This window comes from Bidens hawaiensis, unplaced genomic scaffold (genome assembly GCF_021521415.1).
Source record: "Bidens hawaiensis isolate Kalapana, Puna unplaced genomic scaffold, B.hawaiensis_p1.1 tig00046674_1, whole genome shotgun sequence".
NCBI lineage: Eukaryota > Viridiplantae > Streptophyta > Magnoliopsida > Asterales > Asteraceae > Bidens > Bidens hawaiensis.
The window spans coordinates 51,988-124,076 of NW_027505995.1; the positions used below are offsets into that span (position 1 = coordinate 51,988).

General features: G+C 37.4%; 2 protein-coding genes across 2 annotated transcripts; both read right to left on the minus strand.

Annotated features, from left to right (window-relative positions):
• Nucleotides 1-31,006: 31,006 nt before the first annotated feature.
• Nucleotides 31,007-32,413, minus strand: LOC143616290 (myb-related protein 308-like). Its single transcript, XM_077089163.1, has 2 exons — nt 32,045-32,413; nt 31,007-31,634 (listed from the first exon to the last, which is right to left on the minus strand). Exons 1-2 carry the CDS (start codon nt 32,305-32,307, stop codon nt 31,028-31,030), a joined length of 870 nt encoding a protein of 289 aa, XP_076945278.1. The 5' UTR covers nt 32,308-32,413; the 3' UTR covers nt 31,007-31,027.
• Nucleotides 32,414-49,943: 17,530 nt separating this feature from the next.
• LOC143616296 (putative L-ascorbate peroxidase 4, peroxisomal) lies at nt 49,944-58,769 on the minus strand. The gene is made up of 9 exons (XM_077089170.1): nt 58,644-58,769; nt 58,446-58,570; nt 57,685-57,734; nt 57,475-57,540; nt 57,274-57,322; nt 53,614-53,696; nt 53,454-53,533; nt 53,262-53,364; nt 49,944-50,277 (listed from the first exon to the last, which is right to left on the minus strand). Exons 1-9 carry the CDS (start codon nt 58,754-58,756, stop codon nt 50,089-50,091), a joined length of 858 nt encoding a protein of 285 aa, XP_076945285.1. The 5' UTR covers nt 58,757-58,769; the 3' UTR covers nt 49,944-50,088.
• Between the last annotated feature and the right edge of the window lie 13,320 nt (nt 58,770-72,089).

Here is a 72,089-nt window from a genome sequence, read left to right on the forward strand (position 1 = left end):
CCACCTGCCACCGTTACTAACACCACCACCATCAGGGCAGCCACAAAACCACAAAACCTAATTAACCTACAACAACAATTCAACATAATCGAAGCAGCCACTTGCACACCACACCACCAAACAACCATAATAACACCATCGCACTTCATATCTAAAATTAGTGTTCTAAATAGCTTATTAGGTATGAAATTAGGGTTTCCGACGGACAACAACCACATCGCCGTTAAGATCTAAAATAAGGGTTTCCGGCGGAACACTAATCGAGGTCTTGGTACACTTACCGTCCCTTTATTCATTTGGTCACTAGTCCGATTGGACTTCTAATCATCGTCTAATGCTTCAATCACCACCAATCGCTACAAAGGGAGCTTCTTTTGGTCGCCGGAAAACGAGAAGGCTTGTACCCTCTACTGTCGTCGCAAACAAGCAACCTCGGAACCCTATCGAAACCCATTCACTGTCTTTCGGTCAAATCGAAGATGGAGGAATGCAAAAGAGAAAGGAAGATGGTGAATGGACTGGTTATACGGCAGCGGAGATCGTCAGAGAGATGGTTTACGGCATGGTTTATGGCAGCGGAGATCGTCGGAGCGATGCTTTACGGCAGTGGATATCGTCGGAGGCGATGAAGCCGTGGCTATGAACGTCGGAGCGATGAATAGTGATGAGTGATTTTGGTTATGGGGTTTATTAAATGTGGATTAAGTAATATTATTTTAAAGGTGTAATGGAGGTTTGGGAAAGTTACTGTAATGAATTTTCAAGATCTGCAAAATGAAGGAGTTGCAGGTACAGATCTGCAAAATGAAGGAGGTTTGGCAAAATGAAGGAGTTGCAGGTACAGGATGAGGCTAATGAAGATGAAGAAGATGGATATGATAAGGTTTAGTGGTGGGTTTAGTATGGTACAGGTGAAAAGATGGATATGGTACAGGTGAAACAGAAGCTTAAGATCTGCAAAATGAAGAAGAAGAAGGAGTTGCAGGTACAGGTGAAAAGACAAAAATGCCCTCACATGCGCCTCACGTGAGGGCATTTAACTGAGTTTTTCTAACCCAGTTAGCGTAAAGGACATAACGTGTAGAAAAAAAAAGTTTAAAGTACACCGCCTGCAAGGAAACTTAGAAAAGGACACGAACCGGTTTTTGGCTTTTTTTAAAGGACAAAATTTGTAATTCTGTCTTATTTTAATGCATTTTAATTATTATTTTTAAACAATTACTTATCAATTAAAATAGGAATATTGGTTTTAAATAATCCTAACCATGCCCTATTGGTAAATATCAGTCATAACTTTACACTTGACTGCTGACAGTCCCAACTATTGGTGTATTTGTTTTTAACAGGCCGCGACTAACGGATGACTGACCCCGTTAGTTTAATGCCTACGTAGCGCGCGGACTTGGTTACATGGCAACTTACGTGGCAACCAAGCATGTTGATGATGATGATGATGATGATGATGATGATGATAATTCCCCAACCTTTTCTTTCCCAGCACAACCAACCACCATCTCCAACATTCCGGCCACCACCATCTTCCTCCATTCAACCATATCCTCCACCACCCTACCAAAACCACCATCGTCACTGCCACCTGCGATTGATGGCGAGCCGAGCATATCTAGAGCATTGTACCAGGCGTCGGCACTAGAGTTTCGCCGAGCAGATCTGAAGGGGTTTACCAGGTGATGGTGAGCTGAGCAGATAGCAGGTTTGTAGCAGATCGGATTGTATTGTTTGTCAATTTCATACATTGAGGCTAAGCCGGAATCAATTTGTGTCTCCGATGATGGCGGTGGCGAGATCTGAATATGTATTCTGGCATTGTAAGGGTTTGATATAAATTAGGGCTTTTTAGTAAGGAATTGAATTAGGCTTTTTGATATAAATTAGGCCTTTTGATCTTATAATTGATTCTGATTGATGCGAATGTGGTTGTGGTGCTAGGGTTTGGTGACGGCAGGAATTGTTTTTAACATGTCGTGAGTTTTGGCAATGGTTGCATGGGTGGTGTGCTGGTGGTGGTTGCAAAGAGTAAATGTGATGAAGATGATGAAAAGTTTGTGTTTAGTGATGGGTCCAAGTGTCTAACAAGGCAGCCTACTTAGCATCAGATGCCACGTAATGTTGCCACGTAGATTTTTTTGACAACTAGGCGCGCCACGTAAGCATTAGACTAACGGAGTTAGTCATCTGTTAGTCGCGGCCTATTAAAAACAAATACATCAATAGTTGGGACTGTCAGCAGTCAAGTGTAAAGTTGGGACTGATATTTACCAATAGGGCATAGATGGGATTATTTAAAACCAATATTCCATTAAAATATCAATCCAAGCACTTGTCAAAACGCTTACAGAATCAAAAATATTTTATATGAAAACTAGTGTTCTTCCCGACGCGTTGCGCCGAGCAGGTTGGTAAAATCCGGACGATAAGAAAACCCATACATTGATGTGGTAAATCAAAGCGAATTCGGTCGGTTTCAGTTACGTACATTATTATACTAGATTTAAGACCAAAACTAAAACTAAAAAAAAAATATAAATATTAAAGTTGACCAATGGAGTGACGTCGGTAAGTAAGAACCCGATCATTTGTAAAATCCAACCGTTATCGATCCCGGACGTTGAGGCGGTGAATCTACGCAAATTCGGCCGGTCTTCGTCATGTATTTACGGTACCGGAACTAAAAAACAAAATCAGCATCCGGTCGGTTTTCGTTACGATTCTGGAACTAAAGCAAATGCAGTGAGTCTACGCGATTCAGTCAGTTATCGTCACATTTGTCACTATACCGTAACTAAAACAAAATAATAAAATAGTTAATAAAAAATTGACATTTAGTCAGTTTTCGTTACGTTATTTATGGGCTGAAACTAAAAAAAATCCTAAAGAAAACCCAAAAAAAAAAATCATCGGTCAACACGGTGCCGCAAAGTGTCCCAATTGGCACTTTGCGGCACCAAAGTTTGAAAATGTTATATATAATAATACCTACATTTATGTTAAAACTAGTTGATTCACCCGTCGCATTGCGGCGGGGTTGGGTGTAAGTTTTTTGTTTTCCTTTGTTCATGAAATGTTAGTGAAAAATAATTTGTTGGTTTAATATGAAGCGGTTTATCTTTTTAATTAAAAGAAAAAAAGTAAATTGATTAAATTCAGGGACAACAACGTGTAATTGATTAAAACTAAATATAATTATGTGAACATTTATATTTTTTTAAAATAAAGCATGAAGCCGGCCAATTTAAGTATTTAAGAGACCTATGGCTTCCCACCGAACAATCATTACACAACGTACATCAGTTGAATTCTTTATTTAAAAATTTACTTGGGAGTGTATATATGTAAAAAAACAAAGCTATTTGAACATTTATTTTTATTTTAATAATAAAGCACAAAAACCGATCCATCAAAGAGTTGAACAAGACTTATGGATTCACATCCAACAACTTTTTCACAGTACCAATTGAATTCTTTGTTTTAAAATATACTTATGTATGTATATATATATATGCAAAAACAAAAGAGAGAATGAATAGTGATGTATAAAAGATGAAACAAAGTTTACAACCCATAATGCACAAAGGCTTCCAAAATTCTTATTATATAAATTTATATTTGCATGATAAGAAAAATAAAAGCAATATTTATAATATTACAATTATGGGTGAAATTGTGCTTCACCTATTAAACTTCAAGCTTAATGAGTTTATTGTGCTTTTTTTGTTGTAACACTTGCTGTGTGTGTTGTGCTCCCATTATGCTGCGTGCTACGGTGGGGGACTTCGAAGTCCCTTCACAGTGCCACGTAGGCACTGGGGGCATCGAAGCCCCAGGGCATAATGCCCCTCTATGGTGAGGGGGCTTCGAAGCCCAACCTTTTTTATTTTATTTTTTTTATAAAACAAAAAAACCAATGCAAATATAAATAAAAAACATATAAATAAAAAAATCAATAAAAATAAAAATAAAAATAAAAACCCTACAAATAAAAATAAAAATCCTTCAAATAAAAATATAACTAATGCTCGTCGACATCGTCCTCGTCCTCGTTTGTATATTTGGCCAATATATTTGCTCTTCTTTTTTCCATCACCGCCCGCAACACAGGATCTAGATGCGATAGATCTTTTGTGATGAGCTCGAGTTCCTTTTGTTTCGTTCGCTCCTTGTGGATCGCTTTGTATTCCGCAAGCAGCGCCTTTCTTTCTTCGTGCACCTTCACGAGGCCCTCCTGTCTTTGTTTTTTAATGTTGGCAATCTCGGCTAGCCTCCGCTCAAAGTTTTCAAGATGCGAGCTCGTGTCGGAACTCTTAGAGGATGTGGTTCTGGACGAAGATCCTCCACCTCTAGCCGTCGCCTTGGCTTTATCTCTTCCTAACGGCCGTGGCAACTCATCCGGTTCGTCAAAAATTAATTCCGGATCCAACTCGTTTAGATTAATTTGACAACGACCATCGGACATGGGCTGCGACGGCGATTGATCGGCCGAAGTAGACGTTGTCTTTGACCGTTTGGACGGTCACGGTGATGATGATGTCGAGACCGTATGCCACTTTGGCAAGCTTATGAGTTGTCTCCAAACATCCAACATGTTAAAATCTTTATTATAAAGGGCTTTGTATTGTTTTAAGCATGCCTCCAACACATCGGCATCGCCCATGCCGCTTTTTCTGTTGTTCTGCATGCGAGTGTGAACGGCTGTGAAGTCGGTTATTTGTGTGCGTAATGACTTCCATTTGTTGTAGACAGAGTCATTCCCGCGATACTTTCCTCGACCCATTAAAGCAAAGAACTTGGTGCGTATTTGTACCCAAAACTCCGGCGAATGTTTGCCGTCACCTTCAATACATATAAAAGCTTAATATTAGTAAACAAAAAAATATAACATGGAAAACATATAAATATTTTTATAATATACCTTGAATCGGGTATTCGGAAGAGTCGATCCACGCTAAGGCTAACGCCATTACCTCGTCTGCTTCCCACATTTGTCGTTCGCCCTTTTCGGTTGTTCGAACGTCACCCGGGTTCTTTTTTTTATGACTTCTTTTTGGACGCGGGACTTGCGTTTCGGGTATTTGGGTTTGTGGTACTTGCGAGGACGTATACGGCATGGGCACCCGAAAGAACATATCGGGGGTAAACGGTGGCATGGGTGGAGGAATCGTCGGTCGTTGTTGGTTTGCATAGAACGGGTTGCTAAGGTCGACGTTATTTGCGAGCAAATTAGCCCACCATATACAACTCAGATACCATAGGTTTTGATTCGGGTTTGGGTTTGGGTTCGGTGTTGAGCTTGAGCCCGTGTTCGGGTTCGGGTTCGAGTTAGGATTCATGATTTGGTGTGAAGATGGTTAAATTTGGTGTGAATATGAAAGTTGTTTGAGTAAAATTGAGAAAAAAGTTTGAATTTATATAGAAATGTTAATTTAAATTTTTTTTTAAACGGCTATATTACCGTTGGTGGTGGGCCCCCCCACCTCAATCCCCTTCCGCGCCCATCTTTCCCTCCACCTTTCCCCCCTCCGTGCCCCACCTATCGGCGCCCATCAACGGTGTTTGGAGCCCACCGCGCCTGTCTCCCCCTCCCTTCTGCGCCCATAGCGCATAGTCTTAGTGCGTTTGCTGACTCCCAATTGCTTCTGTTTGGTAACCACACGTGTTCTTCACTCTGACATGTATCTTATATTTTATGGTCCTCTTAATTTTTTCACCATTATTATTCTTATTCATCTGCAGTCTGCACATCAAACACCGCCAGGGTTTCCGTCAGCAGTCGTCCACCTTCTCGGTAACCATCTTCATTCACCAGCACCATTATCCACTACAGCAGTAACTCTTCTTTCACTACATCTCACACCTAATTCCATTGCTCTACCATTTTAAGTTTAGCCCACAGTGGTTGTTTATGTAGATTCAAGGTCAAATTGGAGGATCGTCTCTGGAGTTTGATGATATGATAGGTTCTAAATTTCACATAATTATGAGACCCAGGTAACCATCAACCTTACTTCGCTGATTTAAAGATGACTTCGTTGCTAAGGCATTATTTAACAATCGCAGATTTCATTGGGCGAGTTGTTAGCTAGCAACTGTCAAACACGAAGACAGGCAACACACTCAAAAAGATTCACATCAGATACACAGGTTAAAGCAAACAACAAAAAAATACATATCTTATTTATATACATGTCACTAACTTCTATGATTTGTAACTATGACAAACCGGTTCTTATTATGGCCAGAGAAGATCAACTTAATAGACGACGCTACTGGAGCTAGATACATCGTTGCTGTCACATCAGCCATAGTAACAGACTAGCATAGTAATTTCAACATTGCAATATTTTTACAAAATGCCCAATCAAAGTACAAAATCATGTAATATTTTTAATACATGAGCCAAAGATGTGTATTACACGGTTTTGACATAGCAAGTTATCTGTTCTTTTTTGAGTTGTTACTGAATACTTTTCTGTTTTGTGTGTTGGAGTTGCATTTTCTTTTGTGGTTTCGTTTAATGACGTGTGTGGTCTTTTATGGCAGTTTTCGCATTGTTGGTGTCGTGTGCTGTTGGTTATGCTACAAGGTGCTTGGCAACTGAGTAGTCTAAGGTATGCCTTATGTGCTTTCGTTTATTACTTCTTGATTCTATTTTAGCTTAACTAATTGAGGGAATAGCAGTTTCACTAATTGATAATCAATTCCATGTTATTATTGCTAATTTTAATTAGTCACATCGCTTAGTTAAATTTGAAGTCGCATAAGCAATCACTAAGAGTCAGATTTAGAAACTTAAATGGAGTTATTGGAGCTTATTAAACAGATATACAACTGAATTAGAGAGCCATTTAGATCTCACAAAATCAATAAACCAATGAAGTGTTTTGCTACTTTTTTGAGTGACAAAAATAAGGCAGCGGACAGCGGTCTAAGCATAAAGTTGTTCACAACGGCTGTACTCAGTGGCAAGGCGGCGGTGATAAGAGCATTCAGACTAGACTGAACGGAGAAGGTTTAAAGGTGATCAGTCAAGGATTAAGCAGCCTACAGCTGCTGATCGGGATAGCAAATGAGGCAGCATCTGCGTGCATTTGGGAGTAGTTTGGAGATCAACTTATGGCCTACAGAGCAACGGTTTTTTAATATCGAATAAAATAGGTTTTGGGCTGCGAAAACATTTCTCTGGTTGTGGTTTTGATTTCGGACCAGAATCAAGGTGTACAAACCGCGGGTGAGTAGAACACCGGAGACGTTCAAGGCGTGATCAAGCCCTGTTACAGGGCTGTGGAGACTGCCAAATCATGGTTGTGGCTGGTCAATCGGGGAGGCGATGGTGGTTTGCGACAATAGTGATTATTTAGTTTAATAATTCCCTAACTATGTTAAGTGTTCATGTTAATTTAATAAATATATTACAGTAGAAACTCGATAAATTATCAATCAATCATACCCAGTAGAAACTCGATAAATTAATACTCGATTATTTAATAAACTCTCTAAGATAATACTTTTTATCGGTCCTGACTCGGGGATAGAGTGCTAAATTAATAATTCGCTAAAATTATAAGATAATACTTTTTAATAATTTCTTTAGACCCCATAAAATATAAATTAATAATTCCTTATATGTAGCATATTACATGAATGATTTATGAAGGTTTTTTAAAAATAACTCAATTGTCTTTTGTTTTTTGTTGAAATCAATTTCCCCTTGAATCTCGTCTCTAATTTTCCTTAGCATGGTAAGAACTTCTGGTGTTGTTTTCTCATAGCTCAACAAGAAATTGTTTAATATGATTGCCGCTTTAATAACTTCGTTTCGCGAAGGGGGTTCCATTGTAAAACTTTCATCATCTTCTTCATCGATATCATCTTTATTAATTCCAATAACGCTTTCAATAATTTCTTCATCAGTCAACAACTATGCAACTACATTTTCTTCTGGGTGAGTCAGAACATTCTACTATAAATTAATAAAATATTAATTAATATATAAATTAATAATTATTAATTTATCGATTAATTAATAACTCTTTTAATTAATAAATTTTGGTGGTTTCATGTGTATTATTTTATAGAGTTTCTACTGTATTTTGCTATGTTTTATTATGGAATGGCAATTTAGGGGAAAACGACATCATTTAACTTTTTTAGGTAATTATCTTTTTTTGAAAGATACCTTATTTGTTTCGATGATAATAATCAAGTTTGTAATTTAACTTGAAATCTTTCATGCAAAGCGGCAATTTCAAACAGTAAAGGCTAAAACTGAGATTTTTCAAAATATAAACATACCACATGGTCTTATGTAGAAATTAATTATTGTTAACTTCAATAATATTATGTTTAATTTATCTTCAGATTTCCGTGAAGAGTCACCCGAGGTATGGTGGCATGCCCCTTTTCAACCCGAATTCATTTTTACAAGAAAAGGGCTGGTTGGGTTTGCGTTTAATTTTCTATATGTTGACATACAAAACGGGCTGATCAGTTTGCTATGAATTTTGCTATATGTTAGACATACATGGTGACAGCCGTTTCATATACTTTTTGGTGTTAGATGCAGTTGACATGTTTCAAATAAATAAGGCTCTTGCTAAGCAGGCCATTGTTTTCACCACTGCTTTCGTGCTGGCGCACGCTGCAATGCGCGTGGGTCAAGCAACTAGTTGTGTATTTATTTTTTCTTAAATGCTAATAAAGACAAGTTATTTAAGAACAAATTCATATTAAATATTGAATCGAATTGACTTTTATAATATAAAAGTTTAAAAACACAAACTATAACGAGGAGGCATATACTTGACTGACTAAATTAGTATGAGTTTTTGCCTCAAGAGCATGAGGACAGTCAAAGTGAGCATGTTCATAACGTGCTAATATCTAATGATATTGCGGCACATCATCGTGCCGTGAGTGTGTGTTTGCATGCCTGGCCTCCCTTTCACGATCATCAAACAATACGCATAATCGTATGCAGTTAATAGTTTCAAAAATTTTGAAAAGGTATAACACAAAATTTTAGCTTTGTGATTGCGTATGTGTGTGTGTATATATATATATATGGTTAGGGTAAGGTTAAAATGAAAAACCACTTGAGTTGTGAAAACCTGCGAAAACCCTATGTAACATCGTTTTTTTTTGTTACATGTAATATATGTTGTAACATTTAATACAAAACATCGAAACATAAAAAAAATGTTTTGCTATTTTTTAACATTTTTTTACTAATTTTTATATATGTTTTCAAGAGAGATAAAAAGTTATATTTATATTTACATTTTTTATTCACTTTAATTATGGATCACAAGTTTTAAACATTAATTAAAAGCATGTGGTTGAGAATGGGTTTCTAGAGTTTTCATAACTCAAGTGGGTTTTCATTTTATACTTAGCCTATATATATATATATATATATAGGGTTAGGTTAGAATAAAAACCCACTTGAGTTGTGAAAACTCTAAAAACTCATTCTCAATCACATGTTTTTAATTAAAGATTAAATCTTGTGGTCCATAATTAAAGTTAATAAAAATGTAAATGTTTATTTACATTTTCTCTCTTCTGAAAACATATATAAAAATTACTAAAAAATGTAAAAAAAAATAGCAAAACATTTTTTTTTATGTTTTTGATGTTTTGTATTAAATATAACAACATATATTACATGTATAAAAAAAAAACGATGTTACATAGAGTTTTCACGGGTTTTCTCAACTCAAGAGGGTTTTCAACTATACTTCTCTTATATATATATATATATATATATATATATAGAAGGTTCTAATATGTGTACCTAACACCAATGAAGAAAAACAAAGACAAGTTGGTGAATCTTGAAAGCGACTTCTTCACTTTATTGTTAAGTGGGCTCACGCCCACAATTGTTTTATTTTTAAATTATTATTGGCATTTTCAATCTTTTTCGTTCAATTATTTACTAATCTTGGTAAGAAGTGGTTATTTATTTATTTTCCCTCAACGCGTTTTGTAAATATTTTAACCATTATCTACAGAACAATCATAGTAGTTACAAGTTAAGCATGGGCGGACCTAGCTCTTCATCAGGGGTAGCCTCCGCTACCCCTCAAATTTTCATCGATAGTGTAAAAGATTATTTTTTTTGACAGGTTTTCGTATTTCGTTACCCCTGAAAAAATATGACGTTACCCCTATTTGTTTAACGCTCAACAAATTTAAAAGTTCAACTAAAGAAAAGGCCAACCAAAGTTTAAAACCCAAACCAATTAAAATCCATTAACCATTTTCAAAAATAATACTCGTTGATTGGAAATTGGAAACTAGCTAGACATCAAACAACGTTATACCAGACACCACCACTCGACACCATTTTGAGGTTGAAGTTTTTAATATGATTTTGGATATGCAAATTCAAGATCATGAAAATAGATTCAGTGAGGTTTCAAATAGTTTGTTAGAAAATATGTCCGGTTTAAATCCTTGCAATTCATTTTCTAAGTTTGATATATCGAAGATAGTGTCATTTTATCAGATGCGTCTGAATGATTTTAGTAATGAAGAAAGATGGTGTGTTTCGTGTGATGATCTTATGACCTTTTATCACACTTTAAATGAAGATTGTAAATTTTCAAAAACGAGTGTAATGTGTGACCTTACTCGTGTCATGGTGGAAACGGGAAAGCACACCATTTTTCCTTTGGTTTATTGAAGATTGAAGCTAGCATTGGTTTTTCAACCGCAACCGTTGAAAGATGTTTTCTAAAATGAAGCTTATCAAGACGGATTTGTGCAACCGAATGAGTGATGAGTATTTGAGCAATACTTAATTTGTGCGGTCGAAAAAGAAACGTTTGATAAGTAAAAGAAGAGGATGTAATGTCTCGATTTCAAGCTTTTAAAAACTGAATAGGAGAAATTCGCACCATATGTGTTTAAATTTATTTATTATCGTGTTTTTATACATCAAGGGTGCCTATGAGGTAGGGCCGGGTGGTTGACCGATCCCGGCCCGACGTCCAGATAGGCCTGGATTTTTATTTTTTTAATTATATATATTCTAAAAAAAATATATGTATTTTTAATGTTTAAAAACCCCATTACTCAACTAATTTAAGGGCCAATTTTTTTTCGCCTTCGGCCTAAAAAATTTTCACGATTCTCGAAGACGGCCCCTGGTTTACATAGTGTGAAATACGGTAAAACAATTTTTTTTAACGTTACGCCTGAAATTGATGTCTAGATCCGCCACTGAAGTTAAGTGTCCCTTCAACAAATCATGTGTATTAATTATTTTATTTATCCTAATAGCATTGTTATATTATATAACTATCATTCATTGTTTTCATTTAGCTAAATGCTTAACTTTATAAAAATAAAGCTAGCATTTGTTTGTAAAATTGTAAATATTTGGTAACAAAATAATTAAGCAAATATATTGATAAGTAACTAGACATTTTTTTTTGTTTTACTACTAAACAGAAGCAAATGTAATTTATTTAATTTGAGAGGTAGGAGGGACACAATTTCTATATTAATAAAAAAATTGACATGAATATAAAATATTGTTTCTTCAAATTTATGTTCACCTAATTTGCATGCTTTACAAATTTTAATATAGCTTGTTTACACTATAATTTAAAATAATAATCAATAACGTTGTATTAGAATCATTTTAAATAAAGTGTAACCCACCCCGAAACAGACTAGTGTTCATCATTATTAGAAAAACAAACAAATCCCAAACTTAATAAATATGAGTATATAAAAGTTATTAGATGCATATATAAGAAATACACCCAAAACTTAGAAAAGCAAAAGCTACACTAAATTTGATGGCAATGTTAGCATGCAAATGGTCTATTTGTATTTATACTTGCAACCCACTAAAACCACTACAAACTAAAAAGAAGAAGACACTAACACAATGCTTTAACTTTAAAAAAGCTTACCTTTGTACTCTAGATCTTGGCCTTAAAAGAATGCATGGACTTCATATATCTTTGACTCGAGCCTAAGTGGGTGACACACTCACACCTCAGTTTCCTAGTTAGCAACTTCTTTTGAATATACGCGTTCCGACTTAATACATTCACTTATTGCATAGGAAGTCTAACTGGCATCTTACAAATGAATAAAGCAACCATCAACATGTTCAAAACAAATCATAAACACAAACATCCGATCATGACTGTCTCCAAGGTTGGACGATATGGAGGCACGGAGCTCATGGAAGGGTGTGGGGAGCTATGCCCTAAACGGGAACACCGCCCCTAGCTCCTAATTTGGCCCAAGTTTAGGGGATATCCCCAACTATTTTCCCGGATTCAACACACACAGTCGTTTGTGATCTTACCTTAAATCCTTCAAGTTTCTTGATTTCTACACGATGAAGCGCCACTCCTTTTGTTTTCTTAGGTAACATATGCAACACGCATCCTATACAGTTTAAGTAGGAATGTGACTACTTGTTTTTCAAGGCTATGATCGGTCCAAGTCATAATTCAAAATTTTGTCCAAGGGCGTTGCACCATTAGAATGATAGAATCTTGTCATCGTGGTGGCGGTTAGCCATAATTCAAAAGTTTGAGTCTCGATCACAATACGTACAGTTTAGAGTTAAACTAGTACTTTAAAATAAATCGATACTGTGTTATCGCATTGATACCAATCGATACCGTACAATATTATATTTTATACTCGTACCTTAAAACTTTTAATAGCAATATAATATCGATTAAGTCCGGCTTTAGTGGCCAGTGGGTAATAAACTATTTTTTCCAAATTATGGAAATTGACTTTTTAAGAGTTGGGTGTATAGTATTAGCAACACAACGCTACTTCGTTATCTTCCAGAACGTTAGTTATTTGGATATCTTCTAGAAAGGTTGACAAAGGTGATAAAATAAAAACCAAATCTGATTCGAAACCGGAATAGTTGACATTGGTGTTTGCCTTTTCAGATATAGGGTTAGTTTTTTTTAAAAAAAAAACTTTATGGGTTTTTGATTGGTTTGATATTAGGTGATTTTGTTTCATTTTCTGAACTCATTTACTCGCATTAAAATTGAATATATTGATGTGTTATATAATTGTTTGAAATATATAAAAGTAGCTAAGATGAATTTGTTGGATACTTAAAGTTCTATTATTTAAGTATTTGATATTTTAAATCAGTTGTTTGATCTTTTAAGATTTAGTTTCAGGTAATGGATATCTCAACAAGTAAAATTAATTAGTCATATAAGTTCATAAAATAAGGATATACACAATACACATAGATATACATGCAGACCTAATTACTAATGATTGATGAGTATATAATGAGTATGAGACTAGATAGGTGGCATGATTTTATAACCATAATGAGACCAAAGACAGACATATATACCACGAATGAGGTTACCAAAGATCACCGACGAATGAGGTGACATCTATCTAGTCTCACTGACGCATGAGGTGACATCGGCTTTGCAATCGCCTACATATATACCAAGGACAAAGAAGAAAGGAGGTACGCTCTCATTCCTAAACACACACAACCACATTCAGCAATTAAGTTTGTGCTCTTCACATGTAATACTTATTCTCACACTGACGGTGTTTGTTTTGTGAAGATATCAATAATCAATCCATGTATATCTGGTTCAAAATGTTGTTCGGAGAGCTCTCGTTTTGTGAAAGGACTATTGGTATTCGGAGTATAATTCAAATTTTCTTCTTCAGTAACAAACCTATTAATAATTTATAAAAGTAAAAATAGAACACGCAAATTGACAGGAAGTGAAGTCTCCTAATTCTGCCCGTATTATTTGACCATGTTTATATAATAATTAACATTATATTAAATAATATTATTACACTCATTGGTAAGTTTATAATATTTACGAGGTTTAATTATGGAAAAGTTGGGGGTAAAATAGAGAAAGTGTGGTTAGAATAATTAAATGGTCAATAATAGAAACGGTGTGGTAGTTGGTCGGCTCATGGCCAGATAATAATTGTTGGGATAATAGATATCTAGAAAGATATTGGCGCTACGGGAGGTTTTTGTGTCTTCACTCTCACTCTTCTTTATTTTACACACAATATATATATATAAAAAGAACATGTAAGTTATATTTACGAAAATTCAAAAAAATAACACGTGAATAGACTACAAAATAGATATAAGGAATGAAAAGCGCACATGCCACAGAAAATATACCGTTTTTTTTTCTCACAAACACTCGATGCTTTTTTGCTTTCATGTTTATTTTGCTAAAAGCATTTTGGATGTACCGCTTTCAAATTAGTTTTAAAAAAACAAACATTTTTTCTTTTTTCAAGTTTAATATGTAGAGGAATTTTAAAGAGTCAAAAACGTGGATGGAGTTTTGTTATAAAAAATTAAAAACAAAGTTTGTCACGTTTTTTTAGTAGTTACTCAATAATTTACAAAACTTTTCCAATCACTCAGGCACCTTGATATCCCGCTAGAGAAAGATCATGGGTATATTTGACAAATAGCTTTTAGAAACTTCTAGCTTCAAATTTTTATAAAAACACTCATATTTAATAAAAAGCTTTGTTTGGTGGAAGAAGATTCAAACTTTTAACTTTGAAGAAAAAACTCCATATTTAAACGCTACTAGTAGTAGCGTTTGAGAAAACTTAGAAGCTTTTACAATTGAATTTATAATTTTGTTACTTGAACTTTTATCAACTTTTGTTAATTTTTATAATAATTATATGTTTTACCTTATTCAAAACTAACTACACCCATGACTTTTTAAAAGACTCTAACTTTTTTACATTTTAATATTTTTTTGAATAAATTACTTCATAAAAAAGAGAATTTTATTTTCTTTAATTTGAGTATCATAATGCTATACTTTTTTAACTTTAAAAAAATTAGTATACTACGTAATTACCGGTTATAATTGACAACAAGTCGAGTCAGACGAGCTCGGGCCATGTGTAAGACCAAATTAGGGTCGGACCGAGTCGACACAAAAAGGGTTAATTTAGTTCGGTTCGTGTCGGTACGGTTTTGAGTCGAAAGGGGCCAGGTAATAGCATTTTTAGATTAAACGATACGGGGTCGGAAAGGTTTTCAGATCAAAAGAGGTTAGTTTAAAAAAATATCTATTTGAAATTGCTCTATATTTCAGCTTTGTTTCTTGATTTTCGCCACCCCGTTACACGCTTACTGCCTTTGCACGAAGTACACGCTTACTGACACTGATTATGCGGTTGATGTTAGGTTGCACGCGCACTCCGCCGCACCGCGCTGGCACCCAATTAGTTTTATTAAAAGCTCCAGCTACTCTGTCAAATACCTAAATATATCTAAAAAGCTCCAGCTACTCTGCCAAACACCTAAATTATCTAAAAAACTACAACTACCAGCTAACAGCCACCGACTAGTTTTGCCAAACATACCTCATGTCTCTCATAACCTTATCCTACAAATATAAGTGTCACATGGTCATTAGTCATATAATAACGAGCTACCATAGTGTCCGCTGTTGAAAATATATTCAAGTATTAATAAAAAGTATCTTTAAATTGGCAAAGACATTCAACTAAAATGTATAACTTATTAATATTATAAAGTACTAAAATTTAATTGGTTAATCATGAACGTCGAGTTACCAAGATACAAAGTAAGGGTATCTTCTGATAATTTTTCAAGTTTCGGGTTTTTCAAGTTGGGTTTCTCAGGTTCTTATAGGGAAAATAACTCGATAACCGATCCATTTATATTCAGATTTCCTGGATTCGGGTTTGGGTTAGTACGGGTCGGGTTGTTCGATTTTTAAGTTTAAATGTAAATTAAAAAAAATAAATGTTTTATTTACAAAATATCGTCAAACTGCTAAATAAATATCACAGAAAATCAAATATCATAAGATAATACGATATGATAATCTTCAAATGCACAAAACATAATATTTCAAATATAACAAACTTCAAACCAAAACGAATTATACAGAAAAGACAATAAATGTTCGAGTTCTTTTTTGGTTTCGTGCTTTGGCTTTTTCGGGTCAGGTTGTTCGAGTTTTTATTGAGAAACAATGACCCCGATAACCGAACCAATTAAGGTTCGGATTGGTCGGGTTATTGTTTTTCAGGTATTCTCTAATTTAGGTTCGGTTCAGTATTCGGATACGGTTAAAAATCATACCCGTAGTACAAAGTTTTATTGTGTATATAATTATATATACATAGATACACCAAATGCTGCCACTAAACTAAAACAAAAAATATCTAAACTAGTCAATTAATCCATAACTGCAAACCATACCGTTACACAAAACTTTCTTAGAGAACTATGGAAAGCCTATAGCTAGCAGGCTAACTATACCAACCATGCATTTTAGTGTGCATCCTGTTAATTAATTTGAAATTTGGTTGGAATTGGTATTGAGTTACATTGGAGGGATTGATTACATATTTTAAGAGACAAAAATCAATTGGTTTCATCTAGTGTAAGGCCCCGTTACCGGTAACCCTACTTTCGTGTTGGATTTACTCATAAACACAGTTCTAAATATCAGAGTTAATTAAAACATTTACGCGGAATATAAAACTTTCATAAAACATTACAATATTTCATAACTTGTCTCAAAACATCCTTTGTCTTTCACATTAAAACATTAAAATTAAAACATCATAAGTCTTCAGATGCCAGACTCTTGTTCAGTGCCACGTGTCTCCTCAAGCAAGCTGTCTCAATCTACTCACCTGCGTGCATACTAAAAGTCAGCTACGCTTAGTGAGTTCTAGTTAATCACATAATCATACCATACACATAAAATTATATCCTTTCATTCATACTTTTATACTTTCATACTTTCATACTTTCTTACTTTCATACTTTCTTACTTTCATACTTTCTTACTTTCTTTTGTATTAACTTACTTTCATATCTTACGTTATAAAGAGCATTACGCCCTACATTCCTCGAGTATTGTTAGGGCTCGGTACCCTCTTTCCTCGAGTATTGTTAGGGCTCGGTACCCTCTTTCCTCGAGTATTATTAGGGCTCGGTACCCTCTTTCCTCGAGTATTATTAGGGCTCGGTACCCTCTTTCCTCGAATATTAGTAGGGTTCGGTTCCCTAGTTCTCGAATATTAGTAGGGTTCGATTCCCTCTTCGTTACCATACAACCATACATCATACCTCGAGTATTAGTAGGGCTCGGTACCCTTTTCGTAACCATACAACCATACATCATACCTCGAGTATTATTAGGGCTCGGTACCCTTTTCGTAACCATACAACCATACATTATCATTTCTTTCTTCTATTATCTCTATCATGTTCATACACATAAACATACATAACATACTTACCTTATACATAGCGTTACAACCTGACAGTACGTGCAATATCCGAAGATCGTTCACGTACCATCAAGCAATCATTCATACATTTCACATTATCCACATAAGGCATACACTTATCTCTTAGGATAAGTGTATTAACAAACATATTGAGTATGCACACAGCCCCGAAAACGTAACACATAAATGGGGCTAGAAACTCACCTGAACACGGTTACGTTCACCGTTAATCGTAATCCCTTTCTTCAGTTGTGCACGGCTGACTGTATAACAAGTACACGTATCAAACAACTATCACTACTCATATCATCTTTCCAGTCTTAACTACTACCCACAACGAACGGGGGTCCGGGGGCAGCGCCCCTGGCAGCGGGGTCTAGGGGCGGCAGCCCCTAGCAGGGTCCAAGGGGCAGAGCCCCTGGCTGGGGTCGAGCTGTGTTCAGGCGAACTTAGCATTAGGCGAAGTTAAACCTTAGGCGAACTTAGCTTTAGGCGAAGTTATCAGGCGAACTTGGCTTTAGGCGAAGTTAAACCTCAGGCGAACTTAGCTCTAGGCGAAGTTATCAGGCGAACTTGGCTTTAGGCGAAGTTAAACCTCAGGCGAACTTAGCTCTAGGCGAAGTTATCAGGCGAACTTAGCTTTACAGCGAAGTTGCCATCAGGCGAACTTAGCTTGCAGGCGAAGTTCATCAGGCGAACTTGGCTTGCAGGCGAAGTTCATCGCTTTGAAGGCGAAGTTGCCCAGATGAGGGCGAAGTTGCCCAGATAGCCGCTGTTTCGGTTTCTGTCCAACATTTCGAGCGATTTTAACACCCTTGTTACGGTCCAACATCACCCACTACGCTTCCCGACCATTTTCGGTCGTTTATACACTAAAAGCTCGGATCTTTAAACTTCAAAGATCAAGAATCATACATTTTTGAGCTTGTTTGGGTCTTGTTTACTCGTTATCACAACTAATCTCTCTCTCTCTCCCTCGGATCTGCCGCCTTTCTCTCTTCCGGCCGGCCGGCGGTTGTAGAGTGTGGTGTGTGCGTGTTTTGGAAGTGTGAAAGGATAAGATGGAAATGAAGATATTTTGGGTGTAGGGGATATTTATATCCCTTAGATCCCATTCTCATTTAACCCATCTCAATAAATCCAAGTCCATGGTCCGCTCCTTACCCGACCTTAATTAATTACGCGAAATCACTAAACATAACTTCCTTTATTTAACATTATAAATTTTAGGATGTTACAAGTCTTCCCCCCTTAAAGAGGTTTCGTCCCCGAAACCTAACTATTACTTAAACAAACTAGGGTAAAACTTGCGCATCTCATCCTCGGCTTCCCAAGTAGCATCCGATCCTTTGTGGTGTTTCCATATCACTTTTACCAAAGGTATAATCTTGTGACGAAGCTGCTTCTCCTTGCGATCAACGATCTCTATCGGTTGCTCGATGTAGTTCAATTGTTCATCAACCTCAATATCCATCAATGGCACGTGAGACGTGTCATCAGCTAGACACTTCATCAGATGAGAAACATGGAAGGTTGAATGAATTCCTTCTAACTCATCGGGTAAATCCAGTTTATAAGCTACTTAACCCACACGATATACAATCTTGAACGGTCCAATGTACCTCGGACTCAACTTTCCTCTTTTCCTAAAACGGACAATCCCCTTCCAAGGCGAGACCTTGAGCATCACATAGTCACCCACGTTAAACTCAATTGGTCGTCGCCGCTTATCTGCATAAGACTTTTGTCTGTCTTGCGCGGCTTTCAATCTTGCTTTGATCAGATCGAACTTTGAAGACGTTTCCTGAACCACTTCTAGGCTTCCCATTTCTTTCTGACCAATCTCACCCCAACACACCGGAGTTCTACATCGTCTACCGTAAAGCATCTCAAACGGTGGCATACCAATACTTGAATGGTAACTGTTGTTATAGGAGAACTCTGCCAGATGCAGATGATCATCCCAACTTCCACCAAAATCTAAAACACAAGCACGTAGCATATCCTCAAGGGTTTGGATCGTCCTTTCAGACTGTCCATCAGTTTGAGGATGATACGCCGTACCGATGTTCAACCTCGTCCCCATAGCTTCATGGAATTTCTTCCAGAACCTCGAAGTAAACCGTGTATCTCTATCAGACACGATCGATAACGGTACCCCATGCTTGGTTACAACTTCTTTGATGAACAAGCTTGCTAACGTTTCTGACGAGATGGCCTCTCGTATGGGCAGAAAGTGAGCACTCTTGGTCAAACGGTCCACAATCACCCAGATGGTATCATGTTGCTTAGCTGTACGAGGTAGCTTAGTTATGAAATTCATGGTGATGTGTTCCCATTTCCACTCAGGTATCTCTAGCGGTTGCATCTTCCCATAAGGCTTTTGGTGCTCGGCTTTGACTTGTAAGCAAGTTAAGCACTTACTAACATAATCCACTACATCATTCTTCATTCCTGGCCACCAGTAATCTCTTTTCAAGTCTTGGTACATCTTTGTAGCTCCAGGATGGATTGAGTACCTTGACTTATGAGCTTCATCTAAGATTCGACTTCTAAGATCACCATAGCGTGGGATCCACATACGGTCGAACCTAGTTTTAACTCCATGAGTGTTTTCCATCAACTCGTCTTGCTGGCCATAAATCCTTTCTTTCTTTACTAACCCTTCATCTACTAACACCTCCGACTGCACCTTGACGATTTCTTCAAAAAGACTCGGGTTCATGATCAACTTGTATGACTTCACTGCTGCAATGACTTCCTCATTCTTACGACTTAGCGAATCAGCGACCACGTTAGCTTTACCGGGGTAATACTTAATCTCACAGTCGTAATCCTTTATCAATTCTAACCATCTTCTCTGCCTCATGTTCAATTCTTTCTGTTCGAAGAAGTACTTTAAACTCTTATGATCTGTATAGATAGTACACTTAGTACCGTACAGATAATGCCTCCATATCTTGAGAGCATGCACTACAGCTACTAACTCCAAATCATGCGTCGGATAAGTACTCTCATGGACCTTCAACTGCCTAGACGCGTAGGCTATCACCTTCCCTCGTTGCATCAACACGCAACCTAACCCTTGATGCGAGGCATCAGCACAAACAACGAAATCCTCGTCGCTATCGGGTAAAGTAAGGATTGGAGCTTGCGTGAGTCTCTTCTTCAGTTCTTCAAAGGCTTCCTCCTGAAACTTCCCCCAACTGAATACTATCGACTTTCGGGTCATACCGGTCAGCGGTGCGGCTATCTTGGAGAAACCTTCGATGAATCTCCTATAGTAGCCAGCTAACCCTAGGAAGCTTCGTATATCAGTCGGATTCTGCGGAGTCTTCCAATTCGTTATCGCTTCAATCTTAGCTGGGTCCACGGTTATCCCTTCCGGATTAATCACGTGACCTAAAAATTGCACTTCTCTTAACCAGAACGCACACTTCGAAAACTTGGCATACAGCTTCTCTTTCTTCAGAGTCTCCAATACCTCTCTCAGATGCTCAGCATGTTCAGACTCGTTCTTTGAATAAATCAATATATCGTCAATGAAGACGATAACCGACTTATCCAACATCGGTTGACACACCCTATTCATCATGTCCATAAATGCTGCAGGAGCATTGGTTAGACCGAATGACATTACGAGGAACTCGTAGTGTCCATACCGCGTTCGGAACGCTGTCTTAGGGATGTCTACGTCTTTCACCTTCAGCTGATGGTAGCCTGATCTGAGATCTATTCGTGAGAACCAACTTGAACCTTGCAGTTGGTCAAACAGATCATCAATCCGTGGCAAAGGATATCTATTCTTTACCGTAAGCTTATTCAACTCACGATAATCTATGCACATTCTCATACTTCCATCCTTCTTTTTCACGAACAATACCGGTGCGCCCCATGGGGAAACACTCGGTCTTATGAAACCTTTGTCGAGGAGTTCTTGCAGTTGTGACATCAATTCTTTCATCTCGGACGGCGCTAGACGGTAAGGCGCTTTCGCGACGGGCTGGGCTCCTGGTATTAAATCGATCTGAAATTCTATCTCTCGCTCCGGTGGCAACCCCGGAAGATCCTCAGGGAATACTTCTGGGTAGTTGCTTACGATAGGAACATCTTTCATTTCCTTCGCCTCGGCCGTAGCGTTGACGACATACGCCAGGTAGGCACAACACCCTCGCCTTAACAAACCCTCGGCTTTTATCATTGAAATGACATTAAGCCCAGAACTTTCCTTATCACCATAAACTGTCACCGCACTACCATCCAATGATTTTAACCTTACCATCCTACTCTTACACACTATCCGAGCCTCAAACTCAGACAACCAATCCATTCCCAAAACCACATCGAACCCTCCCAAGGTCATAACGTACAAGGTAACCGGGAACTCATGTCCTTCCAATTCTATCTTACAGTTCTTAACCATCTTTGTTATTTTAACCGAAGTGTCACTAGCGGTTTCTACCACAAAAGTTTCAGACACTCGGCAGCCTTTCATTTTAGCGAGTTTACTAAATGTCGTCGCTACAAAACTTCTATCCGCACCAGAATCAAATAATACTGAAGCAGAAATGCCGTTTACTAGGAACGTACCGGTCACAACATCAGGAATCTTCTTGGCTTGCTCTTGGGTCAGCATGTAGGCTTTAGTTCTTGGCCCAGCTTGATCGGCATCCTTCCTTCTACTACCTCCAGCTTCACACTCGGTACACTCCCTAGCAAAATGACCCATCTTACCACACTTGTAGCATGCAGGCTTAGAACTGCACTCATGAGCATAATGACCTGCCTTCCCACACTTGTAGCAAACATTCGACCCAAGTCCACACTTATGACATGTATCCGAACCCTTTCCCCACCTACACTCACCACTGTGCGCCTTGCCACAAGTCTTGCATGACCTGTTCTCCCAAACTCTCGGCTGTTTGTTCTTAGGGTTCCACATCTGGGTACCGGGTCGTTTAGCAGGAGTGACCCATTTCTTCTCTTTCTTCTCATCTCCCACCACCACATCATCCGCAACCAAGTCTGCATAAACCATTTCTGCGAGTTCGACAGCAGAATCGAAAGTAGTAGGTTTACTTGTTCTGACTAACATGCGAACTCTCTGTGGTAATCCCCTCACATAACACTTGATCCTTTTAGCCTCAGTGTTGACCATATCGGGCACCAACCTAGACATTCGATTGAACTCGGTGGTGTACTCACGATGTGTCATTGTCCCAGCTTTCAAGTTTAAGAATTTCATCTCCGCCCTTTCAACCTCGACGTCAGCACAGAACTTCATCATCACTAACTCCTTCAGATCATCCCACTTCATCTCTTTGATCTCTTCACAGGTCTTCCTCTGCTCCACACTCTCCCACCAATACATAGCCTCATCTACAAATGACTGAGTAGCATAACCCACAGCTTGGTCGGGACGGCATTCGCTAATGCGGATAACCTTGTCCATAGCGGTTATCCATTGGAGAGTAGCGATTGCGTCTCCCAACCCGGTCAGCTTTGGCGGGTCACAACCTTTGAAGGACTTATAGTTGCAACCGCCTCGGCCCCTCTTCCTATCATCATCTTTCACAGACCTATCCCCACTCGAGGCCTCTCTTTCACCTTCCCCATCCTTCCTACCATCACCACCCGCCCCTTCAGCAGTTCGTTCACGGCTTCCAGCAAATCCTTCGGGATTCAGGTTCTTCACAGCAGCAACTACAGCCTGAACGATGGCTGCTTGAACTGCGGGGCTAAGTTGAACTTCTTCGTTGTTGTTCTGGTCTCCTCCAGCTGCGCTTCCTTCAACTTCGGTGTGGGAAGCTTCTTCTACCGAAGGTTGCCGGACAAGACGAGGCCTGCCACGACGTCCAGTGCGACCCCCAGTTCCAGCAAATTCTCCAGCTCCAGCCATCAGTATTCTAAAAGGAAAACACAAACATCATCACTCAAGGAACTATTTAGTACAAGGATAGCAAGGCTAACAGGTAATAACAGTGGCCAGTTGTGATTAGCTGATCACGTTACTTTCCGTGTCCTATACACTTCCCTTTATGAGTCTATTCGTGCTGGTTCTACTTAAGCAGTCTGTCACATCAAACAATCAATTATTCCTATCCCTGCTGTTCACATATCTTTTCTTTCTCATTAACATATGTCATTTAATCATACCATATACCTTGACTGATCTTGCTTGAGCGACACATGGCATTCTTGAACTGGCATCTTCTTTACTTTCTTACTTATATCCCAAACTCTGTTCGAGTCTAAGCATGTAGGATGCTTAAATCTCTCGAACTTTGCTCTGATACCAACTTGTAAGGCCCCGTTACCGGTAACCCTACTTTCGTGTTGGATTTACTCATAAACACAATTCTAAATATCAGAGTTAATTAAAACATTTACGCGGAATATAAAACTTTCATAAAACATTACAATATTTCATAACTTGTCTCAAAACATCCTTTGTCTTTCACATTAAAACATTAAAATTAAAACATCATAAGTCTTCAGATGCCAGACTCTTGTTCAGTGCCACGTGTCTCCTCAAGCAAGCTGCCTCAATCTACTCACCTGCGTGCATACTAAAAGTCAGCTACGCTGAGTGAGTTCTAGTTAATCACATAATCATACCATACACATAAAATTATATCCTTTCATTCATACTTTTATACTTTCATACTTTCATACTTTCTTACTTTCATACTTTCTTACTTTCTTTTGTATTAACTTACTTTCATATCTTACGTTATAAAAAGCATTACGCCCTACATTCCTCGAGTATTGTTAGGGCTCGGTACCCTCTTTCCTCGAGTATTATTAGAGCTCGGTACCCTCTTTCCTCGAGTATTATTAGGGCTCGGTACCCTCTTTCCTCGAGTATTATTAGGGCTCGGTACCCTCTTTCCTCGAGTATTATTAGGGCTCGGTACCCTCTTTCCTCGAATATTAGTAGGGTTCGGTTCCCTAGTTCTCGAATATTAGTAGGGTTCGATTCCCTCTTCGTTACCATACAACCATACATCATACCTCGAGTATTAGTAGGGCTCGGTACCCTTTTCGTAACCATACAACCATACATCATACCTCGAGTATTATTAGGGCTCGGTACCCTTTTCGTAACCATACAACCATACATTATCATTTCTTTCTTCTATTATCTCTATCATGTTCATACACATAAACATACATAACATACTTACCTTATACATAGCGTTACAACCTGACAGTACGTGCAATATCCGAAGATCGTTCACGTACCATCAAGCAATCATTCATACATTTCACATTATCCACATAAGGCATACACTTATCTCTTAGGATAAGTGTATTAACAAACATATTGAGTATGCACACAGCCCCGAAAACGTAACACATAAATGGGGCTAGAAACTCACCTGAACACGGTTACGTTCACCGTTAATCGTAATCCCTTTCTTCAGTTGTGCACGGCTGACTGTATAACAAGTACACGTATCAAACAACTATCACTACTCATATCATCTTTCCAGTCTTAACTACTACCCACAACGAACGGGGGTCCGGGGGCAGCGCCCCTGGCAGCGGGGTCTAGGGGCGGCAGCCCCTAGCAGGGTCCAAGGGGCAGAGCCCCTGGCTGGGGTCGAGCTGTGTTCAGGCGAACTTAGCATTAGGCGAAGTTAAACCTTAGGCGAACTTAGCTTTAGGCGAAGTTATCAGGCGAACTTGGCTTTAGGCGAAGTTAAACCTCAGGCGAACTTAGCTCTAGGCGAAGTTATCAGGCGAACTTGGCTTTAGGCGAAGTTAAACCTCAGGCGAACTTAGCTCTAGGCGAAGTTATCAGGCGAACTTAGCTTTACAGCGAAGTTGCCATCAGGCGAACTTAGCTTGCAGGCGAAGTTCATCAGGCGAACTTGGCTTGCAGGCGAAGTTCATCGCTTTGAAGGCGAAGTTGCCCAGATGAGGGCGAAGTTGCCCAGATAGCCGCTGTTTCGGTTTCTGTCCAACATTTCGAGCGATTTTAACACCCTTGTTACGGTCCAACATCACCCACTACGCTTCCCGACCATTTTCGGTCGTTTATACACTAAAAGCTCGGATCTTTAAACTTCAAAGATCAAGAATCATACCTTTTTGAGCTTGTTTGGGTCTTGTTTACTCGTTATCACAACTAATCTCTCTCTCTCTCCCTCGGATCTGCCGCCTTTCTCTCTTCCGGCCGGCCGGCGGTTGTAGTGTGTGGTGTGTGCGTGTTTTGGAAGTGTGAAAGGATAAGATGGAAATGAAGATATTTTGGGTTTAGGGGATATTTATATCCCTTAGATCCCATTCTCATTTAACCCATCTCAATAAATCCAAGTCCATGGTCCGCTCCTTACCCGACCTTAATTAATTACGCGAAATCACTAAACATAACTTCCTTTATTCAACATTATAAATTTTAGGATGTTACATCTAGAGTTCCTAGAGCTCCTTGTCTCCATGTAAGTCTTGTAAGAAATTCTATCGTGGAACTTTATTATTAAAATTTTATGTTCAAACGAATCAAACTCGATGTTGGTGCTAGCCCTAGCAATTAAACATGCCTCTCATTCACAAATTCATCAGTCAATAACGAGTTAATGAGCCGAGCCCTTCGTTGAACTCATTTTTTATATCATTTTAAAATTTTAACAAGATACTTATTGATTGAGTATTTGAGTTTATGCCAAAAAATCGCGTAAAAGAATAACATGCATACATAAGGTAATTGGAATTGTCTTCATTCAATTAGAAATAGCGATGACGTTAGGAAAATGAAAGATGACAATAATGTAAAAATCTCGTGTAACAAGAAAAGTAATATGTCAAAGCAAGAAGAAGGAAATATGTTGAAACATGCACATTTAGACTTTTCTTAAAGTGTGTTATCTTGACCTCTTCTAGTTGATCGACGTGCTTGAGGTTCATCGGCTTTATCTCTCACAATACAACAATAGTAAACACTTTCGAAGACGCGAGTAGAATATATAAACAAAACTGTTCATTTACTTGAAAAATGTGACACATTGTGTAATACCTAATGGCCCTGCATTTGTCATGTTCTCGGTCGTGATCAAAAGCTCTTGCAATCGTATGTCGCAACAACTGTCAAGTTGCAGGGGCGGATCCATATACTAAATGGGTAGTTCCCTGGAACCATCCGAGTTTTGAAATAATAGTGTATTTATATATAGAAAATTTTAGAGAAACCATCTTATAACTTAGGAAGGAACCATCATGTTTACAATATAAGCATTGGTCTAGCTTGTAAGAAGTTGGTTTTGTAAACTTAAGGTCAAAAGTTCAATTCCAGTTGTTAGGCGATTGCTGTGAACTTTTTATTTTTTTTCCTAATTCAGCCTTATGTCCTTATATCAATTTAAGGTTTAACTAAAACACAGAGTACCAACTACGTTACCTCTCTCCCCTCTTCAAACTCACGCACACAGCCACCTACCACCGCCGTTCGCCGACCATATTTCGTTCTCCGATCACTCTGCTGCCTGCTGCTTTTCCGGCTAATCACACACCTCCCGTCTTCCTCCAATCCTCCTGCCTTCAGCCTTCTACTCTTTCTCGAAGCTCGAATCCTCCCACTTTGAAGGTAAGTTAGCATTCATTTGTTAAATGTTAATTGTTCTTGTTAATTGTTAAGTTATTTGTTAAATTTAGTTTTAATTTGTTAGTTTTTTGTGACATTTGAGACAAAACCGGGTACACCTCAGTACGTATTTACAGATTAAGCAATTAAACGCTTATTACGTAACTAACGATCGATTAACCGAACGGGTCTGGTTATGACCCAGACATCTCGGGGGGGCATCTATAAGTGATATACGTTAAATATAATCTAATATATTAGTATTAAGGTCTTAGCTCGATATCAAACAAGTTAAACGAAAACATGCTCGTTTAACTACCCGCTATAGATTTAAACACGAAAGAGAGTTACAAAACAAGCATTGTGTCATCCATTAAGCCGAAAAAGACTTACCAAACACTTATTTGAAATATTTTAAGTGATTCGTGAAAATATTTCGATTTTTACAAAAGTATAGTATGTTTTTATAAATTTATAAAAAAATAGCCGAAAAACACTCGTTTTCGCACTGTTTGTCGATATGTTTTTCGCCCAAAAAAACAAAACCCGAAATAAATTTGGACTTAACTTTTCACTTACGGGCTTGCAAATCAATGGGTTTGGCCAAAATAGGCCCAAAAGAGCCCATTTCCTTTCTTCTGGCCGCATATAATAAACTAGACCTCAAGTTTCTTTTTTTTTTTTGAACTTTATCATACTTAAGATATGTTTTTTTAGCTTCTTCTACACACATGAGCAGATAACCTACTGGATTTTCACACACACACCAAGAAAACAAGGTAACTTGATTATTTTGATTAATTACATCATGTTTAAACAAGTGTAATTGCGTTTAATTGAATTTTCATATTCGTTTTTGGCTCGAAAAAGATATTTGGCAGGATTGTTAGAGTTTGGAATTTTTCCAAGTTGTTTTGGAATATATTTTGATCACTCAAAAATTTTGGTGGATTTTTCGGAAATCGTTTGGTATAAATAGATGATTTTCGGGCTAAATACAGCAGATAAAATAATTTTTTATAAATTAATAAATCAGTAAATAATTTCAGATATATTTTTATAAAAATCTACATATTTTAATTGATAAGTGTCTAAATTTTCATAATTTAAGGATTAACGGATAATTAATTATGCTAATTCAAAGATTAAACAAATTCAATTCTGATAAACACCGACAAGTTCGTTATTAACGAATCTGTTGGAATATCAGAACACCAAGAGTGGTCAAAAATCATATTTTTAGATTAATTAAGTAAAAACGAACTTTTTATGAGAAACCCGGACAATTTAGATAGATTGTGCGCATTTTTCTCCAAAATGAAACTGAATAAACGGAAACGAGCCCCGTAGCGAATCCAGACCCCTAAGTTGTAATCTTTCTTTATAACTTAATCATTTTATCGATCAACACATTTACCCAAGCTTACATCCCCACAAATGTTTTCTGAACGCATAAACGAACAACTTGGCCTGGCTGGGAAAACGGGGAAACTGAGCCAAGTTCGATTTTAAGTATTAGACATTGAACAACATCACAATCTAAGCCTATTGACACTTTCTGGGCGTAACAACTATGTCCAGATTAGATATACAGCCCAGTTTAGTATTGAGATTATAATAATATTAAAATATTAATATTATTATAATATTCACTATAGGGACTAAGAGATAGCAAGGGAAACAAACCCCAAGCTGACCTCGCACTGAGTACCTACAAAACCGTGAGTTTCATGACCCCACTTTTAAACTGTTTTTGCGAACTTTCGGGGTGAAAAACATGTTGATGCATATCTATATACTCTGAATTGTTTGATGATGGGAATTATCTAAGTGCTAACACACAAAAGTCCTCGCGAACAAAGTGATTAACTTCGAGCCGGTGACTTGTGAATAGTATTATTGGTTTGACAAACCCAAACAGAGCCGACACGGTTTGTCGAGACATAAAACTGTTTGCACATGACCATAATTATACAAACACGCTATGTAGTGTTAGACATTGCTACTCGGGGCATGTTGTGGGCGAAAATGGGGCCACAGTGGTTGAGTGAGCGTGGGAAATGGATGCACGCAGCACGAACAGACAGTCAAAGCTTCATTGTAGCTTAGCATAATTACATCATAAACATACAAACCAACGTGCTTGTTAACGTACATATATACATACTTGCGTATTTACAAACTGTGATTGTTGTACACACAACTGATTTTCTTGAAACTCGTGAAACTCACCAACTATTTATAGTTGACCCGTTTTAATATGTTTTTCAGGTACTGGATTGGATTAGAAAGTCAATGTGCTGCATGTTTGACTTGCGATCAATGCTGGATGAATTGATGCAAGTATGCTAATAGGAAGTAAAGCCGCTTAACGGGTGGGATTTAGTTTGTAACATCTAGTTGTAAATGAAGTTAGATCAATGTAAAATATTGTAAAGTAGTTTGTATTGTTCTTTATAAACAATGTGATTGATATCAGAGGTGTCTGTTACATTTCCGTTTTACGCTTCCGCAAATCGCTTAACGGGGTGTGATTTTTGTATTTATATTATGTGTTTTTTAATTTCTAATGACGGTGTCTCTTTTATTATTTTATCGTATTTTTATTGTGTAATCAACTTTGTCTTAACCATCGAACCGACCCGAACATCAAACTGACCCGGAATTTTTTATACCTAACTCTATGAAATTGAAGCATCTAAAAGTAGTCCATTACCTGAAAAAAATTTACTTGATCCGCATGGATGCCAATTTACCATTTACCACCATTGAGTATTCATTTATCTTTTTTTTTCTCCTTAAATTTCAAGGTTTGTAACCTTCTTTTTGTCGATGCCTTTATTTTTTCCACTCAAGAGGCGAGTCTAACATGAAATAAACTACTTTACTCGTTACTAAGTTTGATTCCTTATCTAGTATTTTACTTGATGTAAACTATAAGAATACAAGTTTTCATTTATATGCGCTTTAGAAAGCACCCAATATTGTAATGTATGGTGTATTACCCATCCATATATGAGTCCAAAGCAACAACACCAAAACTCTTTTCAAAGTCGTCTCTTTGTGTGACATGCATCATCCTTTTTCCACATAATGGGACAAAATGTGAACCGTTTCTTTTTCTTTGCCTATAAAATTCCAGTTATGTATATTCAACAATTCATGATTGCTTCTTCTTTTAAATACTTGAAATCAGCTTTAGAGACAAGGTCAAATAACTTTCAATCAAGATAACACATTCACTAAAACTTAATAACAAAGTTAGTTTTTATAATCATAGGTTAATTTATTTGTTTTAATTACTTTATTAAGTGTACATTTGTACATTTCCTTTCGACTTCTTTTTTTCTTGTATTGGCATGGTTGTTTTTAGATGTGAGTCTCTTAATTTTACGTATATACTACATATTTTTATATAAATACATTTTGTAGATAAATACGTGAAGATAGAATTAATTAATATATAATATGTGTTTACATATTTCTGGTGTAAAGATATAGTTTAACCTGATAATATATGCCCATACAATAAAATACACAAATACGTGTATGTAGTAGAGGGGGGTATTTACGGTTCGGTTCGTTCGAATTTTACAAAAGTTCTAGGTATAATCACTAAAAATGGTATGGGGAAATGACTAACCAAACTAGTTAGGTTTGGTGTCGACATGTTTTGAGAGTTTTTACAGTCAGTTTGGTTTACACAAATGATCCTAATTTTTAAACCTAGCCGAACCACTTAACTGACAAAATGAAAAAGCCAAATCGTTTAAAACTCAAACCTCATCTCCAAATTTTGCCTAATTCGCTATTGGTAGAGAAATACAAACGGTTATACGATTACATAATAACTTATGTTTCAAAATTAACATATATGCACATGATTTCAATCAAATTTATATACCTATTTGACTATCTAATGAAATACAACTATCATAAGTTTTCTCAATTATGCTTTATTAAGTTAAATGAGTTTTACAGATATTAAGTTGGACATTGCACATGGAATTAGGAATCACTACTTCTTTTCTCTTAAGCGATGTTATCATTATACAAAAAAAAAATGTCTAGAAATTAATATACTTTTTAGAGGAAAAATTATTACAAACAATATCATTCCATCTCCAAACTTCTATAGTCCAAGGCAACATTTTTCAAACCTAAGAAATCATAACCAGCGCTGTTACTACTTAGGCCGGTGGTACAACTACATTCTTTGCTATTTTGTATACCCATGCTGCATGCAAAACATATAATTGCACCGCCGGTCATCAATGTCTTATGATGATACTCAACGGATTGTTGATGTTGATGTTGTGGTATGTATGACGATGATATAATGTTGGGGTCATCATGTGGTGGGCCAATTCTTAGCTCCAAATTTAAGTCCGGGCATCTTTCTTGATTTTCCGGCGAAGGGTTCTTGATTTTCCGGCGAGGGGAATATTCATCATTAGTGATGTTAGCATCTTCTAGTTCGTTTTTAATAGTGGCTGCAAAGGAGATGGTGGTTGTCTCCGGCGAAGAATTAATATTATGGTAGGGGGCCGAGGCGGTCGCGGGAATGTTATTAATTTGGTGGTTGTCGTTGTCGGTTATTGACTGATGGGTCGCCGGATCAATTCCCCGGTTCAAAAGCTTTCGTCTGATATGGGTGTTCCAGTAATTCTTTATCTCGTTATCTGTTCTTCCCGGCAATCTCCCAGCTATCAAAGACCACCTATTTTTTTTTTTTCCCCAAAAAAGGATATTAATAAAAGTGCATACAAAAATTGTATTGGAATATTTAAATTTAAATAATCTAACTTTTGAGATATGTGGATTGTTTCTCTATAAACAAAAATTTAGAATTTGAAAAAAACTTGAAAAAGAATATAAATTTATTTAAAAAAAAAACTATAGTTGTTTTGAAAAAGTGTAAAATATTAAGTTTTAGACATGGGTATTGTTATTCTACAAAAAGAATTAGAATTTGAAAAAATCTTGAAAAATAGAAGGAATTTTATGTTTTGGAAAATTACAAAATATATATAATTTGAGATATGGGTATTTTTTCTTTGCTAACAAAAGTTCATAATTTGAAGAAATTTTGAAAAAAAAAAGTAAAAGTAAAAAGTTGAATGAACCTACTTATTGCCAAGGAGGCTATGGAGTTTGATGATGAGTTCATCTTCTTCCTCAGAGAAGTTGCCACGCTTGAGATCAGGGCGGAGGTAATTGATCCAGCGGAGGCGGCAGCTTTTGCCGCAGCGGAGGAGTCCGGCGGCTCTGGGTAGAGACCGCCAGCAACCTTCACCATGAGCCCTTATGTAAGCAATAAGCCGATCATCTTCTTCTTTGGTCCATGCACCTTTGTTTGTGTGTGCTTTCTCACAACAAGGAGACCTTCCCATTGTTTTATTATTTATTTATGACTAGTTTTGAGTACTTGATTTGGGTTTTTATAAGCTTTTGAGTTTTGACTATATAGGGCCATGGGTTTTGTGTGTGTGTGTGTGTGTGAGAGAGAGAGAGAGAGAGAGAGAGAGAGAGAGAGAGATGTATAAAATATAATTGCTATCTAGATGTGAGTTGGTGAGACAGGTTTAAGGGAGTGGTGGATGGTGGGCTTGTGTTGATGATGATATTACCATATCCTGTTATAAAAAAACAAAAGATATTTAGTGAGTGTTGTTCCTTACATATGATAAAGATATTTATTCCAAAATAATACATAAGGCTGGAAGGGGTTATTTTCCTCTTTCAAAAAGATGATTTAATTAATTTATAAAGTGACGTGATGTGATTTTGAGAGTTGGATCTCTTTATAGAAATAAGGTAAATAATATAAAACATAAAAAATAAGATGATACTTGTAACACAATTTTTTTTCTCGGGATGGCTACACATAGTAAGTCATCATGTATTTAGATTTTAAGGATGTTATTATAAATATTTTAACACAATCTTGGTTCAAGCTATATATATTTAGTTGTGTAATAGAATTATACTAAACTTATTTTAAATTATCATTTTTGCTTAATCAAAATGATCCATATAGATATCTTAAAAAAATAAAATGAGCGGTGCTCTAGTGGTATTCCGGTGACTTACTCTATGAGAGGTCACCAGTTCGAGTCGTGTTCACAAAATTTATGTATTCGAGCAGCTGGGCTTTGTTGTTCGTCTAAAAAAAAGAAGAAAGATATCTTAAAGAACATTAAGGCAGGCAATGATGATCAAAGTCTCACATTTAGAATAAGAATAACATTTATTTGCAAGGCATGCATTTTGCATTCTTAATTTTAGAACCATGTTTTAAAATATCCATTTAACGAAATTTAAATGTAAAACTTATTTGTATGTAAAACTTCTACAGATAAAAAAGTCACATTGACTTTCATAATTTGTATAAATTATCAACATATGTATAAACTACGTCTAAACATATTAATTAGGTAAAAATAGGAAATTACGTAGGGGACGAGATACATATTGCCATCGTATATACGGTTGGAATAAAAAAAAAGTAGGATGAGGGAGGTTCAAGTAGGTGTAAAGTGAGGTGTAGGTAAGAGGTGAATAGATGGCACAAAAGTGTGATCCTTTTGAACAACTTTTAGGTCAATAATCATAAAAGAGTAATTAGCTAACCTTCCTGAATTCTTCAACCACATTTGCATTACATTACATTACTACCCATATGATATCCATATTTATTTAATTATGTTGTTGGAACTAACATCCCACATTGTGTTTCTGGTGAACCTTTCTTTGTCGTGCACTTTTTCTTTTATCATGGAAGCAAGTTTATACTTTTAAAATAATATATAATGAGTTGTGTATAAGTAATCAAAACTGTTTAAATACAAAAGATACTTATCCTACAAAGTGTAGCAAAGATTTTGGACCCCTAGATCATGAAACCAATGAACGAGATAAATGAAGACCGCCACACCACCAATTTTCAAACGTAAAATGGCCCGAAGGGGTATTAAATTTTTTTTTTTCTCTAAAGTTCTCCTTTTTTATAAAACGCATATAACCTTTTTTTATACAAAATTATTATTTTTTTAAAATCATGATAATATCGAGCATTCTATTCTCGTTAATTTGAGTATAGTCTTGTTATAATTTTTAAAAAATCGTCTTTTTGTTAAAAACATATATGTCGTATGCAATTATATATATGCGTAATTATATAAGTTGCGTAATTATTTATATAAGTTGAAGAATTATGTATGTGTGAAATTATACACATCGGTTGTTTAATTGTCGTATAAGTTGCGTGAATATTTAACTATGTGAATAATTATTGTGCAGACAAACTTACCCCCTCGCCCCAATGGCATGTATTGCCTCTTGATGGCTTCGAACGCTAAATCAAGGATCTTTTCTATAATAACCAGCCTCTATAGCTACTTTTATATAATTTATATATTAATATTGGTGATTGTATGAGTGTTTCTAGAAGGTATGAGTAGGAAGTTGGTTAAAAATAGAAAAGAAAAAGATAAGAGAAAATGGAGTGTAGGTGGGTTGTGGGCTTTGGTTTACCTTCCACTTTCTCTCCCCCAACCTTGTGGTCCAAGTTTAGGCACACGGAGGATCCCCAATTGCATTGAGAGGTTGGCTCATCATCTTTGTACATCCCTTATCAACCCCCACATACCATATACGTACGTACGTACGTATCTATGTATATGTTTAAACCACCTTTCTCAAATCTGATTGGATCAAAAACCAAACATCATAACCGGCTAGCATGAGTACTTTTGATCCGTCTTCCGTCTTCATTTGTGTCGCTCACTTATGGGCTAGACTAGTTAACCAATAAACTAGCTTGTTATTGGATCGAATTTTTCATATTTTTCTTTTTCTTGTACAAATTTATTTACCGCCTTAGGCTATCTATTTTATTTATTACAGACTTCTTTATTAACTTTGTAGATTCACACCAAATACACATATATTTAAAATTTTGATTACCTCAAACTCTTTTCCAAAACATTATGAACTCTTTATGAAATTGTTGGTTTGGACACAACTTTACAATTTTATTTCGATGTAAGCAACCGGATAATCTTTTATTGGTTGAATTTGAAAACACGAATCGAATCTTTTCACTTATTAATATCTCATGGATATCACACGTCAGCACCAAAACGACACATGAATGTTAAAGTTTGGGTTGATTTTGAAACAGTACTTCCACATTTGCATATTTAATTATTTATATATACACTGTACATACACACACACACTGGAGCAATGGTCTCGGTGGCCAGCTGGTGAGAGTGACTATCTATCTTTGGTGTAAGAAGAACGACTTGTTTACATTCTATCGTTTTTTACCCAACTATGTGAGTGAGGTTTTACTAGATATGTTTGTTTGATTAATTATTTCTAATTCAATGGTAAATGTACAAATGCTTTAAAATTATCATACTTGGCTTCTTTTAATCTATATAAACACAAAGTTCTCTTATGGACATGTAAAAATACACATATTAGTTTCTAGCACTTGTGAATGTAGAACAATTGCCAACTATTTGCTATGGTTTTCTTGTTTAGTTTACATTTGCTTGGATTACTTTTGCTCCCAAATAAGTTGTTCATTTCATACAAAGCTTAGTGTGTGACAAATATTATTGTTAACTACAAAGGTTACCAAAGTCTTATTTCTTCTTGTCAAACATGTGATTGTAAATTTTTGACGTTTACTTCACTTTTGTTTCAAAAGATTTTCGGTGTCTAAATTCTAAAATAAAAAAGCAATAAGCGTTTTTTTAGATAAACCGAAAGATACAAGTTAGGTTTTGTAAATGTAGATAGCTAACAAGTCTACATTAATTCATGAGTTGACTGCTAGTTGAACCAAACACTCTTTCCATTTTTAATCAATAAGAACACGCTGCAAAGTTTGGTAGCATTAAATCGCAAAGAGTTGGTATTGCAATAATTAAGCCACATAGCCCTACAATCAATAAACCAACAAATAAACCATCGACACTTTGATGGGATGGTCAGAAGATTTTCCTTTGGATTTTTTTCTAGGTCTTAAGTTTGAATCCAAGCTCGTGTACACGATTTGAAATACGGGCAGCAACACAATAAGGGGGATTTGAACTTAGGTAGTAGCGTATGACAAGTGTATGACATTTTGAGAGAGAGACTGCTGCCACTGTGACATACACCTTTAAAAAAACCCAGCAAATATTCAATAGAAAAGGACAAATGGCCCATGCTAATTGTTATGTAGATTGTGCCTAATTCAATTAAGTAAGAAAATGAATCCTGATTTTAAATAAAAAAGAATTATTCTTTTCAAATTGAAGGGAAGTCATTTGAGATCTTTATCTTCTAAATTTTAACCATGTTTTCATACGTCATCGTCATGTAGAAAACGGGGTTTCGAAGCCCCTCTCTATAATGCCTCGATGTGGTTTAAAGCTCATTTACCGTCCCATTATATATATATATATACACACACATACATACATACATATACATATGTATGTGTATGTCGGAAAGAGAGAATGTGAAAAGTAGTATGACCCTACCAAACTTCCCAAACCGTCCGCCTTCACATTACTTTGCCGCCCTTTCAAGATGCCTCTTTATGATGACAAACCTTGTGCGGTAGTTTTCCTCTTTCTTCCATGTGAAAATCTTTGTTCCAAAGTATTTCACTCCATTGATTCTTATTGGATATTGTTCCATATATCTACATTTGTTGGTTCACCTTATTTCCATTTCACCTATCAAGATTAATATGCTAATAGTACTTTTTTCTAGAATATTGTAGCCATGCCAAAATAAGGTTGGCCCCCCTAACTCACATGACATTTCTCAAGCTCCCTACATCGGGTTTTCGCTTCCCAGCGACATAAATTATAAATTATAACACAACTAACTTTAGAATCCATGAGATATACGAGATACAAAGAAATACAATTAAGTTATAGAAATTAAATGATTAAATTTTAAAAAAAATTGTATTTATCAAATAAAATGGTATTATATGTTCAAATTATATTTTATAATGGAATATTCATACGAATGCGTGGTGTATACTTACGCAATTTCTTCATAAACATGCAAAAGATGCATCTAATGATTTTATAAGTTGAAATAATATTTTCTAATGGAATAACGAATTTTAACAAAAGATAATAAAATACTTCATTATGAAAAACATAAAAAAGGAACATTATATATAAAATTAGCATGAATAAAACACACTTTTGTATTACATTTTCAAAAAGATAGATGAAAACTCAATGGATCCACAAAGGTCGATTAGTGAGAAATTTTATATAACTAGAGAGTTGCGCATTTCATCTTCCTTTGACGATTTGTATGTAAAGTTATCACACATATAAGGGATTATTCACAAGCCGACTTGGGAGTGGTATCGTTCAGACCGTCGGCCGGGCACATAATTGTTGGAGTCAATATATATATATATATAATTTATAAAATATGATTTGATTTTTACCATTTTATAATTATTGGGCCCAAACTAAAACTAAAAAAAAAATAAAACTATAACCAAATGTAAAATAAAAGCAATAGCGTTGCCGACTAAAATTCCTCATTGGCTCATTTCTTATTTGCGATTTGCGAATGCTGAACAAACATGAACAAGGATCAATCCAGTTGACCACCACAGTTGGTTCGTAGTTAACCAAGCCAGCCACCAAGGACCAAGCTATGTTTTTTTTTCCCAATGTTAGAGGAGTTTCACGAACTATCGGCTAATCATTAGTAATTACGTTAATTAATTTTAATAATACTTTTTCTATGTTTATTGTTAAAACATTAAGAATCATTTAAAAAAATTAGCTTATATATTTTATTACTCGTTAGAACTACAGGCCTTTTATTTCGGTTCAACCGAGATATTTAAATCATCTTAGACGGTCTTGTTTATCCAATTACATTTTTTTTTTCTTAACTTTTCTAAAAAGCTCTCACGCCAAAACACAATCAAGAATTGAGAGCAAATGAGATATCAAACACAAGTTGAAAGATCGTTTTACCCCACATTTAAAATTCATAATTTTTTATGATATCAAACTGCTTTCCTTTAATTAGGTGGTGCATCGATAGAAATGGAGCTCAATCGTGAGAATTTTTTCCTGAATACCGTACTTGTATCCGTATCGGCACTTGTATCTGTACCCATACTCGTCTATTCGGTACGGGTATGGGTGCACCGTGCATAGATTCACTGATTTTAGGTACGAGTACTTTCAGGTATAGGTATGGGTACGGTATCGATTTCATCTATGATAATCCACTTGCTAATTTCTAGTGTCTGTATAGTAGTTTCAGTTGAGTTGAGCCAATGAGTTTTAGCTCAACTGACATTATTGAGGAAGTGAAGATTTAGACTGGATGGTGTAAGATTTCAAGTTCAAATCAAATTTCAACTGGGTTTACCGTAGTGGGCCTTCAGACAGAGGGGGTCTTGGATGGCGGGTTTTTCCTCGGAACAGGAGATAGTGGGCTTGACGGCTTGGGCTACTCTGTGTTGTGTTCTTTTTTTTTTTTACCAACTACACCCAAAATCGACATAATTTATAACATAACTCTATTTTAATTATCCAAAATCGAATTAGCAAACTTTATATTATTTAATTGAAATTATAATCCTATTTGTCTTTGACCTCTCGTACAAAATTAACCCCTAACCCACCTTTGGATTGTGAGTTACCCTCACCACCACTACACGTATGCCACAACTTCTTGTGTTTTCTATTTTGATTAAAAATCCATCTAAACAAGCAATTGACACTTTCAGCCATATGACCAAATATAACTGAAAGATAAGAATCATGTTGAGTGGTTCATTGTCACACCCGGCCCTGAGCGGCGGAATCAGCCGGGCGCGCACGAGTGGGGATTGATAATTAAGCACGGGCCATTGCAAAGATTCAAAGATTTTCATTTCGCATGAAAAGTTTAATACAAATACATTACATTGATTAAAAATTACATAAAAACATCCAAGTATAAAACTGTTGAAGATTTCCACGCCATATTCCCTTGCGCGGCGGGAACAACCACGCGCACCGAAGGGATAGAACTAAAATCTTCCAAAAAGCTAGTTTTAGATGTTCAGCGTGAGGTGCTCTAGGTGTGACTCCATGCGCTACCTAGTTATCTCCTGAAAGACACGTAAAAACATTTGAATCAGATTAAACTGAGTGAGTTCACAAGTTTTAGTAACTTGATAAATCGTGTTTGCATCATAATCTTGATACAAATCATTCTGAAACATAATTCTGATAGCATCATTAAAACACATGCTTGGTAAAACATAGTCCTATCAACATATTCTGATAAAATCGTTCCGCAGGTTACGCGCGAACATTTCTGGGAACTGTGCTCGTCTATGCAAAGTGGCGCTGCCACTACGAGCTAAAATAAGTAATACCGTCCCGCGGGTTACGCGCGAACGTTTCAGGAAAATGTGCTCGTCCATGCAAAGTGGCGCTGCCACTACGAGCTAATCAATAATTCCGTCCCGCGGGTTACGCGCGGACGTTGTGCCGGAAAACAAGGCGCTCGTCCATGCAAAGAGGCGCGACCCCTACGAGCGGGCTCAAACCCATAGTACTGCCTCATGACCATACTAGGCACTCGTCCATGCAAAGAGGTGCGACCCCTACGAGTGGGTGGATCAAACCAGCAGTCCCTACCCTTAGAGTTCCAATGGTAACGTGATCACTTACTCGAGTTCTAGCGCACACACATCGAAAACCTTAGATAACCGTTCGCATTGCTCATCATGAAATATAATTTAAACACAATATCGCTTGCATAGCTTGTAAGTATACCATGATAAAACATTATTTAAGTACGTGTCCCTCGCCCCGAAAACAGTTTAAAAACAGTGAAAACAGCGAAAATAGGGGCTGTGAGACTCACCTGTGGTTCTTGTTAAGGGATTAATCGAGATTCGGGTTTTCTTGGTGTTGGCCTCGGAATCGAAGGTCTAGAATACGATTAAATAACAAGTATATATATTAAGATCAAGAAATAGGAGAATATAAGGGTTGGATAGTAGATCTCAAGGTTATATTCTCGGCTTACCTAGTAACAGGATCGGAGCTGAAAACAACGGATGCTTGGGAGAGGATTAGTGCAAGTTTGTAGTTCTTTGAAGTGTGTTTTGGGTGATAACTTAGGTTACATATTTATAGGCAAACTCAAGGGAACACAATCCCTTGCTTTAGGGGATTGAAATCTTTTCATATCTAGGTGTAATGATGATAAAGTATGGAAATTATTATTGTTTATTGTTTATTTAAAAGTGGAGGAGTGGTTAAAAGATCTTGATTTGATTTGGACAGGACATGCAGGTCTGGGGTTGGTGAGAATAGGGTGGCTGACAGTTGACTTTTCATGTTACAGTGTGCTTTTTCAGGTACTTTTGTCAGTGTACAGTAAAAAGTGGAAAGTCTCTGAAACACGCTACTGTTTCCTTTTGGGCGGGAGAAATCTCCTTACGCCTGGAGAATAGACTGTTCTGCGCGTATTACTTTGTGCGCATAGCTTTCTGCGTGAAGGACATTTCTTTGCTGCGGGTAGGTGCGTGACCTTCTCGCAGCCAGGGACATTGAGTTTCATTTGTAGATTCTCCAGGTGGTCTTGGTATTTCAACATAGTGATCAGTTATGTTGAAGTCAATTCCATCTTGGAGCTTCAGACAAACTAGCTCTCAATGTTCCCGCCATGCGGGGAGGTTAGTTCCCTTCCGCTCGCGCATAAACGATTTAGGGTGCACCCGCCTTAGCATTATGCGGGATGGTCAACCCATTAGACAACATAACGTTAAGGTACATGAAAACATAAAGCCAAAACATTCGCGCATGGCGCATATAACATATGCCCACGCTGGTTCTTAACATGGCGCGCTCGCGCAGGGCGCACATAACAAATGCACTCGCGCAGGGCGCACATAACAAATGCACGCGCTGACTAACATGGCGCGCTCTCGCAGGGCGCACATAACAAATGCACGCGCTGACTAACATGGCGCGCTCGCGCAGGGCGCACATAACAAATTACCTAATATTTAGGTTGATTACTTGGTTTAAGGGATTGGGAATTTACCAGGTGTCACATTCTCCCCCTGTTAAGGGAATTTCGTCCCGAAATTTAGGAGACGTCGCTGGCAGGAGCCACGTTCTGAAAGAGGTGTGGGTATTTCTGGCGCATTTGATCTTCTCTTTCCCAAGTGAATTCAGGCCCACGCTTTGAGTTCCATTGAACCTTTACTAACTTGATGCTGCTTCTGCGTAACTTTTGTTCTTTCCAATCGGTTACGGCTATAGGCTCTTCTACGAAGTGCAGTTGTTTGTCGATGTGAATCTCTTCCAACGGTAAAATCAACGTTTCATCAGATAAACACTTTTTGAGGTTGGACACATGAAACGTATCATGAACCCCACTGAGTTCGGCGGGTAAACGGAGTTTATAAGCAACCGGACCGATCCTTTCCAGGATCTCAAATGGTCCAATGTAGCGCGGATTCAACTTTCCTCGCTTGCCGAAACGGGGGACTCCTTTCCATGGAGAGACTTTCAACAGTACTCTATCCCCTACTTGAAACTCCAATGGTTTTCTTCGCACATCTGGGTAGCTCTTCTGTCCATCGCGCGCTGTCTTAAGGCGATCCCTTATCTGAAAAATCTTGTCTGTTGTTTCTTGGATCAATTCTGGACCAGTCATTTGCTTGTCACCCACTTCAGCCCAGCACAGTGGGGATCTACACTTGCGCCCATACAAAGCTTCGAACGGCGCAGCCCTAATGCTTGTGTGATAGCTGTTGTTGTAAGAAAATTCAACCAATGGGAGATGAGTATCCCAGCTACCACCGAAGTCGATTGCGCACGCGCGCAGCATATCTTCCAATGTCTGGATTGTTCGTTCGCTTTGCCCATCCGTTTGAGGATGATAAGCTGTACTCATATCAAGGCGAGTACCTAGAGCTCCTTGTAACGATCTCCAAAACCTTGATGTGAACCGACTATCTCTATCAGAAATGATGGACACTGGGACTCCATGTTTTGAAACTACTTCTCGAATATACAATCGGGCTAACTTTTCCATCTTATCGGTTTCCTTGATCGGCAGGAAGTGCGCTGACTTAGTTAGCCGATCTACAATAACCCAGATCGTGTCATAACCCCCAGGTGTCCTTGGCAGTTTGGTGATGAAGTCCATAGAGATTTGTTCCCACTTCCACATGGGAATTTCTGGCTGCTGAAGCAACCCCGACGGCTTCTGATATTCAGCCTTTACTTTTGAACACGTCAGGCACTTACTGACATACGTCGCGATGGCGCCTTTAAGATTGGGCCACCAATATAGCGCTTTAACATCTTGGTACATCTTGTCTGCGCCAGGATGTACGGAATACCGCGTCTTGTGAGCTTCGTTTAATACTTGCTCGCGAAATCCTCCCTTGAGAGGGACCCATATGCGGTTAGCGAAATATAGATTGCCGTTCTCTTTAAGTTCCAAACTCTTAACCATACCCCCATGGCATTCGTTTTTAACAAACTCTGGTTTCAAGGCTTCTTGCTGAGCGTCTCGGATGAGGGTAGAGAGATCTGCGTGAATGGTCAACCTTAGAGCCTTGACTCGTAGCGTTTTTATTCGCTCCTTCCTACTTAGCGCGTCTGCTACCACATTCGCCTTTCCAGGGTGGTACTTAATTTCACAATCATAATCATTCAACAACTCCACCCATCTTCGTTGCCTCATGTTTAAATCCTTTTGATCAAATATATGTTGAAGGCTCTTGTGATCCGTAAAGATTATACACTTTGTACCATAGAGGTAATGGCGCCAAATCTTTAGCGCGAAGACAACCGCTCCAAGTTCTAAATCATGCGTTGTGTAGTTCTTCTCATTGGTCTTGAGTTGGCGTGAGGCATACGCTATGACTTTGTTTCGCTGCATAAGGACACATCCAAGTCCCTGATGTGAAGCGTCGCAGTAAACAACAATGTCATCCATCCCCTCGGGCAAAGACAAAATTGGCGCACTACATAACTTCTGTTTCAACATTTGAAATGCTGTTTCCTGATTTTCACCCCAAACAAACTTCTTGTCTTTCTGAGTTAGCGCGGTCAGAGGTAGAGCTATTTTGGAGAAGTTCTCAATGAAGCGTCGATAGTAGCCAGCTAGTCCTAGGAATTGCCTCACCTCAGTTGGGGTTTTTGGCGCTTCCCAATTTTTGATGGCCTTGACTTTGGAATGATCAACGTGTATTCCTTTCTCGTTTACAACGTGACCTAGAAAGTGAACTTCTCTAAGCCAAAACTCGCACTTGGAAAACTTCGCATACAACTTTTCTTTCCTCAACAATTCCAAAATCAATCTCAGGTGTTGCTCATGCTCGGCCTTGGTCCGTGAGTAAATCAGAATATCATCTATAAACACAATCACAAACTTGTCCAAGTATGGTTTGCACACGCGGTTCATCAGATCCATGAACACAGCCGGCGCATTAGTTAGCCCGAAAGGCATCACTAAGAACTCATAATGGCCGTATCTAGTTCGGAAGGCTGTTTTCGGCACATCTTCCTCATGGACCCTAAGTTGGTGGTATCCTGACCGTAGATCTATCTTCGAATAATAACTGGATCCCTGCAACTGGTCAAATAAGTCGTCAATCCTCGGTAAGGGGTACCGATTCTTGACTGTCAGCTTGTTCAGCTCCCTGTAGTCAATACACATTCTGAACGAACCATCCTTCTTCTTAACAAACAGTACTGGAGCTCCCCAAGGTGAAAAGCTTGGGCGTATGAAACCCTTATCCAATAGTTCCTGTAACTGATTGGATAGCTCTTGCATCTCAGATGGAGCTAATCGATAAGGCGCTCGAGCTACTGGCGCAGCTCCTGGGACTAAATCAATACGAAACTCGACTTGTCGCGGCGGCGGTAATCCGGGCAAATCTTCAGGAAAAACTTCTGGAAATTCGCGCACTACTGGTAAGTCTTCAATTCTTCGCTCATCTCCTTTCTTCTCTACGACATGCGCCAGGAAGGCGTAGCACCCTTTCCTTAGGCACTTTCGCGCCTTTAGGCACGAAATCAGTTTCGTCGCAACTCCCCTTCTTTCCCCTTGAATTACCAAGGTTTCTCCGTTCAACAGTGGGATCCGAACCCGCTTCTCATGGCAAATAACTTCCGCGCGGTTCTCGACTAACCAATCCATACCTACCACAATGTCAAAACTTCCCAAGTCTATTGGCAACAAGTTAATATTGAACCCGTGACCTCCCATGACTATAACACATTGTTCAGTTCTTTCATTCGCGCATAACTGCCTACCATTGGCTAGTTCTATAGTATAGGGTGTGTCTAGCCTACTGGTTGCTAGGCCTAGGGAGTCTTTAAACTCGGCGGATATAAAACTTAGGTCAGCGCCAGTATCAAATAAGACAGATGCAAAATGTCCGTTAAGCAAAAACGTACCGGTTACCACATTCGGCTCTTCTTTAGCTTCGCCTGCGCCGATCACAAAAGCTCTCCCGCGAGCTTGGTTCCCCTTTTGCGGGCAATCCCGACTAAAATGCCCTGGCTTCCCGCATGCGTAGCAGTTGTCGCTTGCTCCAGCTTCTCTGACACGGCAATTCATCGTCTTGTGCCCTGGTCTGCCACATTTGGCACATTCGATTCTTGTGCATTCACCCTCGTGGTGATACTTGCATTTGCTGCACCATGGGCGAGGCCCGCTGTATCATTTCCTTGATGGCTCCGCGGCTTGGATCGCGTAAGCCCTTAAGCTCTCCTGCTTCTTGAACGGTGGCTGCTTGGAGTCGGACCCTCGGTGGTGAGAGTTCCATTTCCTCTTGGGATCAGAGGTTCGCTGCTCGATTCCGCGCGGAGTCAACATACCCGCACGGACCGTATCCCTTGTAAGGGTGATGGCCCGCGCTACCGCCTCATCAAAGGTTGGAGGCGCTGCGGCGTTGAGCGGAACCCTAACAACAGGAGGTAGCCCAAAGATATACCTCTCAATCTTCTTTTCCTCCGTGTTTGCCATGTCTGGTACCAACTGGCAAAGCTCGTTGAACCGGTTGTTGTAGGCGTCGATATCCGTCCCTACCATGGTGTGGTTCCAGAATTCCTGTTGTAGGTTCTGAATTTCTGCGCGAGAGCAGAACTTTCTCATCATCATTTCCTTCAGTTCCTCCCAGGTCTTGTGGAGAGCAACTTCTCGCCCCAAGGTTTTCACTTGAAGCTTCCACCAAGACGAAGCTGCTTCTTGGAACATGTAGGTCGCGTAAAGGACCTTCTGGTTCTCACTACATCCGCTAATGGAGAGAACTGTCTCCATCTTGTCAATCCAGTTGTAGAGCCCAATGGCCCCTTCGGTTCCCTTGAATGGCCAAGGCTTACAGGCCATGAATGTCTTATAGGAGCATCCTTTGTCCAAGGCTCCTGATTCGGGTTCTGGGGTCTCATTCTGACGACCCTGACTTGATTCGGCCTTGCTGGCCTCATGTGTTGCGATTGCTTGCGCGATTATTCCCGCGAGTTCCTCGGGTGTCATGGTAATTCCTTTGGCTTTAGTTGGAGGCATTCTCGCTTTAAAAGAGTGAAAATATATCAAACTTAGCGCATGTACTTTGAGCACATAATGTTATCATTGTTTACTACACTGTGTGACCCGTGTTCCTAAGTGTGTGTATAGTTTCTTTTGAAAATATTTTCTTTGAAAAATATTTCATGCGATTCCCCAACGGTTATAGTCTAGGTTAAAACTTCTTTTCCTAGTTCGCTATAACCAGTGCTCTGATACCAATCTGTCACACCCGGCCCTGAGCGGCGGAATCAGCCGGGCGCGCACGAGTGGGGATTGATAATTAAGCACGGGCCATTGCAAAGATTCAAAGATTTTCATTTCGCATGAAAAGTTTAATACAAATACATTACATTGATTAAAAATTACATAAAAACATCCAAGTATAAAACTGTTGAAGATTTCCACGCCATATCCCCTTGCGCGGCGGGAACAACCACGCGCACCGAAGGGATAGAACTAAAATCTTCCAAAAAGCTAGTTTTAGATGTTCAGCGTGAGGTGCTCTAGGTGTGACTCCATGCGCTACCTAGTTATCTCCTGAAAGACACATAAAAACATTTGAATCAGATTAAACTGAGTGAGTTCACAAGTTTTAGTAACTTGATAAATCGTGTTTGCATCATAATCTTGATACAAATCATTCTGAAACATAATTCTGATAGCATCATTAAAACACATGCTTGGTAAAACATAGTCCTATCAACATATTCTGATAAAATCGTTCCGCAGGTTACGCGCGAACATTTCTGGGAACTGTGCTCGTCTATGCAAAGTGGCGCTGCCACTACGAGCTAAAATAAGTAATACCGTCCCGCGGGTTACGCGCGAACGTTTCAGGAAAATGTGCTCGTCCATGCAAAGTGGCGCTGCCACTACGAGCTAATCAATAATTCCGTCCCGCGGGTTACGCGCGGACGTTGTGCCGGAAAACAAGGCGCTCGTCCATGCAAAGAGGCGCGACCCCTACGAGCGGGCTCAAACCCATAGTACTGCCCCATGACCATACTAGGCACTCGTCCATGCAAAGAGGTGCGACCCCTACGAGTGGGTGGATCAAACCAGCAGTCCCTACCCTTAGAGTTCCAATGGTAACGTGATCACTTACTCGAGTTCTAGCGCACACACATCGAAAACCTTAGATAACCGTTCGCATTGCTCATCATGAAATATAATTTAAACACAATATCGCTTGCATAGCTTGTAAGTATACCATGATAAAACATTATTTAAGTACGTGTCCCTCGCCCCGAAAACAGTTTAAAAACAGTGAAAACAGCGAAAATAGGGGCTGTGAGACTCACCTGTGGTTCTTGTTAAGGGATTAATCGAGATTCGGGTTTTCTTGGTGTTGGCCTCGGAATCGAAGGTCTAGAATACGATTAAATAACAAGTATATATATTAAGATCAAGAAATAGGAGAATATAAGGGTTGGATAGTAGATCTCAAGGTTATATTCTCGGCTTACCTAGTAACAGGATCGGAGCTGAAAACAACGGATGCTTGGGAGAGGATTAGTGCAAGTTTGTAGTTCTTTGAAGTGTGTTTTGGGTGATAACTTAGGTTACATATTTATAGGCAAACTCAAGGGAACACAATCCCTTGCTTTAGGGGATTGAAATCTTTTCATATCTAGGTGTAATGATGATAAAGTATGGAAATTATTATTGTTTATTGTTTATTTAAAAGTGGAGGAGTGGTTAAAAGATCTTGATTTGATTTGGACAGGACATGCAGGTCTGGGGTTGGTGAGAATAGGGTGGCTGACAGTTGACTTTTCATGTTACAGTGTGCTTTTTCAGGTACTTTTGTCAGTGTACAGTAAAAAGTGGAAAGTCTCTGAAACACGCTACTGTTTCCTTTTGGGCGGGAGAAATCTCCTTACGCCTGGAGAATAGACTGTTCTGCGCGTATTACTTTGTGCGCATAGCTTTCTGCGTGAAGGACATTTCTTTGCTGCGGGTAGGTGCGTGACCTTCTCGCAGCCAGGGACATTGAGTTTCATTTGTAGATTCTCCAGGTGGTCTTGGTATTTCAACATAGTGATCAGTTATGTTGAAGTCAATTCCATCTTGGAGCTTCAGACAAACTAGCTCTCAATGTTCCCGCCATGCGGGGAGGTTAGTTCCCTTCCGCTCGCGCATAAACGATTTAGGGTGCACCCGCCTTAGCATTATGCGGGATGGTCAACCCATTAGACAACATAACGTTAAGGTACATGAAAACATAAAGCCAAAACATTCGCGCATGGCGCATATAACATATGCCCACGCTGGTTCTTAACATGGCGCGCTCGCGCAGGGCGCACATAACAAATGCACGCGCTGACTAACATGGCGCGCTCGCGCAGGGCGCACATAACAAATGCACGCGCTGACTAACATGGCGCGCTCGCGCAGGGCGCACATAACAAATTACCTAATATTTAGGTTGATTACTTGGTTTAAGGGATTGGGAATTTACCAGGTGTCACATTCATGAAAGAAATTATGTTGGCATTGAATGCGAGAATTAAACTCGATTGTCTTTCTATAACAAGGTTAGATGTCACATGTAACAAGAAAGGACCAGTTTGCATGTCTTAGAAATGCAATGAATTTTGGCATGATACACAATTTGAAACCTTTATTTTTTCAAGGTTCTAATTTTCTTTTTTCGTGGATTAAATATGACAAAAGGTTAAAAAGGGAAGCTGAAAGTACCAAACACACATTGCCAAACTAAGAAAGACAAAAAGGCATGAGTTTAGGGGGGAGGGGGGGGGGGGGTTAGGTAGATAATGGAGGGAAGTTGGCAGATTCAATTATTTGCACATGCCACAATCAAAATATATTCATCTTACACATGCTTAGTAACTTCTAACTTACACAAACAGGTGTATATTGATCTCAGTAGTTTGTACCTTATGCACTATTACTTGTAAATTGTTCTTAACAACCCGAACCTTGTAGCTTGTACATTAAATAGAGGTGTATATAACCTTGTAGATTTAGACGGTGATAATAATTATTGTGTTTTTCAGAATAAAAGTTTACGCTTAACTTAAATAATTCAGATTTTGATTATTCAAAAATAATCAATTCTTATGTTTTTATATATTTTTATCCATTTTTTATTACTAATACTAAGTTAGAGAGTCATGCATATAGGTTGGAACAATTTGCATAAAAATTTGTATTTTGTATGTTAGTTATTGGTGAAATAAGAAATAATTTTTTTTTGAATAACAAACAAATAAAAGTTTATTAAACCATCAAAACGGTATAGCAAGATACTAACTGGGCCAAGTATACTCTTACCTTCTGAAAGAAAAAAAAACACACCGAGAAACAAAAATAAACACCACAATAACACCTCCTTACAGGTTAAAAGACCTCAAATTCTCCCACGTTATATTTGCCATTTTCGATCTATTCTGCACCCATAAAAAGCCCAAAGCTTTTATGTTTACCACTACAACACCTAATTGAGCCAATTTCCCATTAAAAATCGCGTCGTTCCAGGTCTTCCAAAGACACCAAATTATCGTAAGGCAAATAGCTTGGAAAGCTTTTGCCTTCCCTGTTAGAATCGAGTTATTTATATCTCTCCAAAATATCACGAGTACCGAAAGCAAAAAAGGACTGAGACTTTATACAATTGGTGAAGTAAGAAATAATGACAATTTAAGAATTGTAAATAGCACATAATGATCATCTAAGAAATATAAAATTATATTCTAATATAAGATATAACTAAAATCTTATGATTTAGTAAGTTTTATTAAAATTTTAAAATAAAAATTAAATATTTAATTTAGTCGTTAACATTATTATTATTTAACATTTGAGATAGAGTTATTTGACAGAATAGAGAGACAAGAAACAAAAATCCACACTTCACCAGAAAATTAACACGTGCCAATCAAGTTAGTTTTTATAACTAGAGAGATACCCGGGCGATGCGTTGGGAACACAAATGTTGTTAATCGCGTAAAAATATAGCAAACATAGATAAAGAAATTTTAAAAATAAAAGTATTAAGCTTCCTTTGGGTGAAGAATATGTCACGTAGACTCGGGTGTTGTTGGGAGGATTGGCGCGAATTCGGATGTAACGAGAGAGTGTGGTGGCCGGTTTTTTGGGGTTTTGGCCATTCTGCTTAGGCTTGGTGTTCGTGCTCATTTTTGGTGGTTGGCTTTTGTGTTTTTTGCTTGGTGTTGTTTGTGATGATGTATTGGCAACTAGCTTCTTACTAGTGTTTCTTTTTATAATATTTCTTTGTTTTGTCGTTAAAAAAAACATAAGTTGGTCTTAAAATAATCAAAACTTATGTAACTTTCAGGAATTTGAGATCAAAATCTAAACATCAATGGTAACTATTTGTGTAATTAACTCATAAAACCCACATGTAATATCATTTAAAACTCGATTATTATTTATATAAACCAAAGACAAAGCAATTTAAGTATATTGTGTAGGAGTCCGTTAATTAATAAAACCCAAAGTCCATTTCTCTGGAGTTTTGAACTTAAAAATAATGGTACTACAATAACTTGTATCCCTTGCATTGTACCTTGTTTCAAATATCACATATTTAATCACTTGGTCTTCTTGCGGGCTTCATACAGGTAACTGATAATCACTACAGCAGCAGTAACCAAAACGCCAACCGCACTCTGGGCCAATACGACACTGTCCTTGACAACCGTTTTGGAACTTGGTGTAAAGCCTAATTCAGAAAGTTTCTTGTGTGACACTGCATAGTCATTAAAGAATGCATCTTCATCCTGAAAAAAGTAAATGAATTAATGTTCAATTATTAAACATAACATGGAAAAAACGTAAAATCAAATCATCAATATATTTATTAATAATACGAAAAGAAAAGGACGCCTACCAACTCATAAAATACCGTGTTAGTCATACCATATAAGGCTGAGGGGTGTGGGGCTTCAACGGGGGCGCTAGAGCCCCTCCGCTCGCGCCCCCAGGCGCTAACACCACACCACCGGGGCGCTAACGCGAAAATCCATGCAGGCGTGAGCCTGTTAGCGGGAGAAGAGAGAGAGGAGCTTGTTGAATTTTAGAAAAAGAGCCGTTGGGCTCTTATTAAATTAAAAAAAAAAAAAAAAATTTCCTATATAATACCCCATTTCACCCATTTTTATACCACAACTTCAAACCTTCACCCAAAATCAATTCATCTTCTCAATTTTTTTAAAAAAAATGGCTGGAAATTGGTACCCAAACCATGATTCAGATTATATTGACGACGATTTATGGTCGTCACCGCACCAACCGATGTTTTATTCGGAGCCGCAAGAATCATCCGGCTTTCAACCATCCAACACACAACCGTCTCCTAACTTTGTTGTTCCGGAGACACAAGAATCACACGGTGAAGCTACGGGACCAAAAAGACGCGTCCACCGGAAAAAACAACTTGCAACGGACGGGTCGGGACCGGCTTCGACTCCGAGGACGAAACGGAAAGCCACTCCGTGGTCATCGGATGAGAAGGAAGCCTTGTGTCGGGCTTGGATAGTCATTTCTGAGGATCGGCGTTGCGGTAATTGTTTTAACGTTTTTAAAAATGATTTTTAATAAAAAAGTTAAATATAAAAGTTAAATGGAAATCTAATTTATTTATTCATTTTGCAGCCGACTACCAAAAGAGCAAGATTTTTTGGACAAAGGTTAGGGAGACGTTCTACATGCTCGTTGGGAGTACAGAGCGGAACGCCGATATGATTTCGGGACGGTGGTCCGAAATCAGAAAATTTGTCGGCTTGTTTACTAATCTTTTCAACAGGAACAGCGGTCGTATGAGACCAAGTGGCAGTGATGATTTGGCGGTTTACAATTTCACGGTCGAAGAGTGGAAGCAGGAGTGTTTGCGGAGGTATGGGATGGTGAAGACGTGGGACGATTTATTGTTGTGGGAGAGGTTGAAAAGGTGTTTCAAGTGGGTTGAGCCGGTGGCGCCGGACTTTGATGCGGAAGTAAGGGCGAAACGGACTAAAACTAGTTCGTCTGGAGCGTATAGCACTTCAACCGGGTCGGATTGCCGCGTTGGATTCGACCTAAACATTGCGGAGGAGGAAACGTCTTCACCGCCGAGGAGGCGGCCATTGGGAAGGGACGCCAAGGGGAAAAAACCGGCTGAGGGGGAAGCCGTAAACATCGCCAATCTTGTTGAATCCCTCAATAAATTCAACAAAACCATGGAGGTGGTCTCTAATGACAAAAAGGAAAAAAGTCGAATGAGAGATTTGGACTTTCTTACTAGAGACTTCAGTAACCTAAATCCGGTCGATCAAATGCTAATGGAAAAGCAAAAGGAACGTATCCGAAAGAGGTTGATCGAAGAAGACCAAGCCGAAGAATAAGAATAATGTTTTTTTTTAGTACTTTAATTTTTATTTTATTTTTAGATATTAATGTGTTTTTTTTATTAATGTGTGTTTTTTTTAATAATTTATGAGTTTTTTTAATAATACGTTGTTTGAATATATTTATAAAAAAATAAAAAAAAAATTCGCTGGAGCCCCTCCACACCAGGGCCAGGGGCTCCAACGGGGGCTCCAACACCCCCCTTATCCAGTTTCTCTCTCTGCCACACGTCATAATATTATTGGTTGTAGCCCCCATTAAAGCCCACCACACCCCTCAGCCTAATAATAAGGAATGAATTTGGAAAAAGATGTGTTAACCAATAAAATAAAAAGTCAAATGAGATCAATTGTAGCATTAACAGATTGTACCGTGCAAGTATCTGTTTGAGAAGAAGAACACAGGCGCTGCAAAGGTTGTTGGGCGATAGGTGAGCGAGTGTGGTTAAGGTGAAAGGGTGGGTACAGATAATGGGTGCAGACCAGTAGTCAGAGTCCAGAGTGGGTCCCAACTGTCAGAACCAAACACACAACTGTATTTGGATTTAATGCTTGTTTGGTTATAGGTTCCTATTTTAGTCGTTAAGGTAGGTTCCTACTCCTACCCTAGTATTAAAGGATATCTGTTGTTGGGATGGTTGTCTAATGGTTAAATTAATATAAGTTTATAGGGTTTTTTTAATAATAATAATAATAATAATAATAATAATAATAGTCATTGTTTCTAGTCAGGTTTACACGACTGAAAATATTTCAAAATAGTCATATTTTTCATAATAGTTAAGAATTTCTGGTTTTAAAAAATAATCATATTAAAAAACGCCAATCACCTCTTGACAAATTAGAGATTCTGCTCACTAGGCTCTTTTTGAGCCGGCCAGAATAACATGGAAAAGTGGCATGACATCAACCATCATGAGGCACGTGTCATGATCTGGCTAGCTGGAAGAGGCATACCCCGACTATAGAGGATCCAGTTGTGCTTTGACTCATTTGGTGCCAGCTCGCCGGCGTGTAGGTTCCTTTATAGCTAATAGCCGCGGTAGGTCAAAGGAGCCTGGGTGTCACCACTTTGGCTAAGCGAAAGCCGGAACACTGTGTAGCAAGTAGCCGTGGTATGCCTCTTTCGTCTGTAGCCGGATCATGACACGTGCAGTTTTCTAGATGATGACACATCATTTTCATGATATTCAGTGCCGGCTCAAAAGGAGCCTAGTGAGCCGAATCTGCTAATTTGTTTAAATGTGATTGGCTCTTATTGGATATGTTTACGATTATTTTACAAAACCAAAAATTCTAGCAACTTAAGTGAGTCAATTAATATTTGTATCATAAATCATAAAACAGGTCAAAATCAGAGAAACAAGAAAACTGTATACCTTAGCATACAGGTCAAGATATTGGCGGAACACTGGATCCTCCACCAATGCAAGGTCTGTAGGAAGTTTCAATAGCCCCTCTGATTCCCCTTTCAAAAGTTCACTGGTTTCATAAATCACAATATTATTGTCATTTCAGTTTTAAAAATTCATTATTTTAGTACAAAGAGAAAATAGTAATAATAGTTTTACACAAAATATGAGTTGTCAAATTTCAGTGGCTCCCTAGTCCAAGGGCCTTCAAAGCCTGATCTGTCTGCATGTGCTCTTCCCTGCAACATCAAAGCAAGCAAATTCATTCACTTATATGGAAAAAGACGTTACTAAGAAATTAATCTAACGAGTAACTTACAAGAGTGTGTCCTCCAGATAGGGCTACAATATCCTTGTCGGATAAACCCATGCGATAAAATATGTCCCTCAAGTGTTGTGCACCTAAATTAGTATATCTTCAGTACAATAATATGATTGATTGCAGAAAGTAATACCAAATGAAGATCGATAGTGGTAAATAAGTAACAACATTTGTATAACTTCAGCATATAACGAGTATTCATGTCAAATGTTTATCATTGGGTATTTAAATCAGCTAACTTGATTATGTGCCGTGTGTGTTGCAAAATACATCTGCATCTAGAAGATACCGTACAAGGTTCAAGAAGTTTGGAGTGTTTATATCAGTGGCAGATCCAGAAAATTTTCTTGCAGGGGTCAGAAAATTTTTTGGTTAGTACTTAGTTGCTTATCGCTATATAAATTTTTCTTCAGTCCGGTTCAGTTGTACGGGTCAGGTCAAATCGGTATATAATTTCTTTCTCGATCCGCTTTGGTCGTTTAAGTCGGGTTAAGTCGGGTCGGCTCATCTAAAAAAAGACAATCACACAACATATCATATTACCATATAACCAAAAAAAATGCATGATACATCATTAGTTATGCATAATTAAAATACAATATATTTATAGTTGTTTTCTACTAGTTTTTATTTGTTGGCATCTAATCATAACATTATTCGTTCGATATTCATATATTAAAAAAATATAAAAGCAAAACAAATGCTTATTAAAAGTTAAAAAGTTAAATAATCATATACGAAATAAATGGTCAAGTAATTTTGAGAAAAAAGAACATACTGACTTTTATATTATATATTAGGTTATAAGTAAACTAACTCAAAAATAAATAAATGTTTTGTTGGCATTATCTTTATTTTCACATGTTCTATTAAATTTTGGTAAAATAATGGGCTGTGAAAGAGAGTTAATAAAGACTCGTTACATCCTTAAAATGTTAAATTAGGTTATCTTCTTTCTTTTCTTCTTTAACTACAACATGAGAATACTTCTTTGTGCCGGCTGCCGGAAAATATGGTTGGTTTACTATTTTCTTTTCATCTCAAGTTCTCTCTGTTGGTGGTCGTTCTCAAATCCACAGGGGTCGGTGTCAAAATTTCAAAGGGATCGATTGGAATTTTAACACATTATACCTCTAAAAAAACTTTCTGATAGACCCCCCTCCCACAATGGTACCTTCGCCACTGGTTTATATAATTCTTTAGATACAGATATGAAGATAAGGACAAACTTCTGTTTGTTGAGAAGACAGATTAGGCTATGTGTAGTGGAGGAGGAGATACAAAATGGGACGATTTTTGACATGCGGCGCTTAGTCAGCAAATGGGGAATTTTTGTTTTAGGGTGTAATGATGTTGTAGCCCCTCCATCGCCATGTCATCTTTTTTAGTTTTCTTTTTATAATTAAATTAAACAAATAAAAACCCATTAAATTAAATAAATAAAAAATACATTAGAATTTAAAAAATAAATACCAAAAAAAAATACATAAAAAAGAACATCAAACTAAAAACCACAAAATTTGCCCATTTTTTCTACTCGTTCTTTCAATAAAGCGGCCTCTTCGTTTAACCCGTTTGAGACGAGGAAATCGTAGTATTTTCCCATTTGCCGCAATTCAAAGAGATCGGCAATCCGGTCGTCGGTTTGTTGCTATGTTGGAAGGAAGCAGTACGTTCCACGCTTCGTTGCTATCCAGCATGGGGTTTTGGGGTTGAGGAAGTTGGCGTACATGTTTAAGTTCGGGTCGGGAAAAGGAAACTGATAGTTTAGGTTCGGTTGGTTTCCGGTGTTCCAGAACCATTGAAAGTTTTACAATAGGTTGGTTTTGCGGAGCATGGTATCGCCCGAAAGCGGGGAATGGATGGCTCGGGTTGTTTCTAGGATTCATTTTTGTAGGTTTTTTTTAGAGAAGAAATGTATTTTTGTATGAAATATTGATGTTGGAGAAGAAGAGGGCATATATATATATATATTGTTTTGCTTTCTTTGTTTTTTTAAAATTATGACCGTTTCAACGGTCAAAAAATTATAATAATAATATTCTTCAAACCATCGCCGGCGACAAAAACACATCGCCACCCCCCCCCCCACCGGGTCACCCCTTTTATCGGCGCCGGGGGTTGGGGGAGGGGGTCCTCCTCCTTATCGCCTCATCTCCTCGCCCACCACACACGGCCTTAGTTGCAACATAATCACAAAGTAATACCAGACCAAAATGTCCAAAACACCCTTGTTGAAACAATAAGGGAAACCACATCATTTTCCAAGTTTATGAAATTTGCCAATGACTGACTGGCAAGTCTAGCATTGATGGGCGATGAACCAAAAGCACCCTTCGATTATAGTGATGCCACTACAATAACGAATTATTAACTTCTGCATCGTGTCAAATGGAATAACTGGATTGGTTAATAAGAACGCTGTATGAAAGCAAAAGCACCAAGAAGATAGTTGTGATGGCTTAATTGTTTAGACAACAAGATCAGGAAGGCTCGTTTTCAAATGCACTAAAAATAACAGTTGCAGCTAGAGGTGGCAATATGAGTGGATTGGGTTGGATTTGGGTGATGGGTTAGAATGGGTGTGGGTCAGAATGGGTTTTTAAAATAGAGGGTTAGGATGGGTATGGGTCAAGATGGGTAAAGTTAATCCATCTTGACCCAAGTAAAGGTTAAAATGTAAAGGGTTTCAAAACCCCTCAAAAAAATATTCAAAAAATTTAATAAAAATTTAATAACTCAAAATATAGATCAAAAATGCAAAACTAAATAACTAAAATGTCTCCCCCGTCGTCCTCGTTCTTAAAAAAAAACAAAAAGAAAAGAAAACTCGGTTTCGTCTCGGTTCAGGTTCGTTTTTTTCGGTTCATTTTTGCTTTTTTTTGTTTCGGTATCTATTCGGTTTCAATGATTTCGGTTTCGATTTCTCGGTTTCTATTCAGTTCTGTGGGTTTTGTTTGAAATAAAATTGAATAAAACTTGTTTTAGTCCATTCTAACCCATAAACAAACCCATTCTAACCTATAACCAAAAGTCAATAGCATTTTCCCAACTCATCTTGACCTTAAATTCTTTTGATCCATCATGACTCATCTCAATTTTAAAAGTTATCCAAATTGACCCAAAACATCCCATTTGGGTTTGTTTTGCCACCCTTAGTTGCAGCTATGCCATGCGCACATGCACAACCATAAGGAATGATTAAAAGATGCCAAAGAAATACAACTGTTTGTCAACCAGGGAGCACACATGCACACTGCACAAATTGTTTCATTTTATTTCAAATGAGTGAAGTCCATAAAGATCATTATTTAGCTCCTAATTAAGTCTATTTATATGGTCATGGTTTTGTTTACTCTTAAAACTTCAATTACTTAGCAGATACCTAGAGTAATTCGGGAGTTTTCTGTACGAAATTTTAAATAGAGCAATTAACACCCCCACCCCCCCCCCTCCCTTGCGGGGTCACACACACATCATCCTATCTTCACCATTATATGTGTGTATACCCACAGTGATCATGTTACTTTCAATAACAGATAATGAAAACTTCAAAGATGATTCAGGAATCATCTTGTAACTACCTACAAGTTATTTAAAAAAGGCCTCATTTCTTATATACGATTTTAGTGAAGATATAATAGAAGGATTAAAAACCTTTGGTAGCATTTGGGAGTCTGCCTTCCTTAGGAGAATTCGTTGAATCCTATTAAAAAAAAGACAGAATTCGTTAAAGAAAAGTAAACTTATTACAAGAATAATTCCCATTGCATTCTTGTATATGTGCTTTTTCCAAAGAGTAACATTTCATAAAGAACTTGACAGAAAACTTGAAAAAAATATGATTAAGCAAGATACCTTTCTACCAGGAACAAAGTCAACAGTAGGTCCACCAGTAACCTCCACAGCAACAACTCCTGCAAGCTACAAACCGGAAGCCTTTCGTGGTTAGTAACAAATTTCATTACACATTTCATATACCATTTTCTGCTTGTATGTATGTAACAATAATAGTTGAATAACACATCTTTATTAGCAATGTCAATCCCCAAGAAGGCACGAACTTACCTGATACAGATCTGCATAAGTAATCCTTGGATGTTTGGACTTTATTTCCTCTGCAGTAAGAAAGAAAATATAAATTAAAGCAACAGTGATTAATCGCAAATCGATACTTTCTCTTTATAACAATATTGTAAAAATCGCGATTAGTGTCGGATTAATCGGTGATTAATCGCAAATCGATACGCTACCTATGCGATTTCACCTAATCAGACCAACAAATCGTTAATCAGTCAAAGGTGGTCAAAATCGGTCAAAGTTGCTCCAAATCGGACCTTGGTTTTTGTTAACCCGAGTTCCCTACCCAATCCATGAACTAATATGTTAATGTTTGAATTTTTTTCTCATCAATTCGTTATGTTTACGCTTAATTGTTTATGTTTGAACTATACTATGTGAGCTTTGAAGTATTTATGTGAACTTTAACACAATTTTGTAGAATTATACATATATATAATTTTGAAAAACTACATATAAAAATTCCAATATGATTAATCCTGATTAAGCGCTAGTCAATACCCAGCTAGTCGGTACCCCACAGCTTGACTAGCGCCTAGCGCCTAACGATGTTTACAACGGTGCTTTATAGGAACACATCATATAATATACGTCAGCCTAAAATCGTCAAAGTAATGCTCTACTCTAGTAAGATCTTCACTATAGTGAAAGTGGTTAATTAACAATCGCATTGCAAAAATCATGTTCCAAGCAGCAATACGGTTATATCAACTGAGCTATAAGGATAGAATAGAAAAGGTTAACTTAACCGCAAAAATCAATAGCAATCTTTAATCCGTTGTTAGAGCCATGACTGTACTCCTCTTGGGTTCTAATGGAACCGTTGGGGCCTCCGGTCTTGGTATTCACATCGTATGTTCCAGCATCATGCCACCTACAACATCATCATCATGAATTATTATTATTATATACAAGCATCACATGTGTTAAATAAATAATAAATATACGCTAATCGGAGCATGATTGGGGCGCAATTCTTGTTGGCGATGAAAGCACGAAGCTCACGACGAGCTTTGTCAATTTGTTTTAGGTATTCGGTGTCTACAATAGGCATCGCCATTGATTAACTGTAGTGAAAGAGTCTTGTCTTGGGAAGCACGAAGATATATAGATAGGCTGAGATGAGCCTGTGGTGGAGTTTTATTTGACTTGATTTTATTAGAAGCTCCTGCAGGCACGTTCGTTGAAAGCCTTAAGTTCTGCCACCATGGTTTCATCTACGCTCCAAGTTGTTTCTCGCTGTAATAATTTGTACGACTAGTACAATCACACGCTTCTACGCGAGTAAGTCTATGTACCACTCGAATCAATATACTATTCGTATACAAAACAAACGTTATTTCTGGCCGTACAAGAATCACTCTGGTTCTCGTGACGAAAAATGTTTGGCACGATACAATGCTCTGAGAATGCTACTATGTAGGGTTTCGCAAATTATTGACACAATAGGATATTCTGTTAATTAGTTGACTCAAGTCGACACAAGATTCCACATAAATTATTTGACATGACATAATATTCTACCAAAGCTAATATAAATATGACTATATGCTTATTTATTCTACTTTCATTTTCTCTTATTCATTATATTAGTCAAATAGTCAATCTAAAAAGACGTGTGAGAAGTAGCATTTAAACCTTTTGATTAAAGAAAATTAAAACTGAAGTCGTGTATGGTCATATGACTCATATATGCTTATACAACCAGTATGGATGCCATACGACTCATATGAAACCAGTCAACGATTTCTAACAAAAGCTGACACTCATACAAGTCCTGTGACCCTATATGACTCATATGGGACCGGGTGTCTGAATAGTGAGCTAGGGTGTCTGACTATCGGTATAGATGATTGATGAAAAGCTAAAAAAATTCTTATGATATTCCACATATAGCATCATCAAACTTGAATGGTCCCGATTGATGTGTGAACATGAAACTCATTATTATTTTTATCTAATCTATATATATATATATATATATATATTATATTATTACATATAAAACATATTAGACGGATAAAATGGTAATTTGTTCAACTTAAGACGCTTGAAGGCGAGACGCCGTTAAATTTAATTTACGCCAACACGGCAACCTACAATTCCTCCTCCGGCGAAGGTTACTTTATGACCTCCGGTGACGCTCCTTTATGTAAGAGCCTTCAATTCAATTAAATGTCGTTTCATCTTTCAGCACAATCAATGGATTTAAGATGATCAATCAATAGATTTCGGTTCCTCATCTTCAATTCGTCCTTAAACTGCCAATCGATTCACAGCGGCGCCTTCTCGCAATCATCATTCACAAGTTTTACTCGACAGAAAAATTAAGATGTAAATAGATTAAAGCCCTAATTCATAGTCCTCTCTCATTTTACGTTTCTTATTTCGATTGATTTGATTTTCTGATTTGGTAGACGATTTTAGGGTGTCTGATTTTGTGATATCAAATTGCCTTTTATTTTGTTTCTGTTGATGTATTATGGTTTTTAAAATTACTCCTTTAGCTAATAGTATTTTCGTTGACTGATTGCAGGCATTCAATTTTGGTAGTCATTGGAGTAACCTTTTGGTACTCTTATACATTTCATGAACGTAATAATATTTTGTTTTCTATAAAACACACAATTAAAGTTAATGTTATTTGTTGTTAAATCATGTCAGAAACCATCATGGGAGAATGCAGCCAAAATTACGAGAAAAAGGTGCTTAATTTGTGAGAGAAAGGTATAAATTAGCGTCTATATTTCTCAAATTTCAGATTTATGTTAAGTATACAATACACGTTTTCTGGTTCTTAAAACCTTTTTGTTTTGCATCACTAGAAATAACCCGGGTAGCACAATTTAGTTGGGTGTACGTCCCCAGCGTTGACGCAATCCACAATCCCTTGATACAACACCCCATCCTCTTGTTTTGGTTTGGTTGTTTTGATAGTATTGTAAGCGTCACAGGCAATCAATCTTTCACCTAATTTCAACTGTTTTCGGTTCAATTGCTGCGGTTTGTCAACTTTAACTGTTCGGTGAATTTGAAGCTTGAAACCAACCATATAAACTGATTTGTTCAATTGCATATTAATTTCCATTTTTATTTTCTTAAATAGAAAAAGAGCATTTTGGTCATTTTCTTCAAACTTAACAGACAACTCAGCCTCCATCCACTCCAAAAACCCATCTGCAATTTGGATTACAGTTGAGTGAATGGTATAATCAATATTTGTAATATTCCTAAAAACTTGTGTTACATTTTATATTTAGTTTCTTATTGTTTGAACTATCAGGTTGTATATGTTTCAAAAAATCAATATGTATAGTTTTCATATTATCCATATTTATGCATGTTTTTAAAATTAATATTGTTTTGATGTAATTTATAAGTACTTGTAATTTTATGTTGTATTATATCATCTAGGATTGCATTCCGTCGAATCGAACCGATTTAGAGTTCTCTATGTGTCCCTGTTGCAACGTGCGACTTGTGTATCGAATGAGTTTCATACAGTTGCTTTTTTTTTATTAGCGACTACAACCCTAAGGTATTTAGAATTTGTTAACATCAATATAATTTCTTTTTTATTTTCTGATATATGTTATACATTGTAACAAGTAAGAGTACCTTCTTGCTTTACGAGCCTGGTTTTGGAAAACCAATATTATTTTTTCCAGATTACTAACACTGAGGTTCGTTGTTTAGCTAATGTCGCGGGCGAAAATGTATCTTCAACTGCCAATGGTGAAATTGGTAAGTTTCTCTAAACTATTGTTGCTCCATAGGTATTCAATTCACTGATCACTATCCTCAGTTAGTTTTTGTGTGTTGTTAGAAATTCAAAATTGGTTTTCATATTTGAAACATTAAAAATATGGTTTATGCAAATATGCAACTGTAAATTCGCTTTGAGTTATAGTAGTCTATCGTTAGGGCAGTTTTTTTAATATGGATTAAGCGAAGATTTTAACCTCGTCAAACCCGATCATTTCCCTTAAAAAAAAACTGGTTTCACCACTAAACGGTTGGGGAAAACCGGCTTTGACTTTCTTTGAGTTAATCAACTTCAATCGGTTTCGGCCCATAATTCAACTTAAGCACCATGCCACTTACCACCAATGTCTTTGCTCATTGATTTCATGAGAATTTTGGAGTTTAAGATATTTGAAATGATACTGATCATTATGGACTTGTTGGTCATAGTTGACTTCCACCTTTTCTGGCTCAAAACTATTTTAAACAACTTTGACTTTTTTTCTACGTCAAAGTTTTGTTTTTGGCGACTTTTGACATTTTAGAGGTCAATGGCTGCATTGTGATTCCTCTGAATTATGCAGGTGGCTTTGACAAACTGGGCAAGTGAGAGAGAGTGGGTGTCAATCGGGTTGAACTTTTGGTATCAGGTTGTTCGGTCTCATTAACGGGCATAATGGAATCTAACCCAAAGACTAAATCGTTTAACTGTGGCTAATACAAGTTGGGTTATGAGCTACAAAGATGAATATGAGCTACAATATCCTCAAATAAGGTAATATAGAGATTCTGTAAATCTAAGGGTGCTTACGTAATTTAACATCTACCCTTGAAATAAAATTAGCGCATAGATTTAGCGTATTTTATTCCCATCTTGTTACCGCGCATAGCATTAGTGCAGGTTATGATCGTTGCCATCATCCTATTATCGTGTTGTTGGCTTAATTTGGTGAAATAAGTGTGATTTGGTTAAACATATTAAAGAGGTCAACGATATCCGGTCAGGTAATTTTGGAGTTGCCAGGCTTATGAGAGAAACACCAAAGAGGTTGTTGCTGTCAAGTATAAAGAAAGGGGCGAAAATGTCGGCCTTGCTTCTTTGACATGTTCTTTAATATTGAAATAATCATGTGTTTTTATGTTTTTTTTTTTTTCAAATTTTTGTTTTGGGTATTATTGTTTGAACTATGCAATTATAGGAATTTCTGTTTTGTTTCTATTTACAGATCTTTAGACCTTTTTGGTCAACTAAGATTTAAATTTGTTGATGCTAAATTTAAGAAAAATTAGGACACTTGGGAAAAAAAACAAGATAGAGGCCATGAAATGCTGAAATTTGGGATTTCTTGATTCTTGTTATAATAATAATACTATACCACAATTTGGGTTTATGGTAATTCTTTAAAAGATTTAATCTTGGTTTATTGTTTAATGAGGTGGAATTTGGTTTTTGGTAGACGAGAATGTTCAAAGGAGAATCATTAATCATAGTTGGTACATGTTTGACTTTTTGATCAAAATTCATATAGGTTTGACGTTTTGTATTGTATTGCATTCTTCATTGCTGCATTTGTAATTGACAGTTGCTACACCAGCATACATAGCTACTGAAGTGTTGCTTGGACAAAGCTTTACATGTTTCAAAATTTGAAACTTGATCTAAAACATAACTAGAACCGATTGATTTTTTATATGTTATGTGTTTCTGTTATAACAAAAATAGTTCCATTAGGTCACATTATAATATAAATTAATCAAGAATGATTTAGTGTTCTAACAACAACAGTTCCATTAGCTCCCATTAATTATATATAAACTAACTAGGAGTTTGAAGTTTTTGAACCCACTTTTTAGCTTTGTGTTCATTTTTTAATTTATTTTCCTTGCTAATGTTATATAAATATTTTTTTTATTGTATCCTATACCAAATCTAAATTTTGCTATAGCAACCGGTACTATAATTAAAAATCGCATAAATGCATAATAACAACATCAACTTCATAACTACTAAAGCATGCAACATTAACATAAACTGTAGTAATTATAACCAACAACAGTTTGGTTTTATTTCACACCCGCTGCGAAGACCGACTTTCGGTTACCGAATATATAAACACACCTTTACTAGCATTCTAAGAAATTAACCACTCTTAAACACATTAATTATAATAACTCATGAATTTATATTCGCATTAAGAAATGAAACCCATACTCCATCAAGTCAACAATTAACACCTACTAATGCGTGCATCCAATGACAGTTTCATTTTCACCAGGGATATTGGATTTTAATATTCCAAGCTTTGGTTTATTAGTCAATATTAATCTCAACTTAGGAAATTTCCTAGGTTAATCCCAACTTTCACCCTATTTGCCTCTACCAAGCATTTTCCTAACACAGACTAACTCGTTTAGTTTTGGAGTAAAATATGACATCTTTCCAAGTTGATGGAGTAAAACAAATTTTATTATTATTATTATTATTATTATTATTATAAACCAAAAACCTTTTTATTCTCCAATAGCCCACCCCCACCACTCAATCCCTCCTTCTTTGATAAGCCTCCACCCCTCATCGCCGCTTGTCAGACATAAATGAAAATTGTAAAAAAATAGTCAGTGGAGGCTAATTGAGTGAATGCTAGGATTAACCTAGGGAATTTTTAAAGTTGGGATTAGTGCCGGCCAACAGGCCAAAGTTTGAATTATCAAAATGCAATATCCCTTTTCACTAACACCCCTTATATAGTCCTAGTGCTCATACACAAAACCAATGGATCCCCATTATCCATTATGTTACAAACCGAAAACTGTTTTCTATGGTCGGCACAACAAAATTAAGAGAGGTTGCTGTCGTCACCAAAGCATTAGGACGCGCCTAACACATGAATTGATTTACCGATGAAAAAGGGCAGTATTCACTTAAACCCTTTCCCCTCCCACTATTTAAATCTGACAATGTCGTATAGTTTTCTTAATTTCCATAATATTCATACTTGTCAGTTTGTCATGCCCCAAATAAAAAAATTTTATCTCTGCAATTTAAGCACCAATCACTTTATAACATCATCTATCCAATATACATGCATACACCAATATGCATGTGCACAATCAAATCACGTATGCCCACCACTTTATCCTTTTCACAATTCTTTGATGACTAACAACTTTGTGGCTATAATTTGAGCATTTCTTTCATCTCCTGATTAAATTTCAACTCTAACTACTTAACAATTAACATACATTCAATCCTTTATGTTGATTAAAAATCACAAAACACATAAACATGCTTTATTCACAAATATTTCGCAAACACGATGTATCCAATATATATGCATACATCAATATTTTAGTGCGCACCCCACACAAAAAACATCCAACAAATCGTATGCGCATGCGGCGCCGCGCTCGCACTAATAATCCATTACACACCACACCAAACACTACAAACCAATACAAGGGGATGATTTGTGCGAACCCGCGGCAACGCACGGGCACTTTTACTAGTAACTTGTAATATATTTGTTTGATGTACAAATGGTGTGTTTATACCCGTTGAAGTTTAATCAAACTTTGCATACCTTTGGGTATTTATACTCATTGAAAGCTACTCACAACTTAAAGAATATTACAATAGTAGTTTTGTCATCAACCTATCCTAATTAAAATAAAACTATTATTTCACGTGTCATTTAACTAGAGTAGCCAGCTAATACCATTATCATTTATAGAATTACTAACATGGATACAAATGTAACTTTAAATGTTGTATTAAATAAGATTTTTAAATATTTATGAATTATAAAATTTTATTTATCATTATTTATATCTTATGAATCTATATGATATATATGTTATTACGTATATTATTAAATTTTACTTTTTATTGTATTTTTTAACTACCCGTGTATTACACGGGGTATATCCTAATTGATGCAATATAGTAATTCCTATAAACATAAGAAAATTAAGTGAAATACATGTTTAGCGCATCCCCAACGAATAGGAAAAAAGGGCAAATTCTCAAAATAGGCTTTTGGGGGAGAGAAAGTTTGAAAATAGGCTTTGAAATTTTCAAGTTCCAATATTAATCCAATGAAAATCCTCAGCACTGTGACATAGGTTTTCCCGCCGATGGATTTCGGCCTCCAATGGAATATTGACAAGTGTAAAGCACCCTCACCTACCCCGATGGTTTTCCAATGAAATTCGTCTTGACCGATAATTTTGGAATAAAAATCATCCCCACGAAAACCATCTCCAAAAATAATCGAAATCCGTGTTTTTTTTTAAATTCACCTTAGTAGAAGAATTTGAAGTGAATTTTGTATTCGGAGACGATTTTCAAAAAAAACACGCAACACCAATCCACCACCATCATCATGATCTCCACTTTCCAGCCACCGACACCACCACTCCACCCCCCCCCCCCCCCCATCATCATCACCTTTCCGGTCACCACCCCACCCACCACCACCACCACCATTCCCACTTTTTCGGCAAACATCACCTCCATTATCCTCCCATCATCATCATCATCATCATCATCATCATCATCATCATCATCATCATCATCACCTTTCCGGCCACCACCCCACCCACCACTACCACCATCACCATTCCCACTTTTCCGGCAAGCATCACCTCCATTAGAGCCATGTATAAAAACCCTCAAAACTATGGTTAATAAAATAATACAAACCTTCAAGGCCTTTAAGGCATCAACGGACTTTTCTAGCATAGCCTCACAATGCATAAAAACCCTCAAAACAACCTCTTGCGGCGGCAGAGACGGTGGTTCCAGTGACTTGTCTTTTGCTTCATCTCCGGTTGGTGGTTCGCCGGAAAGGTGATGATGATGATGATGATGATGATGATGGAGGTGGTATTTGCCGGAAAAGTGGGAATGGTGGTGGTGGTGGTGGTGGGTGGGGTGGTGGCCGGAAAGGCGATGATGATGATGGGAGGGTAATATAGGTGATGTTTGCCGGAAAAGCGGGAATGGTGGTGGTGGGTGGGGTGGTGGCAAGTGGAGATCATGATGGTGGTGGTGGTGGTGCATGTTGTTTTTGAAAATCGTCTCTGAAGACGAAATTCACTTGAAATTCATTAGCTCAAATGAATTTCAAAAAAACACATATTTCTATGATTTTTGGAGATGGTTTCCTTGGAGATGATTTTCATTCAAAAATTATCAGTCCAGACGGATTTCATTGAAAGACTATCGGAATGCGTCAACTCCTTTACACGTATTATTATAGCATTAGTTGACGAAAACCATCGGCGGGAATCCAAATGCGTCGATGCGGATGGTTTTCAAAGGACTACTTTTGGAATTTGATCAAATTTTGACTTATTTTGAGACTCTCTCTCCTCATTTGGTATATTTTGGGAATATTCCCGAAAAAGAATCCCATCCCAGCATTTAAACAAACGTCATAATATTTTGTCATAGATTTCTTCCCCACTCATGAGCTTCTTCTTTCTCTTGACAATCTTCCTCAACTTCTGTTCCCTGCACTCTTTTCCTGTCCATCACCTTTTCAGTCGCAGCCTTCCATGAAGGCTTCGTGGCCACTACCACACATTTTCCTTCTTAGCTTCCTTCAATTTCTTCGCTCTCTCCAATTCTTTCACTTACCAAATCATCAAGGTATCTTGGTGGAACCGACACCCGTGTGGACCTTCTAAGTATCGGACCCGGATCGTGATTTGAAACTTAATTGCTATTGTTGTTTGGGTTATGTCACACCCCAATTCAGGGCCTAGAAGTGTGACTATCAGTTGGTACCTGTTTTGTAAATATATCAGAGTAGCGGGTTTGTTTTAGCGGAAGACTTTAAATATTAAGATAATAATTTACATTATCAAAATTTCTCGAGGATTGAACACCCGAGTTTCAGTTTTACAAAATCATAATATTAATTATACAAGGATTTATATTTATCAAAAACGAGCCATCTGTAGCGATCTTCTAATGACTCTCATCCTTGTATATCATCTATAGTCATCTAGTTACCTGCATAGGTGGGAAAAACACGTCAGCTATATGCTGGTGAAACGTTGACTCGATAAAATATTTATAACAGTCGTTAAATACAAACATAGTTTTCTGTTTCACAATCTCAGCAGGAACGCCTGTCCATTCCCGGGATTTGTACCACTGCCTACACACACAATTCAAAGGTTCCCCGAGTATATAGCCCCTGTTCGGAGACAACCTTCCCCTAGGCTATATAACCCTTTTGGAGAACTGGTAATGAGTGACTTGGTTTTGTATGCCAATTATCAGTTATGTTTGGATCCAGACACATGTGTATTCGGCCTGAGTTGCTTTTTATTATCTATTTTGTATTATAACGATTTTAGAGATTATATCTCATGCAAACATATATCAGACTCTTTGTAATAAACAACCAGTCTATTACAAGAGTAAAAATCAGTTCAGACAGTAAAAAGGTTAACGTGTTCACCTTATATTATCAGTAGGAAATATCAACCTCCTTGGCTTCAGTATGCTATTAATCTATATTCATAATAGGTATGCATAAGTACCTATTTGGTATTATTCAGCAGACTTTAAGTCTGTTACAGTTTCAGCAGACTCGAGGTCTGATCAGCAGGCTTGAAGTCTGATTCAGTTCAGCAGACTCGAGGTCTGATCAGCAGACTCTTAGGTCTGACCTAACCTTAGTATAGTTATAGTCGTTTTATGAAAATACTTTGGATTTACATATGACGTTTGGAATAGCACGCTTTGGCCTAATAAAGGATATCACGTTGGCAAACTTCTCCAGGTAAGCAAACGGGTCCCGCGGTTGATTGGGATTTGTACGAATTGCTTTCCTTAGGCAAGAAGAGTCTACTAATGATACCCCCTTCCAGTTACTACATGCCCGTCAAAATAATAGTTTTGATAACATTACTTCACGTGGAAGCAACGTCTTTGCGTTATAAAACATTACTTGGAAAATAATTACAGTTTAACGACTATACCCTTAACTAAGCTATATCTTATGTATTTAAAGTAACTAGTAAAGTAACTTAACCTTAATCGGCTCGACGGGACTTTAAAAACTTAAGAAATCAGCAGCACTTCGACTTGCACTTTGTTTTCAAGATTAACAGCTCGTTCGGTAGCGTAACAACACCCGATTCTTTGCTAGAACAGCCTCGGAACCACCAGAACTCTCTTGGCACGACTCCCTAGGTTATGTGTGTGAGAAAAGTGTGAAAATGGGATGAAAACGACTGAGCTCGTGGCTGCCCTATTTATACCCGTTTTTGTGCATCTTCGCGATACGCGAAGATGATTGCCTGAGCATCTTCGCGATACGCGAAGTTGCTTAAGTCAGCGCCGCAATTCTGCATGTCAACCCCAGGCTGCCACGTGTCACCACTGACGTAGGCTGTCACGGTCTACTCAAACAATTAATTTTAAAGACTTAAATACCTATAATAAGTACGGGTAAGTAAGGTTGTCTCCTCAGGGACTCAAGGAAAGTGCTAATTTTAATACTACTAATTTAATTATTAAACTAAGTCGGACAGACGATGTCAAGCAGTTTTTAGAGAAGATTTAATTAAAACTTAATTATTACTTAAAAACTTTGCAAACAATGTTATTAAAACATTCATTCTAGGTTCAGGTAATGTGTTAATCAACTTAATCCTAGATTCACTTATCTTGATTGCGCAGTAATTACTAGACCTAGTAGTTTGATTGTGATGACAAACGATACCCTAACCGAATTGTTGACACAATTGAACTCGATCTACACAATTACCAATTTATATTTTATGACAACTAAGTAAGTAACATGAACCGATGATTATAAGTTCAATGACACAAGAGCCTAACCCTAAGTGTTGATGAACAAAACCAAACAAGTGATGCACTAATCAATAATCGCAAATATAAATTGTTTAAACAATCAAGCAATCAATTAAACAAGATAAAAGTAACAACTCAAATCAAGTTTATAACCTTAAGCATAGCAAATCTGGTCTTAAGAAGTATTACACAAAACCCTAGCCTAGAATGAACAAAGAACTTAGCCGAACATGATCACAACGTCAATACACTTATCTTGGATGAACATGTAAACCCGACACGAACCGGAAGCCTTGGAATGATGGAAGATCGTCCTAAGCAGCCTCTTTTGCCTCTGGAAGTCGATAATAACCGAATGGGGAGGTTAAGGGGTTTATATAGGGAAAAACTAAATTTTTGGCCGACATAAGCATCTTCGCGTATCGCGAAGATGTCCAGTTATGCTTCTTCGCGTATCGCGAAGGAAAAAATAGTCGCAGCCGTCATTACGCAACTTCGCGTATCGCGAAGTTGCCCTTCGTTGCATCTTCGCGTATCGCGAAGATGTAAAATTTCATATTTTTATTTTTTCTTTTCTTGAATGCCTCGTGATGCGTGCACTTCCAATCTTTCACTTCTTGATCTTCGTTCCAAGCCCGTAAATATCCTTGTTAAGCTCCATAGTCTCCAATGTCATGAAACACGTAAACAACGCTTGAAGTACCAATGTTCATTCGTTTATTAACCTAAATATAACTAATTAATATATAAAACTAACTAACTTTTACCCAACCATCACATCCCCACACTTAACCCTTTTTTGTCCCGAAAAAGACTTTGCAATGGAATCAGAATCAGAGATCATTCTCAAAATACTTCATAGATTATCTTAATTAAGCACAAAGTACACAAAAACCGCGATTTTCGATATTCTTGTCCACCAACCGCCGATAATTCAGACCTCTAATCATGTTAGATTTAAGTTCAAGTTAACATTCAGTCTAAGGGTCTCACACCTAAAATCACAAATTCACCTAATTTGTTTCAGGCATGTCAAAGCACAGATAAAATCATAAAGATTATTTCTACCAGTGTAACCTAAAAACTTGTAACTATCAAAATCTAGTTTATTGGACAACACATATGAATTAATCGAGCATTCTGCATTTTTATCATACTTTAGACCTCACCCATGGATGTTCTCACCGTGGTTACTAGCCCAATGAGAAGCATTTAAGTTGTTGGTCCTTATTCATTAACGTTCATCAATCCTCACCCAGAGGCCTATCAGTCAAGCTACCAACTTGAAAGAAAACACATAGGTTGTCGGATTTTTATTTATTTTATTCTGATCCTCATCCATAGGTGTCATCTCCAAGTCACTATCCCAGAGGGAGACACATTAAATTATTGGATCCTTTTTACTATTATATCTTTTTCATGCTCCTTGCTTAATATGTCAATAAAATTAAATTTTGAAATTTACAAGGCTTTACCCTACACTGGTGCTTATCCATTACCTTATGCATTTCAGTTTTTCTATTTTCCTAAGATGAGAACCCACAAGACTTCCTGATATTAATTTAGAAGTACATTTATTACATTTTCAAAAGCCTTTCACTATCAGCTGGGCCTACCGACACATCCCAAATTAAGTGTGTTCCCGTTTTTATTATCTCATATTATATAATAATTTTGAAAAATAATCCCCAATTTTTCTATCATTTTCCATTTATTGTGAAAAAAATCTTAATTCAAGAAACATTAAAACTTTTAAATTTTCAACTTCTCCAATTTCTCCCCCATCCCCACACTTGAGGCAAACATTGTCCTCAATGTTTAAAATTAGCAATTAAAATTAGGGACGGGGTTAAAATTCACTTCAACAATTTTAAAACCGGGCCTAATGTGATGGTGGTTATTAAATATACACAAATACAATTACACTTTTGACACAAATACTAATAAAACAATTAAGGTTATGAAAACGAAATCACCTGATAAAAAATATAACTCTCATGTGCAACTCTCGTGCCCTCGATGATCTCTCGGTGAACCTTCCTCTTCATCTCTCAAAACAAAATCTGCAAACTCTCAAACATGTAGAAGCAAGCTTTTCACAAATGTTAAAAATATAGGTCTTTTAAACCTTTTACAAAACCATGAATTTTAAATTACCAACCGAGATTAATAAATTTCATAACCAAATTTGTTAAACGAGTAAAAATGTTAAAAGACCTAACTCACTTTCGTAGGAATCACGGTTGTATTTAGCGTAATCAACAAGCCCTTTAAACCCCCAGTAGCCCGGGTGGACGAGTATGGTCTCGTGAGGGTTTATGGTGAACTACACCCACAAAGTTCAAATACAACAAAATATACAAGTACCTGAATGCAAGGCCGGGTTGCCTCCCGGTTAGCGCTAAGTTTTTGCTAAGGTCTTCAGCCGGACCATTACCTGATTTGGCGATTATGGTGGTCTAATGGAGTGCTTACCTTCCTCCACCTCGTTCTTCTTACTCCTACAACAAAGTGGTGCACCATTTTTTTACCGCAAAAACCTGTGCTCAAAAATAATCTATTTTTGAGCACAGGTTTTTCTGGTCCAAGTGTATCTTGTCTTTACCACGAACCTGTCCATGACACTCCATCTTAGCCCGAACATGCCAATCTTCTTTGTTCATTTTCAAACCCCAGTGGCTTTCTCACCTTCTCCTTCTTTGGCGATTTCTCCTTACTTGTCTTACTTGTCTCATCATGAACCACCTTTTTTCTTGAATGTTTGAAATCATCACCTGACTTTGCCACCTCTGCAACACGTATCTCTACCGCATTT

Bases quoted from the DNA above. Each gene is read 5' to 3' on its own strand.
- LOC143616290 (XM_077089163.1), bottom strand. From the start codon at position 32,307: ATGGGAAGGTCTCCTTGTTGTGAGAAAGCACACACAAACAAAGGTGCA. The intron at 31,635-32,044 runs GTAGGTTCATTC...AAAAAAAAATAG, and splicing joins CATAGCCTCCTTGGCAATAA to GTGGTCTTTGATAGCTGGGA.
- LOC143616296 (XM_077089170.1), bottom strand. From the start codon at position 58,756: ATGGCGATGCCTATTGTAGACACCGAATACCTAAAACAAATTGACAAA. The intron at 57,323-57,474 runs GTATCTTGCTTA...TTTTTTTAATAG, and splicing joins ACTTTGTTCCTGGTAGAAAG to GATTCAACGAATTCTCCTAA. The intron at 53,697-57,273 runs GTTTTTAATCCT...ATACTAATTTAG, and splicing joins ACTCCCAAATGCTACCAAAG to GTGCACAACACTTGAGGGAC.